General features: G+C 43.0%; 4 protein-coding genes across 6 annotated transcripts in view; 3 read left to right on the top strand and 1 right to left on the bottom strand.

Moving 5' to 3' along the window:
- The window catches only part of LOC115357533 (prokineticin receptor 1-like), a 15,268-nt gene extending 12,975 nt beyond the window's left edge, over window positions 1-2,293 (top strand). Inside the window, exon 2 of the mRNA XM_030049034.1 lies at window positions 1,594-2,293. Within this exon, the coding sequence (XP_029904894.1) occupies window positions 1,594-2,293 (700 nt within the window). The remainder of the gene's footprint in view (window positions 1-1,593) is intronic.
- Window positions 2,294-19,070: 16,777 nt separating this feature from the next.
- On the top strand, window positions 19,071-23,215 carry cnrip1a (cannabinoid receptor interacting protein 1a). The gene is made up of 3 exons (XM_030058190.1): window positions 19,071-19,326; window positions 21,658-21,802; window positions 22,053-23,215. Exons 1-3 carry the CDS (start codon window positions 19,148-19,150, stop codon window positions 22,215-22,217), a joined length of 489 nt encoding a protein of 162 aa, XP_029914050.1. The 5' UTR covers window positions 19,071-19,147; the 3' UTR covers window positions 22,218-23,215.
- A 7,083-nt stretch (window positions 23,216-30,298) lies between these two features.
- ppp3r1b (protein phosphatase 3 (formerly 2B), regulatory s1ubunit B, alpha isoform, b) lies at window positions 30,299-54,100 on the top strand. 3 transcript variants are annotated; one of them, XM_030052398.1, is made up of 7 exons: window positions 30,299-30,316; window positions 30,433-30,490; window positions 38,378-38,417; window positions 49,026-49,202; window positions 49,720-49,779; window positions 50,480-50,664; window positions 51,164-54,100. In XM_030052398.1, the coding sequence occupies exons 2-7, from the start codon at window positions 30,488-30,490 to the stop codon at window positions 51,209-51,211; spliced, it is 513 nt and encodes a 170-aa protein (XP_029908258.1). In that variant the 5' UTR covers window positions 30,299-30,316; window positions 30,433-30,487; the 3' UTR covers window positions 51,212-54,100. The 3 variants fall into 3 exon arrangements, with proteins under 3 accessions (XP_029908258.1, XP_029908249.1, XP_029908264.1); XM_030052389.1 differs by lacking the exon at window positions 30,299-30,316 and having other exon boundaries at window positions 30,329-30,490; XM_030052404.1 differs by lacking the exons at window positions 30,299-30,316; window positions 30,433-30,490; window positions 38,378-38,417 and adding an exon at window positions 48,648-48,757.
- A 13,243-nt stretch (window positions 54,101-67,343) lies between these two features.
- Window positions 67,344-71,458, bottom strand: part of etaa1a (ETAA1 activator of ATR kinase a) — a 7,337-nt gene continuing 3,222 nt past the window's right edge. The window contains exons 5-6 of the mRNA XM_030059417.1: window positions 68,785-70,490; window positions 67,344-67,792 (exon numbers count right to left, since the gene is read on the bottom strand). Coding sequence (XP_029915277.1) covers window positions 67,671-67,792; window positions 68,785-70,490 — 1,828 coding nt within the window. The 3' untranslated portion in view covers window positions 67,344-67,670. The remainder of the gene's footprint in view (window positions 67,793-68,784; window positions 70,491-71,458) is intronic.

Below are 71,458 nucleotides of genomic sequence, written 5' to 3' on the forward strand. Positions count from 1 at the left end.
ATTGTTGTTGTGTTGTATCATTGCCCCAGCAACCCCAAACAACAAAAAAAAAAAAAGCGACAACAACAACAAAAAATTAAAAAATTAAAAAATTAAAAAAAAACAGTGTACCTCCGGGCAGAGTGGTGCAGGATCTTGGGAAATGGTGTTTACTGGTTTTAAGTAACAAAATTCTCTTCTGTATTCTGTTCTGTTCTAAATTCTTTGTTGCAGTTTGTGGACACAACATTGAAATCTGCCCCTGTGTTCTCTGGCTAAGATAACCGCCAGCAGCCCGTTTTTGGATGCCAATGGAAAGAAAAGATTGTCCAAAATGTAAAACCATCTTGCCATTACCATCCTAGGAAAAATGACCCATCAGCACCTGCGTCAGTGATTTTTGTAGCTTCCTATTGGATTTGGTGCTATCGATCTGGCACCGTGCTGCACCAGAAGAAATAGAAAAGGAAATAAGAAAAATAAACATTACAAAAATAAATGCAGAAATAAGGAACAGAGCATATGTCAAAAGTATACCTATATACACCATATATACACTGTGAGACCGCACTGTTGAATTGTTGTCGAGTCCTACAGGTATAAATGATTGCACAGTTAAATGGTCAATAAACAGTAAAATATTGTACAGTTGTGTTGTATTTTAAGTCAGGCCGAGCCTCTGACCCTCTACAAGAGGCGTTAAAAACTCTGATGGCCACAGGAAGGCTGGACTTCCTGTACGTGAGGAAAACACACCCTGTTGGTCCACTGAGTGTCTGATGGAGTTTGGTCTAGTTTTATCCGCTGCTGTGCTCAACGTGATGTTTGAGACCTGCAGCAAGGGCGGCACATGCACGCGTCCCGCCGACCGAAGTCTAATCCCAGTTTTGCAGTTTTACACCCAAATCGCAGCAGAGGTGAGTGGGCGGACGCATGGCGCCATCGCCTTGGAAACAGTCCTGACAGGATCTGACAGCGTCACAGTCACGAACACAGGAACCAGTCATCTGGTAGAGATGATTGTTTTGAACACTTTTTCCTGACAAAAATGAGTGAGCAGCTGTTTAAGGTGGGTAACATCACTCACCTGACTTTAAATTTGAAATGAATTCCAGCCGATGCTGCTTTTGGTTTAGGTTTTTGTAAGTTGCCCTGGAAACGTCACAAAGTGCTCAACTCATGGGGCGGGATGCAGGAGGCGGTGTGCCGGGAGGCGGGAGGTGCTGTGTTGGGTGGTGGGAAGCGGTGTGTCGAGAGGCGGTGTGTTGAGAGGTGGGAAGCAGTGTGTCGGGAGGCGGTGTGTCGGGGGGTGGTGTGCAGGGAACACACACCGGACATACCGCTTCCTATCACTTCCATGACCGGTGCTGACTTCTGGTCAGTAGGTCAAAACAGGTTCATGACATCAGCGCAATAGCCTCTGCATCATCACCCTCTTGTGGTTAGTGATAGAAATGATCTTATACATAGATCTGCATATTTTTAATGAGGGCAAGATTTAGAGTTACATTTAAGACATAAAGGACATTTAAAAATCACTCGACTGGGACTTCAAGGTTTCCAAACCACGCACTGTCCACACCTCTTTACACAGTCTTGTCTTTGTGTCTGCAGGTACATGGCCATCCTTTACCCTCTGAGGCCTCGTATGAAGCACCAGACGGCCTACTGTCTGATCCTGACCGTCTGGATCGTGCCCATCGTCATCTCCATCCCCTCCGCCTACATGGCCTCAGAGACCACGTACCCGCACGAGGCTGGACGGACCCACAAGACCTTCTGCGCCCAGATCTGGCCGGTGGATCAGCAGGTCTACTATCGCTCCTACTTCCTCTTTGTCTTTGCCCTGGAGTTTGTGGGTCCCGTGATAGTCATGACTGTTTGCTACAGCCAGATCTCCAGAGAGCTGTGGTTTAAGAACATGCCGGGTTTCCAGACGGAGCAGATCCGGAAGAGGCTGCAGAGGCGTCGGAGGACTGTGGTGGTGCTGATTCTGGTGCTGGTGGCCTACGTCCTCTGCTGGGCGCCATACTACGGCTTCACCCTGCTCCGCGACTTCTACCCGACCCTCATTTCCAGGGACAGGAACTCCCTGGTGGCCTTCTACATCATCGAGTGCATCGCCATGAGCAACGGGGTCATCAACACCCTCTGCTTTGTGAGCTTTCGAAACAACACCAAATGCCTGAGGACAGTGAGCAAGTTCCCGCTGAGGTCGGTGACCTTCGTCGCCGGCAAGAAGAAGTCAGCGGATGACGGGGACGTGCGCACTTCATCACTACGAGTGTCAGAGGAGCTCAAGAGGGCTCCTTGAGATGTTTCACCTCCATCTCGGCAGACAGCGTGAAACCCAGTCCTGGATCTGCAGGGATTCATCCTGCACAGAGACCAGGAGCAACCACGTCATCTTGCCACTGAAATAGGCCCTTTGAACTCACACTGTCAACTGTAACGTCAAACGATTTGCACCAAATACGGGACATAAGGCAGGGCTTTTATGTGATTGGTTGTTGATGGAAAATGTCACTCCAAAGTTTAGCTGCAGCAAATCTATAAGTGTGACCAGATGAGGCAGCTGCCCTTAGCTTGGACCAACATTTCTCTGGTTGTAGAAAATTCCAGCTGGTTTCTGGGGTGGCTGGCACTCACACGTTTTACCGTATAAAATCATTTCAGCGAGCACGACTGCACACAGCAGGTCGTCAACTGAGACAAGACCAGAACATCAGCAGGACGAGGCATCTCCAGTGACAACTGAACATTAAAGGAACACTCCAGTGTTTTGGGCAAAATTCAGCTTTTCCATCTTCCCCAGACTGAGACCGGATGTTGGACACCGTCTTCACCAAGTCTTTATGCTAAGCTAACGGGAAAAGCTACCCATAGAAACTGAACCACTGGATGTACAGAGGAGAAAATGGTGTCCAACATCTGGTCTCAGTCAGGGGAAGCATCAGAGGAGACGGTGTGGACTGATCTGCGTAAGACTGAAATCTAAGTCAACATTTTTGTGCATCTGGTTGGGAAATGCATGACATGTTGTTAGAGGTTTTGCTTCGTCTTTTCTGCAAGAAAATGCTTGTTGTGTGTGATTATTTGTCATAGTTGTCAATATGATGTCTTGTTTTTCTTGGAAAATTCTGCAATTAAACAGCAAATTCAGATAAGTGATGAAGAGAATTTTAATCCCCAAATTGAGATTTTTAGGACACGTGCGTTAAATCACCAGGATGAGAGGTGATGGCAGGTCAGTGCTGGCATGATGCTGCACGGAGCCTCCTCACAGTGAGATGCATTTAAAGGTTATAGATTAGATTATAAATTACATTCCCAGTCGGAGCTTCTGTCACTGTCAGAACCAAAGTCTGTCTCAAATTAATGATGTTAAGTCCCAAAGATCATCATCACTGACTGTCCGGAGAGCAGCGCACGATGTTCAGATCACAAATGGGGATTCATAACATGCACTGTCTTCGAGAATGAGGTTCATTACTTGTGTGACTTTTCTCTACATTATGTAACAGAGTTTGCAGATGATCAAATGTGATTCCACTCAGCAGCTTCACTGATGTACAACTTAATTCCTTGAGTTTATAAAGGACAGAATGGACTGCAGCCTCATCAGACTGCACAATAAAAAGGACTTGAGGAGTGTTAAATAACTCCCACTCTCCACAAATCGGACAGTGTCATGTCAAGTCAACTTTATTTATACAGCACATTTAAAAAAAAAAAAAAAAAAAAAAAAAAAAAAAAAACAGAGAGTGTTCACCAGAGTGCTGTACAATAAAACAAAGGTGGTTTCCAAATGTCACATCTGGTAACTTTCACCCGGACAGTCCCATAAATCTGCAGCAGCTCCGTTCCGTCTCCTGCTTTGTTGTGCTGTGGATTCACGGCCTCCATCACTGAAAATCACAGAGGCCAGAGGTCAGAGTCGTGCTGCTGTCAAGACATTGAGAGATAAGGATTAAATCATAAAAAAAAAAAATAAAAAAAAAATAAAAAATGTGGTCGGAGCAGAACGAGCGAGAGGAATTGCGTTTACCCAGGATGAAGGGACATGACTTGAAGATAAAGCAGCTTGGCACAGGAAGAGTGGGGTTAATGGTGCGGAGGTGGATGAGCCAAGATGTTTACCTTTAACTCCGACACACTGAGTTCAGTACTGACGGTACACTGACGGTACATACAGGCCTCAGAGAGCTGGCACACACCTTTATCCAAATCTGGATCCGGCACATTTCCTCTGCAGGGAAAATCCTTGTTTTCACATCATCGTTTCAGTCACAGTCTGTGATTTAAACCGCTGTTTAAAATTTGGACATTTTTATCTGCATGTTTCTCTGATAAATAGGACTGAATTTAGCTGCAGTAAATCTTTAAGTGTGAACAGAGGAGGCGAGGAGGCAGCTGCTCGTAGCTTGGACCAACATTTTTCTGGTTGTAGAAAGTTCCAGCTGGTTTCTGGCCTGGCTGGCACTCACACGTTTTACAGTGTAAAATGATTTCAGCGAGCATGACTGCATACGCAAGACAGCTTCAGAGTTGCTGTAAGGTTTATTTTTTCACTTTGATGGAGCCAAGCTAATGACTCCCATAGATTTCAAGTCTTTATGAACATGAAATGCTACCCATAGGAACTGAACTAGTGGACATCCAGAGGTGGAAATGGTGTCCAACATCTGGTCTCAGGCTGGGGAAGTTGAGAAAAGGGGATTTGAAGTATTTCTTCAAAGACAACAACAACAAAAGTAGAAGTGAGAGGAGGAGAATCACTACAGCTCCGCATTGTGTAGCTAGCCACTTACCAGTTGTTATCAGTAAAAATGTGTGAAAATATTTCCTTTTTCATGTCCAAATGTAAAGTTATCTTGAAGGAATTAGGAAACCCCCAGCCATTTCTCCCATATATGATTGATTTTTTAATCTGGACGTCTCCAAGGCACTAACAAATAATAACACGACTCCTGAGGCGAGTTCTCAACTCACAAGAACAAGATTTCTAATACCGGGAGGGAAGTTATTTTAACTTCATCTAATCAGGAGCAAAACCTGAAACTAACCAGAACTAAAACTGATTTAACTGCCAGAATCTAATCCGAGATTTTTCCTCTTCTAAACTTAACCTCTAGCTAACGTCATCATGTGGAAAAAACGTGAAAATGGTGCGTCCAGCTTGAGATACTGACACAAACTCATTTGGTGGTGAAGTAAAGCATCTTGATATTATTCATTCATGTCATAATTTTATTTGACTAACTGGGATCAGTGGCATCAAATAATGCAAACACTGATGATACTACTACAAGTGTCGTAAGCATCCCCTGAAGAGCAGATGCTGGATAACCAGGTGAATTATTTTGTTGATTACTTGCTTTGCATGCAGTGTCAAACAGCAGGCAGACTTTATCAGAAGTCGCTGCCGATTGAAATTCAAGAGGCAGCGCGCCGCTTCATGATCATCAGTGAATGCATGTCGTAGCCGCAATCATCATCCAACATGCTCACGACTCGCATGTTGATCTGATTCCTCCGGAGCCGCAAAAAAAAAAAAACAACAACAACTGGATGGCACTGATAAACACAAAGTAGAGATGAACAGAAATCCACAGAGCTCTCCGCAGTCTTGATTTTCATATTCAACCTCCTTCATTTGAGCTGGATTTTTCTGGATTTCAGCGTCTTAGAAAAAAACAATTTTATTAACTTCAAAGCCACAAGGTTTTATCTGACATTTACAGAGAAATTATTTACAAGGTCGGGTTTATCTGAGATTTTAATGGCTTCAGTGTCTCGCTTAGAGGGTTATGAAAGAGGCCTTCAGGGGATAAGATGGACATATGTCTTCAAAATTTCATAAAAATTGCCAAACTCTTTATTTATTAGAGACAGTTTCCTTTGCAGTACTGGACAGTCCCATCAGCTTCCAGGCATTTCCTTTAGGTTATCTGTAGGTGGATTTTTGAAAATGTACGTCAAAGTTAAAACGTGAAAAAACGTAAAAAAGCACAAAGGCTGTATTAGTTTTAGTTTTTGGGGCTGTGACTTGTGCTTCAGGACGACGCCTCCGTCCGTCAGACTGTGGCCGCGCCTTCAAGGAGCTGACAAGGACGTGGTTACGATGCCGAGGCGCTTTCTTTCCAACGCACTCCCCCGGCTGGACTCCTCAGCTCCTGACCTTTGAGAAGGAGACTGTGTAGGTGGAAACCATGTTCAAGGAAAGGTCAATCCCACAAATTAAGCCTGGATAAATTCTTATGGCGGGGCAGCAGCTGGATTTCTGCCCGGAACAAACAAGACATTCGTCCCGCAGCAGACCGGGCGCTCGACAATTAGCTCTTTTATGATCGCATCTCATCCCCGTTGCCTCGCCTTGCAGCGCTTAAATGCAACATCCATCTCAAACATGCATAATTCAAGGTTATAATACACAGAGGACCCAATTATTGCCAAGGGGATCAATAGCACAGAGTAAAGACCTGCTGTGAAACAAATGGCCTATCAGACGGCATGATTTCGGTGTTCTGAGCAGGATGGTGAAATTTTATCACATTTATTTTTGCTCCTTCGTTAAATCAACACAGAAGTGACTTCATTTCAACAATAACAATAATAATACTAAGAACAATAATAATGAAAATAATAGTAATACTGGTATTTATGTAGTGCATTTCTTACAAGGGGTGTGGTTTTAAAATGACGGAAAGAAACTAGAGAATAAAATTTTAAAAAAGGCGATTTGAAACAATTGCAAATACTGTGTGATAAAACCAAAAAATCAACTGAAAAACGTATATATAAAGGATGTATTAATGTATATAAAAGATGGAGATAAAACAAAGGAAGGCATAAAAACTATAAAATATGTTGAAACAACGGAAGACATAAAAAACTATAAACTGTATAAAAGAACTGAATAAAAGAACAAGATAGTTAAAAGCAACGTTGAATAAATCAGTTTTCAGTTGTGGTTTAAAAATGTTCACGGAGCAGGTCTTTATAGTCTGTAGTAGGGAATTCCATCATGTTGGAGTTAAAAAAAAAACAAAAAAAAAAACGCTTCGCTGATGATTCTCTTATTTATGTGACAGATTGTATTTTAAAAAAAAACAGCAGCAGAGGATCTAAGAGGCTGTGAGGGATTATAAAACAACAAAGAATCAGTGTGGTTAGCTCACTGGGGCCAAGGCCGGGGCCAGGGGTCACTGGGCCGGGGGTCACTGGGCCACGGACGTAGCAGTGATGCATGTTGACGAAACATCAAAACATTTTTTTTTGTAATTTCAGTATTACAGTATCACCTCAAACTCCAAGATAAGAAAACTGTCCACTGTGCAACAAAAATTAAATAGAAATAACTGTTATTTATTTCCGTGTTATTTTTTGTCAAAGCTACAGGAGCCGTATGTGACTCCTTGACCCCGGCACTGGGATCAAGAAAATGACAAAATTCTGGAGAGAAGTTGGTCAGCGTTGGAAACAAGTGGGATTATCTCATCTCACTGGCAGATTTTTGACCTAGTTGGAGTAAAAACGAGATTTGAACACTGAATGTGAGCAGCATTAACTTTGTCAATGAACAATGATGAAAAATGTTCATCAACAAGTTTTTTTTCCATGATGAAGATGAGATGAGATGAGCTAAGAATAGATCAAAGATAATAACAACTCTGAAGGACGTGCACATTTGGTTTTCATTGATGAAACGAGGTGAGACCAAAATGTTATTGGTGGACTGTCAGATGTTCAAAAAAAAAAAAAAAACCCTCTGGTGCGTCTCTCAAAAGAAAACACAAAACACAGCAGGAAGAAAAACGTCCGAGCTCAAGAGACACTTGAAGGCGCATGACCCAAAACGGCTGAAGAGAGAAAGTTTAGTTTGTTGATTTGCAGTAAAGCAGCAATTCAGCTCCTGTTCCCCTGCTCTGCACACTGGATCATTAAACACATGGAGTTCAGACTGAAGTCCATCTAAAATTATCTGAGTGTGTTTGATGAAAAGTCACTGTGCTGATTTTGTTTTTAAAAAAAAATCACAAAAATGCATTTGACTAAAACTGGACTAAAAGCAACAATAATTCAGATGACTAAACTTTGGCTAAAACTAATATGCTTTTTACTCAGAAGGCTAAGACTAAGTCAAAATCAGCTGCCAGAGTTAACAGTGACTGTGAGGCTGATGGAGCGACCGGGACTGAAGCTTAAAACTGAAAGTCATTCGGGAGCAAAGCGTCCGCCAAACCACTAAAGCAGAAATTGCTAATTCTGCTCAGAGGGACAAACCGTTTCTCTGAAGAGGATTTCTCATTTACAAGAGGGAAACACGCCTGCGAGGCTGAGGTCATTTAACCGGTGAACGGGCTGCAAGGTTATTTCCACTGCAGTGGGAATTGACCTGAAGGGCTCTGGAATGAGTTTTTACAATCTATTAAGAAAAGCCAATATTCTCTAATGGCTTTAATAGATCCTGTCAACCCAGCAGCCAAGGAGAGTGTGTATTTGTGTCACGGGGCGAGGGGGAATTAAAGGTGTGATCCTTCCATCTTTTGAGGCAAGGTGGTTAAATCTTAGGAGACACTTGTAGAAACTCAAAAAGCCAAGCCACTAATGCGACGTTTTCAAACCATAAATGGGGGGCGTCGTGCTTGATTGATCGGAAAAGCTCTATAGAAATGCAGCCCATTTCCAATTTAAATGCCTAAAATGAGAAACAGGACACAAGGAAATGAAATATTTCAGGATATGATGTCAAATGATAATTATTAAAGCACATATGATGACAAGAAACTGTTTGTCATGTTGTATTAAACCTGTTCTAACAGTGGATTAATGACACACTAGATAGTGCAGTAATGAAATATAACAAGAAAATAAATGTGCCTAAATCAATTTTTTAAATGACCTAAATTCAAATTAAAGTAGAACGACTGAAAATAATCCTGACAGTAACACAGATAAAGATCCACCTTTTGAAATCAGTGGAGCCTGTGGGTGAGCTTTTATTTTTATTTTATTTCTACATTTTTTTTAAATAAAATTTAATATATAAAACTTTTTGGTAATATTTTTGGTAATTGTCCTTTTTTTTTTTTTGTGGGTTATTATATGGAAATTTTACTGTATTTTCAAATATAGAGTTATAAGAATTCCACTAATATAAAGATAGTTTTCTTGCAATTATTTTATTTTATTTTGTTATTTATTCATTTATTAATTTAGGTGATTTTCCTGTATTTATCAAAAAATATTTTGGTCATTTTTTCTTTCAACTTTATGGTGTTTTTTATTTAAAAAAAAAAAATGTAAATAAAAAAATTGAAGATTGAAGATGAGACTAAATGAATTAAGCCTCAGAGTTTTTTTGCCGTGTTCTTATTGGCTCCTGAAAGCATCACTCGCTGCTCTTTAGGACACAGTTTTGTATTCCACATTCAGGTTTTGATCCATCACTTCCTGTGGAGAGGATTTCACACAGGTGACCGTACTGACAGCAGAATTTAGCTTAATTTAATTTAATTTAATTTAATTTGGATCATAGAAACTGGAGGGCGCTCATTTTCTATGAAGTGGAATAGATGTGCAGCCGGGAGGAGCTGCTGCTCTGCTGCACACACACTCCGTCTGCCAGGTGCAGAGGTCTGACATGAGGCAGATGTTTGAGAGGAACTGGACTGTCTCATGTTCATCAGCTTGAGTGCACTCGCCTCGTTTGGTCAGTGATGCGTCACGTCAAAGTAAAAGCCTCTGCAGGGCCTGGAAATCAGTTCCTGATTGGAACATCAAACCTCCCTCCTCCCTGTCCTTTTCACCCTGAAAATCTTGACCTCTTATATTTCTTTTTTTGTCAAAGATTTTTTTTGGTCATTTCTGCTTTATTTAACAGTGACAGGAGAGGCAGGGGAGAGAGAGAGGGGACGACCTGCAGCGAAAGGCCTGAGCTCAGATTCAAACCCAGGACGCTGCGATCAGGACTCAGCCTTGACAGGTGGTACGCGCTCTACCAGGTGAGCTACCGGGACGCCCCGACCAGGTGTTTTTCTGCAGACATTCACCCTCCTGAAGCAGTCCTTCCCATACGGACACAATGATCTGAGGCCGGGTTTTGGACGGGACAGAGACAGACGAGGAATCACCATTTGATCCGTAGGTGCATGGGCCAGGAGGGTGCATGGGCAGTTCTTCTTCCTGTTGAAACCCCTGTTTGTTTCTGCATGCGAGTGATATTGCCAGAGCCGTCATCAGAACACCTGAGAATACAGGAAATAATCAAAAAAAGAAGAAGAAAAACAGAATATGTCTAATTGAAAAATCTCTTTCCTGCTTTACTTTCACTTCTCTCAATGAACAATGTGGACCATCTGCAGAATTCAGAAACTTTGAAACTCTGAAATCCCTCTCATGAATCAGCCGTGTGTGGTTTAGCTTCCTGAGCCAAACTTTATTTTCAGTGACCCGCATTACCTGCATGAATTATTCATGAGCCTTGAGCCGTTGGGCCGGTCTGATCGGCGGCCCCGCTCGCTCGAGTGTCCCTTCCTGTCCTTTTGATCTCCCCTTCAAACACAAATGCGGCGTCACGACAATGGAGGCAGATCAAAGACAAAAGTGAGTCTGCCTGTGAGACTTAACCAATCAGCCTTTAATTCACCTGGATCAGCAGACGCACTCATAACGGGCTTCGCCTCAGGCCCGCACAGCAGCAGCGTCCGGACAGATGAAAGATGGCACTTAAAGAAAGCCGGGTAGTGCAGCCGTGTCTGCGTCAACTTAATTATTCACAGCAGCGTCTGAGGAAAGCTCAGCGAACGAGGCTCTCGTCTTGATCTCGACATTTTCTGTTAATACGAGTAAAAAGCGAGAGGCTCTCTGATGCTTCAGCTCCTCGGATGGCTGCCTGCTCCGCCCACCACCAACACCTTGTAGTCCCAGTCCCAGTCCCAGTCCCAGGTTAGGCTTCCAGAGACGACTGACTGAGGGGGTTCACACGAGTCTGAGAGGCTTAAACTCATGGTATGTAACATTGTCACATAAATTTTCTATTCCGCCATAAAGCGATTCAACCTAAAGCTACAGATGGGTGACAAAGTGAAAACCAAAATGAAGCGTCTTGAGGCTCAGTCATACTCCACCTGTAAAACACACTGACCAGACACTCCAGTTTGTCCGGGATTGTCCCAGTTTCCTGCTGGCTGTCCCAAGTCCAGACAAATATCTGTCAAACACTAAAATGTCCTGGTTTTCAATATTTGCTGCTGAAAAAAAAGGAAATATTTGACCTGAAAATTATATATTTTCATAGGTTTAAATTGTTAACTATGGTAAAGGGGAAGATATATTACTAACAGAAAAGGATTTATGGGTAAGGGGTGGGATTAAATAAGTTTGTACTTCTTCCCACTCCTAACTCCACTCCACAACTAAACTTTAAGCTACAACTGGGTGTGAAAAAAATCTTTTAGTTAACTGAGATTAAAAATAAAAACATGACTTTAGAAAAAACTGAAACAATATTGTCTGCTTACAAATGAACTAAAATAAAGTAAAAATACAAGAAAGTGTGTTTAGTGTTGCTGTTGGTCAGTTCAGTCAGATGTGCTCATGCAGCCAGCATGAGGCGGCGTTGGTGCTGATGTTTACTGAGACTGGGAATAAAAAAAAAAAGAGAATAAAAAACTAAAGCGAATACTGAAAGTAATACAAACTAAACATGTTGAAACAGTAAAAACTCAACTGAAACCAGCAAACCCACTCTGGAGACTAAACTGAAACTACACTGAATGGAAAACAAAAATTAAAAATGAAATAAAAAATAAAAGCTAATGAAAAATACAAAACTATAATGATCAAAAATTGACAAAATTGACATCATGCAAACTCTCGTAAAGTGTAAGGGTGCGTTTGTAGTCTGTAAGTACAGAGCAAACACACAACTCAGTGTTACGTTCCACTTTAAGTTGAACTAATCAGCAGTGAATGAGTCTGAGAAGGAATCACTTATCATCATGAGCTAATCAATAACTAATGATTTATTAATACAGGATCTACAGGATCTGATGAGGGATTGTTTTTGTGTGAATCTGTACATTGTTTTTTTTTTTTTTTTTTTTTTTTTTTCAGGAAAACCCGACTCATTCTGTCTTGAAGTCAGGATTAGTCACTCTGGGAAATCTGATTAGGAGTCACTCAAAAACTGCCTGGTAACTAACGGTTTACTAGCAGTTTGTTCCTCATTCGTTCCCTGGTAATGACTCATATTTGTGTGTACCTCGTGTGTTACTATTTCCCTTTCTGGGCATGAATAAAGCACATTCTCCCTCTCTGTCACAGCTGCCGCTCTGAGGTGATAAACCGTCACTAAACCGCTAAAGAAAGCGTGAGGGTGTGAAGGTGTTGGTTTTATTCTGAGAGGCAGGAGCCGTGAGTCGGTCAGAGAAAACCTGCTGCTGCTCGGCGAGGACGTCCCACATGACATCTGCAGATCATGTCATTTGTGCGATTTATCCCCCCCGTCCTGCCCGGTGAAATGGATTGCTGAGTGTGAGGTGAAGCGCTCCATATTTCACCGAGCAAACGCCTGCAGCCGAGCCGAGGCCTGTGCAGCGTCTCAGAGCTGCATCATAAAACACAGCGGCGCGAGGTGTGAAGGTGTGCCGCCGGACGTTTATATCCCTGTAACCTTCTCACTCATCCTCCAGATTGACTGAAGTCTTTGCTGTTCTCTCCATCCCCCCTTTAAGGCAATAATAAGGATCTACTTTATTACTGCTTTTTATATTTTTCTCTAATTAAGTGGTAACTTCTAAACACGACATCCTGTTTTTCCAAGTTTAATTTCTTTCCTGTGCTTTGTCGTTCTGTGTTTTTTTTCTCCATGCAAAGTGCACTGTGTTTTATAAGCCTGAAACACATATATATAACATTTTACTTGACTTTATTGGTTTATCATAATGTTCTAAGTGAGTGTCTCTCTCCCACTGTAACTCCCTCTACTGTGCTCATGGTCTAAATAAAGCATGAAAATACTGAGGGTGAGAGGAATGTCCAAACTGCTTAAAAATATATACCGGTATGTATTTAACCAATCATCATTGTCGTAAGAAAACGGATCATTATCTGCTCAGACAGACACATCACTTCAGAGAAACATTTAAACTCCATGGATTTCAATGGAATAATGCGGCTCCTGGCACCTGATCAGTGCTGGGGAATGATGGCAAACTGTTGGATCTCTCTCTCCATGATTGGGCTTTTTAATGAGATCAGGTAGGACTGTAGTCTGCTGTCCCACAGCTCTGCACACAGAGACACAGCCACAGTGAGGCTTTCCTCCATTGGTGTTTTGCCGTTCTGCCAAAATCCGCCAGATTTTTTCTGATTCTACTACTCTCTCCTATTGGACGCACCGAGGTGACGTCACTGGGCACTGCGCCCAAGTTAAACAACTTTCAACTTGGCTCGGTGCAGACCGAGGAGTGTTTCCTTGGAGTGTTTCCATTGCTTATGGTACCAGCGGGTCGGCGTCATAGAATTAGAGAGGCGCGCTCGTTGCCATGGAGTTGTTATAGTAACAAGAGGAGCTGTCAGTTGTTAGCCTACATTAGCTTTTTGCCACTTTTTTAAATGGACAAAATCTTGTTTGAATAAAAAAGCCACCGGCTGGCCCGCCTGATGCCATCATTATCATCATCTTCACAGATGCTCTGCCATCTGCGCTTAGTGGTCACATTTCCATTTCCATTTGTAAGAAAAATGTAAACTGGGCTACACAACAGAAAAACCCAACAAAAAACTCAGCAAGCAAATCAGTTTCTTCCATAATCTCTCCAGAAACTAACGTTTGTAAATAACAGCCGACTGGCTGAAGGTTTAATGGTTGACACTTGTCACTTGTCAGTGTGTAGCAGCCTGGTTAACTGACATTCTAACGGACCAATCACAAAGGAGATCATATTTAGGCCCGCCTCCGCGGCCCCGTTCTAATCGGGCCAGCACCAGATGTCAGACCGGGCTGAAATCTTTCACGGTTGGTTCCCGGAACCAAGCGGGCTGCTGGAGTGGGAATGAATGTGGAACCGTGAATTTCACAGCACGGCACTTTAGTGGAAAAACGCTAAAAGACTACGTTTACATGCACACCATGTTCCGATTCGGGTCAATATTCCAGTTCAGGTAATTTTCCGAATAAGGTGTTTATATGCGCTGCAGCAGCTGGAATATTCAGTTTACTTGGCATGTTCCCGTGTTTCAGTGTATTCCACTCTCTTATGTAATGCGACACTCAACAGGCGGGGGGCAGCAGCACGCATATAGGCGTCTGGTCTGCTGGAAATACAGAAGAAGACGTCTTCTTCTTCTTCTTCTGTCGCTATTTCTGTGTTTTCTCCCATCGATATCCTCCATGATATTGAAGTGTTTGATCAGCTGAAGGCAGACTGCAGTCTCCTGGCTCTTGCTGCTGTTCTCCATGTTGTTCTCCCCGCTTGCAGTAACCATAGCAACAAAGACGCCCCAGGATTCCTTGCGAATCGAGCGTGCGCAGACGTGACTGAATATTCCGGTTCGGAGCATTTTCAGATTAAAGTGTTTACATGGCACAATATTCTGGTTGGAACAGGCATATGCCAGGGGTCTGAGTCGGAATTTCCTCCAACTGGAATATGACCTTAATCTGGTTCGGTGTGTTTACATGACTCGTGTGCAACCAGAATATTGAGGATATTCCGAATAATACCGGAATATGGTGTGCATGTAAACGCGCTCAATGAATGGCTGCGGCGCCGGCCGAGGTCTGTGCCGTGTCCTGTGTGAAAGCCCCGTAATGCTGAAGTTAGGCCAGATCACACTCCCTTGAACATTATAAAATAAAGGAAGGCGGTGTGTCGGGTGGCGGGAGGCAGTGTGTGTTCCTGACACACCACCTCCTGACACTACTGTGACTGGTGTGGTTTGTCCATCAGCTGTAAGGTGAGCCACGCCTACTTCTGGTCAGTAGGTCAAAACAGGTTCATGACATCAGCACAATATGCTGATGTCATGAACCTGCATGCATTATCGCCCTCTTGTGGTTAGTGATAGAAATGAATTGTCCATAGATTGAGAGTCAATAATTAGATAGAATAATCATATTTTTATAATATTACAGTGGCTGGCCGCATAAAAATGACACACGGGCCACATGCAGCCCCCGGGCCACAGGTTGAGTAGCCCTCATATAAATACTTCCTCATATTGGTCTTTCCTTTTAACCTGAGCCATGCTGTGTGCATCCTTTACACAAATCTTACCTTTATCATGCACTACCTCTATTGCGATTTGATTTGATATTAAACATGAACCACACATAGACGGGAAAACAAATCCACAAAGGAATGAAAATACAGTAAATGAGCTCTGCAGTTTTTTTTTTCAACCTTGAATTCAACATCCAGAGACTCTGAGAATCTCTGAGGCTCTTCAACACCTGACTGACACTTTTCATGTTGGGTTTTATATCATCTGCCACCCGCCTGTATGTACGAACTGACTGATCACGACACAGTTTGACTGCTGTGGCTCCTCCAGTGAACAGAGCTGAAGCTGAGGGAGATGTGATGTGGTGAGAAGTGCCACCATGTGTTGGACAGAATCTAATTTTCTGTGTTGGTCTCTGTCATTTCTGTGAGAAACTGAGCAGAAACCCGCAGAGCCCGTCAGCAGAACCAGCCTCATGAGCCGAATCCAGCCGCGCCTCCATGTCGGCGGCACAGCGCCCTCCAGTGGTGTGTTACAGCACTGCAGCAGACAGGTGACACACACACACACGCGACTGTCCCGGTGTAAAAACACACACCTGACGTGTCTACCTGACGCCGGTCGCACCGAGGACCTGTCTGAGCCTTTTTTGTTTGTTTATTTGTTTGTTTGTTTGTTTGTTGTTGTTTTTTTTTTTTTTTTAACCTTGTCTGTAATTTCTGACGCAGATTAGACCAAAGTCTGATGCGTCTTGCTCAGGTTGATTTCTCCACCGCAGCGCAGAGCCCGACCCTCTCAAACCCACTGGATTAATTCAATAATCTGAGAACCGGTTTGATCCGGTCGAGCCTGACGGGGTTCAGGTTGAGGATTACAAACTCTTCTTTTCAGACATTCACATTTTCTCATAAATTTTAAGAATGAGTCTCCACTTTTGCTGTGTTTTTAAACAACCAGAGCCCGATGCTGCTAATTCACTCAGTTAATTTCTCTCTGACAGATTATTTTCTTTAATTGGCACCACATTTGCTGCGTCCCTGCCGTTGTAAAAATGTGAAACTGTTTACCTGCAATACACTATTTCAGGCTGGGGGACTGAAGGCTCTCAGACGAATCTACACCATCATCATCATCATCATCATCATCATCATCATCATAATGTTGATTTATAGTTTATAAAACCCTGTTCTGCTTCACAACAAAGTGGAAAGGAAACAAAAGAACAGAGGTGGGTTGGGGCACCTTTCTTTCTTTTTTTTTTTTTTTCTGTTTTTTTTTCCGGCCCTCTCCAGGTGTGTGCCTCGACCCCGTCCCTCCGGTCCCTGACCACTGCAGGGAGCTCCTCCACCTCATAATTTGGTTTTGGTTTTTGCTCTGATCCACAGGGTCAGCAGTGACGTCTTGACAGGTGTGTGTCCCTCCAGCTGAACTGAGCACAGGTGCGCTCCAGTCAACCTGCACAAACACCTGATCAGGAAAAATAAAAGGCACCTGTGCTGAAACTCAGGTATCACAGAAAAGGGTCTGGAGACTTCCATCACTTTGATATTTTAGTTTTTCCTTTTAAATACATTTACAAAAATTCTAAAATTCTGTTTTCACTTCATGGCGATGGGATATTGAGTGTAGACTGATGAGGGGAAAATATTTAAACAATTCCATCACAAGGCTGTACAATCTGAAGAACAGTGAAGAGGGTCTGGAGACTCTCTGGATGCAGAGGTGTCTTGGCCACTCTGGGCTTCCGTAGAGGAAAGGCCAGGAGGTGGCAGGGAAGTCAAGGCCCAATAGATTTCAAGATATGCTGCCTTGGAGTAAAGTGGGAGGGGCTTAAGCATGAGCCTGTGCATCACACACACACACACACACACACACACACACCCTTTTACAGTGACCCTTCTCCTCACAGGAAGCAGATTTCTGAAGCTGAACTGGATTTGGCATCAGAATTATGAATAATATTAGCTCTGGTGTGTGTGTGTGTGTGTGTGTGTGTGTGTGTTTCGGGGGGTGGGGGTTCTCCCGGATGCAGCTGCCGACCTAAGGAGATGAAGTCCGACCGAGTTAATCAGAACTAGAGCGGAAATTGGGCGATTTGGGCTTCAAAATAAAAGCTTAAATTCTCCATCAGGTGTGGGAGGCAGCTGTGAGAGTCTGACAGGTGCGGAGCTGCTCCCAGTGAAACTGTCTGCAACATCATTTACAGACGGACGGTTAATCTCCTCAACTCTGCTGGTCTCAGGGCGTTTATAACACAAACACACCCAGCTTTGTTCAAACCCACCAAACTTTATTTTAAATCCTAGATCCTGAGGTTCCTGAAGATCCAAACATGAGCTGCTGAATTCCAGGGAAACGTGTCTAAAATGAGACATGTAGATCTTTTCTATCTGATGTGATTCTGCAGCCATATTGAATTTTCCCTTCAGCGTCAGAGTGATGGAGCTTCAGCAGAGACTCAACATGGAGGAGAGACAGTACCATCCAGATATTATAGTATAGAAATGTTTTTTCCAACTTTATTATGGGTCATTTATAGGCTAAATAAAAGTTTCAGGTGTTAATTAATGTCTGCTTCTCCGTATGAGCAAACTAATACAATAAATAAAATGAATTCTGTTAAAGAAAATCACATCATCTTACTTTGTGAAATATGATGGAATACGTCACATGATACGAAATCACATGCAAAAGGTGTAAATACTAATAATAATTAGTATTTATTCCCTTTTTTTCTTTTACAGCACAAGCAAAAGAGGTTGTGAACTTTAACTTAGTAAACTCTAAGATCAGCGCTTCCTGAGTTTAATCAATAAACGATCAGAGTGCTGGTCAGAGCCACTGATCAATAACACCATGAACAAGAGTACAATAATACATTTTATAGATCTGAGGTTAAAAGAGACTTACACAAGTTGTCAGATTTTTTTTTTAATTTTTTTTTTTTGGGTGAAATGAAAATTCTGATGTGGGAATTTTTGGCAACTATATAAGATGCTGCAGTGGTTCTCAACTGGTGGGTTGCAGTCCCACAGCAGGCCACAAGTTGATTAGGGGTGGATGTGTATATACACACATACATGAATGTGCAGAATGTGAATACAGTACAGCACTTTTATTTTGAATCACCACTGCCCAGTCCAATCTGAAGACAGTTAGAAAAAAACTCTTCAAAAATATTAAAAATAAAAAAATAATTTTTAATTACCTGTTCACAGTACTAGAGTAAGAAAGGGTAAATTAAAAATATTTTAAAACTATATATATAATTAAAAAAAAAAAAAAAAGAATGTACAAAATTAGGCCTACTTTGTACACTCAGTGTCCACTTTATCAACTCCACCTGTATAATCTAATCTAATCCAGTCCAGCTGTTGTGCCCTAAAGTTTCCTCTCCTGCTGCCTATAATGCTCAGCTTGTCTTGTTGTCATGGTAACAGAGGTGTTCATTCACTTCTATGTTTGGCATTGAGCTCATAGTTAGTGCTGCTGTTGGACTGGACTGCACTTTATTGAGAGGAGTTTCCAATATTCTGTCCCCCCTTATGTATAAAAATAGGATGGACAAAAAATTAGAAACACCTCAGTATAATGCGGTCCAGTACAAGACCTCTGCAAACTACAACCTTAGTAATAAACACAGAATTAAATTTACAGAAAAACTGAACATTATAAACTTTGTTAGAATGTAGAATTCATGGCAGAGCTGCTGAGCTGAGCTGCATCAGACTGGACAGCTGGAGATGAGGAGGAGACGCTGAGTGGATAACCAGAATAAAGATGAGCAGGCCTTTATTTGGAAAGCACGGACCGGAAGTGCCGCTGCTGCCTGCTGCCCGGTGGCTTGACGCTGGTCCTCTCCTCAGCATCACCGCATCCTCCGAGCTCCTCTCGGCTGACAAACGGGACACAAACCGAGACAGAAGCCCAAATTATGGACGACGTGCCGCCGATCATCACCATCTCCATCTCGCTGAAGATCCAGCCGAACGAGGGCCCGGTCTTCTTCAAGGTGGACGGCACCCGCTTCGGCCAGACCCGCACCATCAAGCTGCTCACAGGCTCCAAATACAAAATCGAGGTGGTGATAAAGCCAGGCAACGCCGAGGTCACGTAAGTAGAAATTCAATTTAGGAGAAAAATTAGAAATCATCGTTTCCCAGGAATAAAATTGGATATCAGAGTTGCTGTGCAGCAGGAGCGCCAGCCAGGTCCCACGGAGCATGCTCAGACAGATTCTCTCATTTTTAATTCACGCCTAGCAATTAAAACCAAGGCCTTGTGTCTACATGGATGTTACCTGTAAAAACCCCACTGCACAATTAGACGTGCACGGAAATAACTGCACATAAAGGTGTAAAACGCGTGCATTTGGGCTCCGTGGCCTCGCTCCTCCCCTGCAGGCCTGCATCCGATCTGCGCTTTAATAAATAATGACGGGACAGAGGAGAGGAGAGGGCAGTCTGCTGACAGGAGGCTTCATCTGCCCGCTGCCGTGCTGTGGTGTCCCTGTGTGGGTCAAATTAATTACACGGTAGTGACCAAATAACCGTGGGTCAGTGATGGTAAAATAAAAGTAAAGTGAATTGAAACGTGTTTAGGGTGCAGAGAGACTCTCCTGCTTCCTGGAAGGGGCACCAGGGTTGCTCAGAAAAATGAAAAATAATTTAAAACTTAATTTTGCTAATTAGATAGTATTTAAGAGTAACTGTTGGAATCACAGCCTTCATTTGTCCCACCAGAAAGTGGGGAAAAAAAACTAAAACATCAGTCCAAAATCTGCCTATTGGAGGTATCCTGGGTCAAAACTGTATAATTAAAAAAAAAAAAAAAAAAAATAGAGGCTTCTGTGTCTGCTTGTGAGTGTGTGAGATGAAGCGGTTGAACTTTGAGTTCACGCTCACAGTCAACAGCTGAATAGAAGGTAATTTAATTTTAAAATATAGAAAAAAATATGTATACATGATTGTGTGTCATAAAAATCTACATATCTAAATACACACATGCACTGTGCACCAATGCTCATACATTCACAAATACAACACATGTACGCCTCTTTACAATCCGTGCATGCACTGGTTTTGGAAGAATACTAAAGAAACTGTGTGTTATAATAAAGTGGAGGTGATTTGATATAAGAGAAGCGGCTCCACGAGAAGTTCAAGTCTGACTGTGCAGATTTCGGTTTATTTCTGAGCTGCAGATCTTTCCTTTTCTATCACGTCAACAGTTTAAAGGTGCATTATGCAAAATTGCTGAGATCTGGTTTAAGTGAGAACCTTTAGGGTTCCTGTCTTCCACCTGGAGCCAAGTGAGACTCAGGTGTCTCTCCTAGTGTCCAAGCGGCTCAGATGTCATTTCCCCGTCCAGCGTCCACGTTGTGGAAACCGCAAAGTGTCTTGTGTCCATCTGAGCTCCTTAAGCCTTCCTTCTTACCTGGAAAATCCTGCATTATAACAGCAACCCACCAAGGTGTGACTCACCTGGCTTTTAAAGGGGACGGGAGGCGGCGCTGTGATTGGTTCACTGCATGTTACGGCCAAAACACAGCCATGATTAAACAAGAGACTCAGGACAAGCCTTTAGAGCCAGGAGCCTGGAGCAAACAGCCTTTAGTCCACTGTTAACCCTTTGATGCATGAGTTATGAAAGCCTGAGTCAAGATTTTTTTTTATTATGTGTTTTTACTCTTCTTAGGGCATGAACACTTTTGTGAGTCTCCATACTTCTTTAAGGATGCAGGACTGGTATTACCATGTCATGATACTAGTATTAACATATTTTCAGCAACAGGAACTGACAGTCTCTGCATAAACCTCAATGGAGGGGAGCAGCAGAGAGCATTCTAACAGCTGATATGCAATTCCACCATAGAAACCACTGCATTTAGGAGAAAATGACTTTTAAACAGCTGTCCACTGTAGTGACTGCTATGCGCCAAAGGGTTAAATCAGGTGCACCTGATTGTCATTCCAAAAGTCCAGTAATTTGTGAATCTGTGATGAGTGAGTTGTGTTATTTGTGATTAGGACAGCAGAAAAAAAATGCAGCTGATATCTCAATTTCATTTTTTTCCCCCACTCACAATATGTGTTGTCACTTAATGTGATATACATGTATTGAATTTCAACGTATTGTTATCAGTTATCAGCTGTGTGGTTTCTGAGTGTTGAGGACTTTGTTCGCCGCAGAAGCAAAAACATTATGAGGCGGCTGTTTCAACCAGAAATCTACATTTTGCTTCCATAATGGGAACTCTTTAGTTCCTCTGCATGAGTTGATAAATGGTTTTGTTGCCATGTAAAATGTTGGGAAATTGTAGTAAAATGTTCAAAATCACTGGTGTTTTGCTTTAAAAACCCAATCAGCTGTTCACAGCCACTTTTGTCCAATACCTGAGGATCAGTAAACTCTCACACTTCTTCCTCCTCTTCCTCCCCAAAGCAACATGAACATCGGCGGCATCATCTTCCCCCTGGAGCAGCAGTCGAAAGACGAGGAGTCGGTGGTTTACCACGGTCAGTACGACACCGAGGGCGTCCCGCACACCAAGAGCGGAGACCGGCAGCCCGTCCAAGTCAGCATAGAGGTACGAGTCGATTGGTGCATCCGTAGCCTCTGTGCTATATTTCTTGGAGGAAGGATATTAGCTTTTTGTGAAAATTTCCTGAAAATAAAATGTCCTATTCACCTTATTTAAATGGTGCTGTCTTCTAAAAGCACTCAGACACCTGAGGCCAGTGGTTTGTGGAGGTTTTGGTGCCTCTCGTGGCTTAAAACAGTCAAAATGATCATGTTTGCCTCAGTGACAGCCAGCGTCTTCCCCTCTGTTTGTCCAGTTTCCCAAGGCGGGCCAGTTCGAAACCGTCTGGCAGGTGAAGTACTACAACTACTACAAGCGCGAGCACTGCCAGTTCGGCAACAAGTTCAACGACATCGAGTACGAGTGCAAACCCAACGAGACGCGCAGCCTCATGTGGATCAACAAGGAGGCGTTCAACTGAGAGCGAGAGAGACGCTCCGACCCACCGGCTCATCCTCCGGCTCCCAGACACCAAACACTGAGCCGAGATGAGCCGTAGCACAACTACCTTCCAACATCAGCTTTCAAAAAGGAAAAGCCTTATCCTAGAGGCACCCGTCAAGTCAGCGAGCTCTGGTATTTGTATAGTATCAAAAAAAGGGGCTGGAGGACAGGACAGCTGTTTGCTATGCTGGTCTTTAAAGGGGCTTTAACGGGGTTTAAAGCTGCACTAGGCAACGAACTCGGCATGTCGGCGGTGAGAGCTCACGATTGAAAATTGGAAGTTCAGTACCAAGAAATCGTGTCAGGTGACGTCAGTGAAGTGTTTACCAACTCGGCTTGTCTTTGAGGCTTGGAGAGAGTTAGAAAGGTCTAACGTTGGCGAGTCCAGCTGCTCACTGCAGGTTTAGACGACAGTTTGGACTGATTTCACCCTGACACCGTGTTCACGTACAACTCGTCGCATCAGTTTTTGATTTTTTCCCCTGCTGTTCACGTTTGATCCATCATCGCACGTATGAACCAACGAGCTCAAAGTTAGCATCAGCATCGAGTATTGAAAGTAGTGTGAATTGATGAATGAATATTCCAACGTTTTGGACAAAATCCCCCTTTTCCTGACGTCCCCAGACTGAGACCAGATGTTGGACACCGTTTCCACCTCTGTACGTCCAGTGGTTTGGTTCCTATGGTTAGCATTTCATATTAGCTCCATCAAAGTGAAAAATAAACCTCTGAAGCTGTCTTCTTTCACAGTGGATCGTTTGGATTTGAAATACACGTCTTGGAAGTTGAATAAAACAAAGGAGAGTGGTTTGAGGAGAAGTTAAGTCGTGGTGGATCTACCTCTACCTGCAGCGGATCGCTGCTTTAGAAGGATAAGTGTGTTCAGTGGGTACAGATCCGCCATCTGACTTCTCCTCAAACCACTCTCATTGTTTAAAAAAAAAAAAGTCATGCATGGTTGGACATGGCAAAGATTTGAAATTCAAGCAGGTGACCCAACAGTGATTGGTGCTCAGTGATTTTTATTAGGAAAAATACCAGGAAAAGAGCGCAAACAAAGTAAATTCCTACTTTGCAAGATGACTGCTTCCTGCTTTCTTGACTTTGTGGCGCCGTCAATCAGATTTCCAGCGTCATGCCAGAATATGAAGTTGATGGTCAGCGGTTGGCTTTAAACCGTGTGAATGACGTCCGGACAGCCCACGGCACCTCGACATTAACACCTTGTCCAGGTAGACGGGGTTATGTGAGGGCATCAAGCAGTGAAGCCTGTTCTTTTCCACCTCAAACAAACTTCAGCAGTGATGCAGATGTTCGCTTTGATCTCGATGTTCAAACCCTTTGGTGTGTTTGACGTAGCGTACTGCGAAATCCTGCTAGGGAATTCCTGGGGAAAGCTGCTGGTCCTAAAGAAAGACAAAGTCGTGACGGATCTTGTCTGAACAGCAGGGACAGTTTGACTCTGTTGGCGCCGTAAATCCGAACAAAACTATAGTCCAAAAACAAGCCAAAACAAGATTGTTTTGGCTTTTGTCCACTAGTGTGACGACTTTGCCGCGGTGTTTCTGACTTCTGTTCATTCGTGGAGCGTCCTGTGCCGCCGTCTGTGGACGTCATGCCACATCCTGAAAGGTGGTGTGTGCTGATTGGTCGAGGTCAAACGTTGCATCATGCATGAGAACTAGCAAGACTTTACGCCAAGCGTGAACGCCAATCTGACATGACCGACAGACAGATAGTTTTGGGTATATTTATTTATTCTGTTCAGACAGATGCATTTTTACATGCAGATGTTGCCTAGTGCAGCTTTAATGTGCGGTGGAGGGAGAAAGCCTCCAGGTTATGAGCAATACTCTGATAACTGTGTGAACCTCAGGCCAGCCAGCCGGGCCGGAGGCTGAAGACCAGGATGGAAGACACCTGTGGACGGAGGAACTATTTAACTGTATTTATGAACTCTGTGTGTGTGTGTGTCTGTGTGTGTGTGTGAGAGAGAGAGAGAGAGTGAGAGAGAGTGACATGGTAAGACTGTGTGCGTCATCATAAAAGTTTTGAAAATGTGTTTGGTATTGTGTTGCATAAAGGACGAATCCACTCTCAAAACACTTGAACGCTGTTAAAAATCAGCAGTTTGTGATTTTCCTCACATCTCCGGCTCCATCAGACTCTCTTTCTTCTGGCCAATCACAGACGAGGTGACGTCACATCCAGATGTTTCCAGTTTGACATCGGAAAATGTTTCAGGAACTAAAACATCAGCAGTAAATGTCAGGTTTTGGTGTCAGACCCTCACAAAGAGCGAGGCCTTCTTCTTTCTGGAGATGCCATCTTGCGCCAACATTCACCAACCATACAGGAGCAGCACATAGACCAGCATGCAGCACTGCAGCCTCAATAGACCAGAATGCAATGCTGCAGCCTCAATAGACCAGAATGCAATGCTGCAGCCTCAATAGATCAGAATGCAATGCCGCATCAAGACAGGTTGAGTTTTGCGTAGGAAGCGTTGCAGCGAGCATAGTGACATTCCAATGTTGACTCGCTAGTCATATTTCTCTGTCCGGACACCCAGTTTTAGATTAAACCCAACAGCTTTACGTCTCCGGAAGCTGTAGAAAGGCATTCTGGGAAATGTAGGAAATCAGGAAAAAAATTAATTACAACACCTCATCACAAAATAAGCTGGAATTCACTGAACATGGCAGATCTTTGTTCAATGACAGCGTTCGAGGATCTGAGGGGATTCTTCCTTTAAAGCTGCGATAATCAAAGTTTTAAATGAGGACCGTTAAGACTCAATAACTGACAAATGTGTGAAATGAGCGTGTTCATTTAACGGCTTAGTCTACATGGTTCCTGTAGTTAGCCCAAGTCTCTTATAAAGAAGCGAAAATGTCGCTGCCGACTCTGATTCAGAATCTGTAATAAAGCACACAGCCAGAAGTGGGCGTGGCCATGTGTGTCGACCAGTAGAAACCTGACCTGACCTCCAGATTTTACTCCATCACCAGGTCACATTTACCACCTGAAATAGCCTACAGTGTTGCCTTCACCGTTGTCACGTAAACTCCAGCACTGTACAGATAGTTGCCCAGAACAGACAGTGGGTCCATTATTTTTATTTATTTTACAGTACATTTCACTAAAATAATCTTGACGTGACCCAAACCCGAACCTAATTTCTAAATTTTTGTCCAAACAAAGAACCCACACTCTATCGACCAGTTTGTCGGCAGCTTCACACCGAGTCAGAGGACACCCCACAAGGCCCCTGCAAAAAGACAAAGTGGGCGTGGTCTGGCAGGAAGTGGGTGTGGCCTGAGATTAAATGGGCGGGGTCCAATCTGTGTGAGAAGTTAACATGCTGTTGCTTAGCCACCTTGCATCCAAATTTTGTGGTGATATTCTAATCTGTTGGGAAGTTATGCAGGTTTTGGCAGTAGGCCCTGCCCACGGCCACGCCCCCTTTTGGCTGAATGCACCCCCCTTGGTTTCATTGGGTCAGCTGAGTCTTACGGGTTCTCATGTCTGTGATTTCAGTCCTGAAGCCTGTCTGCTGCTCAGGGGGCAGAGGCAGCGGCTGGGACTCTGTTTCTTTGTGTATTTCTTCTCTGTTGGACCTCGAGGCGCATGGCTGGAGTCATTTTTGCCAAATCTGTTTTCTGTTTGTAATGCAGATGTAAAGATATCGCGATGCCTAAACCGTCCTGTTTTGTTACATATTTAAACTGAGGAGTATAACGTGTCTGTGTGAATAAACCAGTATCCCAACACCACTGGACCATCGTGCTGCAGTAACTGGGAACGCGGGAAGTGAGTGGGAAGGTTTCAGAAGTCAGGTTTCCATCCAAATATATCGAAATTTTTGAGCGAATTTTGTCAAAATGCGCAAAAGAAAATGCGAATTTATGCCTGTTTCCATTAGTTTTGTTTTGCGATTATTGAGAGGAGAGTGCGCCGTGAGATGACGCCATAAGATAGCGTCTGTGTGTCGACTGAACAACAACAAACACTCAGCTGACACTCAGCAGATGATCAGGGACAGATTCCTGCTGAACTTGTCGGCTCTTGGGAGAAGTCTGCTTACTATTTTGGCAGCGCTAACTTCGTACCGAACCATCCTAAATAAGAGAAGACATAGAAGAATGTTAATGTTAAGAGTGTTGTCAGAAATAGATGAAGACTGTAGCGTAGAAGGGTGTCGTGGTATCCGGTTCAGTCATCGTTTATTCGCAAAACCTGTTTCCACAGCAAAAAGTCGCATTTTCTTTTATCGATCCGCTGAGAAATCCAGCCCCTCCAAGCGTAAAAACTTTTTTGCGAATTTTTCGGCCGTTTTTCGTATTTCAGGCATTTCCAACCAAGTTTTTTTTTTTTTTGCAATTTTTGAAAATGCGAATAAAAATAGGTGGATGGAAACACGGTTAGTGTTTAACAGTTTTTAGCTCAGGTCGTTTAGTCGCAGAAACACAAGCCTTCAGCCTCCAGTTTCATTAAGAAATATTTCAGCTCAGAATCACCACAGGTGGGATGCACGGTACTGCTGAAACAAGGAGATTGATACACAACAAATACTTGATCATAGTTATAATAATCGATCAATGGTTTTAATAGTAAATAGTAATAGTATAAAAATGCCAAACATTGCCAGATTGCAGCTTCACTAAGCAGGGGTGGATCTAGACAAATATTCATGGGGGGCCTAAAGGATGGCATGGAAAATTGACAGGGTGGCAGATGGACAGACAGGCAGATAGAAAGAAAGAAAAAAGAAATACCATGTTTGCTGATGATTAAACACCACAAAGTGTTTGAATCCAGAGCCTCCAGCTGGACTCTGATTGTTCTAATTTGTTCAGAGTGTAAAAGTCAAAAGGCCTGTTGTTAGGGTGGCAGCTGCCAGCCCGGGCCACCCTGATAGATCTGCCCCTGTCACAGAGATGAAAAGACAATTACATCTTCAGAAAAACATGAATGCATCACTTTCCTCCTGCTTTAAAAGGTATATAATATCGGTTTTGGCCTACATATGAATACCTGAACTTTTCTGTGCAAAACAAACATTAAGGTTAAAAAATGTTGAGAAGAGACCGGTGTTCTAGAATCATTAACACGTTTTTGTTAATTTGAGTAATTTTAAAGATTTCTCCTTGTCTCTAAACTGGAGCTTTAACCTCAACATGAACCTGAGAGAGAGAGAGAGAGAGAGAGAGAGAGAGAGAGAGAGAGAGAGAGAGAGAACCTGCATGTACTGTACAGTTTGCACCAAAGATTGTCTATGTTGGAGAAGACAAATCACTCTGTTTAATCTATCACTATTGTTGCTGGTTAAAACCGGGCACAGGTGTTGGTGAAATAACTGATCTGACAATTTAGCTGAAAAAATATTAATCACAAAACAGGAAAGTGGAAAATATATTAAAGTTAGTCTCCTTTTTTAAATAAACAACGTGTGCAGAAAACTTATCTAAGGCAAACTGTTCCACTGAAAAAATATTTTAAAAGCATTTATTACATGGTTTTATTACACGACTAAGTGTGATTTAAAAACCTGGCTGCTGACCGACGTGTCTCAGCCTTCATCAGCAGCCAGGTTTTAAAATAAAATGATAGTAATAATAAAGGTTTTTAAATGTTTCTTCAACTGAACAGTGTGCCTTGGATATTCCTTACGTCTGCTCATTGTATTCCACACAGGATGTTTATTTAAAAAGGAGACAAACACTTGAATTTAACTTATATTTTCCATTGATCCAACCCTCTCCAAAGAGCACCTGATTCTCATTTGCTGGACTGAGGACCCACAATGCCCCTTCTTTTCCCAAAAATGTAAATTCTTTTGTTATTTTTTGATGAGGTGATGTGACAATTTTGCAGTTTGGCGAGAATAAAGCTTTTATCTCTGGCTTTTTTTAACGCAGGGTATCTGCAGCAGAGCATGGATTTGTAAATTTGTAATCCGAGGGCACGGATTATGAATCCGAGAGCATGGTGTGTAAACCGTGCACAGATTCCTAAACTGAGAGTAGAGTAGTAGTAGTTTTTTATTCCACTGTGGTTTAAAGATGCACTATGCCAAACGGACGGTTGATTGAACCATACAGACTCAACTTTCAAATTTTCTACAGATTCCATTTTTTTGTCAAATGAGTCTAATGAGTCCTCTTCATCTGTCCAATAATGAAAATAATTATTAAAGATCCAACCACAAAATTTCAACATCATTACGAGCTGATTTTTTTGTCAGTTGAATCCACAGGGTCCTTGCTTTGATGCATTTTAATGTAGTGTACCTTTAATATGATGTGATTTTTGCATTTGTTTTAAGTTACTCTGCACAAAAAAAAAAGGGGGCGGGGGTGAGTTGTCATACAGGGAACTGGTGCATAAAATCACTGTCTACGGGGAGGACAATGATCTCGTACTCAACGTCAACAAAACAAAAGAACTCATTATAGATTTTAGGAGACGAGCCATCAAAGGGACCACGGTGGAACGGACTGACAGCGACAAGTTTCTGGGCCTGAACATCTCAGAGAGCCTCAGCTGGGCCAAACACACTGTAACCACAGTGAAAAACGCTCAGCAGAGGCTGTACTTTCATTAGAGTGCTAAAGAAGGCCGGACTTGGACACCAGCCTCTCACCGAAGCCTACAGAGGACCTGTTGAGAGCGTCTTCAGCTGCACCATCACAGTGTGGCATGGCAACACCACCCTGACTGAGCGGAAATCCCTCCAGCAGGTCATCAGAGCTGCAGAGAGAGTTGTTTATTGCTGCGTTTATTATTCATTTATGTTATTATTTGCACTGATAATGTGCCTTAGTGTGTCTTTTATTTTTTTCAGGGTCCTTGTTTTTAACTGCCCTAACCCTTTACTTTACTTTACTGTCTCTTTATTATGACGGGACAGTGCACATTAATGAACATGAGATTACATATACAGATAAATCTATATAGAAAAACATGTAAATATGCCGGAGTTAGCTTAAAGCTAATTTCCATCCGTAGTCCCCAACAATAAAATACAGAGCATTCAGTCATCACATGCAACCATCACATAAAATACCACACATTACGGTGTTCTCATAACAACACAGACAAAATGAACCATGCAACGTATCATCACCCATACAAGGGCATACTCTTCTCTCAGAGTGCTAGATCTTCCTAATTAAGGTGCATAGTCCTATGTGCAAAAAAAAAAATATATATAGGCTATATATAAATAAAATAAAATAAAATTGACCCCAGAATCAGACTGGAGCTGGGCCTGCAGGTCGGTTCCATAAGTTCTGGAAATGTCCAAGACCACAGCATTTCTGTCTGTCTATTTTTGACAACATATCGGAGGAGTCGATCCCTCCCCTGTTGTTGCTGTATTTGGCGATGCACCACAGTGTGTGTGTGTGTCTGAGTAACCATCAGTGCAACATGTTGGCCTTTTGCACATGGTTGTTGGCCAGGTGACTGACCCTGCTCAGGTGGGACGAGCCGCTCCCTCCTGTGTGTTCTCACCGGATCAGTGCAAAATCTCAAGTTAGAGAGGATAAGATGGAGGATTGGATACAGTGTACAGTATTATTATTATTATTATTAATATTATTATTATTTTTCCCTTGGTGGAAATGGGCTTCCATAGCAAACTTACAATAAAAAGATTAAAAAAGTTACTGCTTCATTCATCTGTTGAATAGACGAGCTTTAGTTTGCTCCTCCTCCTGGCACCTCCCTCTCTCTCTCCCTTGCTCTCTTTCTCCCTCCCTCCCTCTCTCTATCTCTCCCTCCCTCTCTCTATCTCTCCCCTCCACCTCCCCCTCCCTCGCTCTCTCTCCCTCCTCCTCCCTCCCTCCCTCTCTCTCACCTCCCTCCCTCTTTATCTCTCTCTCTCCCTCCTTCTCTCCCCTCCCTCTTTCTCTCTCTCTCTCCCTCCCTCTCCCTCCTTCTCTCCCCTCCCTCTTTCTCTCTCTCTCTCTCACCCCCCCCCTCTCTCTTTCTCCCTCCCTCCCTCTCTCTCTCTCTCTCTCTCTCTCTCTCTCTCTCTCTCTCTCTCTCTCTCTCTCTCTCTCTCTGCGGCTGCTGCAGTGACTCCTTCATCTGGAGGGTGATAGTCGGTCGGGCTGCTGGCTCCTGCAGACTCTCAGCCCCGGCAGCTGAAGCTCCGCTCGGACACTCTCTCTCTCGCTCTCTGTCTCTCTCTCTCTCTTTCTCTCTCTCCAGACGCCGAAGAGCCCCGCCGACATCATGGTAAGGCCAGTTCTCTCAGCCACCATATTTATATTTTCTGATATGAAGCGGAGTGTGTGCAGCCTTCAGAGAGTGTCTCTGTGCTCACACTCAGCCCGGGAGTGTCTCTGTGCTCACACTCAGCCCGGGAGTGTCCCTGTGCTCACACCGCAGCCCGGGCCACCCCGAGGCTGGCCGGCCGCCCCTCAGCCCGGCGGCGGGGCGGCAGCTCGCCTCCACCGCCACTGACAACACCGACACGGCGCTTGGATTTTATGTTTCTCTCCGCGGAGCCTCGTCGACACGGCCCGCCGTCCCCAGCTAACAGGCTGGCAGGCTGACTAACAGGCTGGCTGGCTGTTTGGCTGGCTGCTGGCTGTAGTAATGGCGCTAGGCCAGCTGGTGGAGGGGAAAGTGAAGTACTGTGCTTTAGCTAGTTAGCTTAGCTTAGCTTAGCTTAGCTTAGCTTAGCTTGTTAGCCGCCGCCGCGTCAATCTGGACGAGCAGAGGCAGCATAACGACGGGAAAGAGGGATTTTCATTAACGTTCGTCAACATAAATGCGTGTTTTTTTATAAGTACACCCAGAGTAACTTAATGTACCTTTTTAAATATGACTCCAGGGCGTGTTTACTGGTTAAAAGGAGCTCTGAGGTGATAGCAGGCGTTGCTAAACACCTGTCTGTCCTGTGTTATGATTGACTTCCTCGTTTTAAAGAAGCCGTGATTAAAGAAAATAAGTTTAAAATAATCCTGTTTGTAGGTCTACACTTCAGTCCTAAATAATTGCCCTTAAATTTATGGACTGTAGTGCTGCAACTAATGATTATTTTACATTGCATGATCAAGTTTTTCAGTATCATTTGATTAACTGATCAATAATTTTGTCTATCAGATGCAAAAAATAATGAGAAATGCCCACTCTTACTCAGCAGAGCCTAAATAGGAGCTTCACATTGCTTCCTTGTCAGATTAGCAGCCATAAAAATCCTAAAGTATAACGTTTATAATGCTGTGAAACAGAGAAAATCGAGCAAATCTTCGCATTTGTGAAGTTGCATCCAATAAACAACTAAAACAATTACTCAATTATCAAAACTGTATTAAATTTACTGTCATTTAACTAACTGGTTAATCGACCGATTGTTTCAGAAATATCACATTGGTACTTTGTCAGAATGGTCTGACTACATACTGTAAGTCTTATTTTGAAATTGGCAACCGGAAGTGTGACATTTTATTGTGGTGGGCTTGACAGGTCAGCCACAGGCTCTGCTGGTTTGTGCTAAAATCAGTAGACAGACACACAAGGATTTTAATTGCAATATCCGTGCTTTTTGTAGTATTTATTGTAGTTTCATATTTATTGCATGTGTGCTTCTTGTCTGTCTTTTAATTTGTCTAATTAATTGCTCTGATCAGGAGTAGCGCTCCTAATTTCGTTGTACAATGACAATAAAGGTTTTCCAGTCTTTCTGTTCTGTTCAGCTTTACAGGCGACGTGATGCAGCTCAGGGTCAAATCTAAACTAAAATCAGGGTGAATTTCTGCCGTGGTGAAGCCAGGATTATTTACCCGGGGTATCAAAAAAAACATTATCTCAAAATATGATTTAAAAAGTCTTTTTTTTTTAAGATAAATATTGAGAAACTCCCTGTGTTGAAGCAAACTCTGTGGCCAGAATGCAGCAGAATAAGATCACAAACAAAAACAGAAAAGTTTCTGTGAAGGTGTCTGCAGGTCTTAAATGTCTTAAATTCAATTTGATAAATCTTTTAAGAGTTACAAGTGAAAAGCTCTGAGTCATGAGTCAGGGCAGCAGTGGTGAGGATGATGAAGGTGTTGATGCTGATGTTGATGACAATGCTGTTGTCAGTTTACATTATACTTGCAGTGTTTGACATACTTGATAATGGCTCTGGTGTGTCTGTCTCTTGTCTTGCTGTGATGTGGGTGGATTTTATTGTCTTAAATGTTTTGTATGCACTGGAGCTGCGTAACCATGCGCTCTCAGGGAACAGATAAAGTTGAGAGGTGACATTAAATTTGAATCTGTGAGGTCTTAAAGCTACAGTGAGGAATATTACATCATTGCAATTTTGCACATTGCAAAATTGCCCCTTGCAATGTGCGAGTCTTCTTTACTCCGTACAATTTACAGTCAGCTTGTTGTTATTTCTTTTTTTCCCTCGCCTCTTCATCTTCACTCAAAGCATCTCTGAAATGTGACACTCTGCAGATAAACTGATCCAGATTTCAGATCGGTGGAGCGAGTGCCTCTGTGGCTGCAGTCAGAAAAAGTTAATTCAAAGCAGCACCACCTTGTAGCTCCAAGTCTGCAGCTTCACCACATTTTCAAATTGATAATAATCCAAGTTAATCCAACAGGAGGCTTGAGAGTCAAGTGTAGCCCTCATTTCCATGCCAAAAACATATTTTCCACCTTATCCTTCGAGCTCGAGCTCTCAGCGCGCTCTAGTCGTCAGAATCGCTTAGTGCAGCTTTAATTTTAACAGTCATTCATCCAAAATATGTGCACACGTGAATATAAAAATACACCTGTCTTAATGATGTGAGGATGGACTCAGCGGTTTGTTGACATCCCACATAGGTGTGTGTGTGGTTAAAGATCAATACAGCATAGTATTGCGTTATTTTCTGTGGTAATATTGTATCAATACATGAACGCCAAGTATCAATATTGTATCGCCAAGAATCGACGCAACATTTCTTACAGGTTTTTATGACGGGGTCGGTCAGTCGGTTCCATTTTGCTGCAGTAAAAATTACTGAAGTGAGATGGACAGAATAAAATTTTGATCTTTTTCGATAAAACAGATGCTGACAAAGTTTTTGTTTGGGGACATAATTTGCAGTTGAAAAAGGTAATAAATTGCAACATATCGCATTATGTTATCACAACACTAAGCATATTGCAAAATGTTAAAAATCGTGATAATATCATATCTTGACATTAGTGTCATGATAATAAAGCATTGTGGGGCCTCTGGTGAGTCCCACCCCCCGATCGCAGAGTTTAGCTACAAATGCGAGAGCGAATTTGCTTCAAAACGTCTGAACATCGTCCAAAACCTGCAGGGAAAAGGGAGTGGACTGATAAAAAACAAGGCTGAGTGTTGAAAATGACTTGTATTCAAGATACTTGAGTGGACAGAAGGCCGAAATTAAAAGAAAAAAGTAGATTTTTCAAAACAAATTTGTTTGTGTGAGCACTAAGGTTCATAGAATCACCTGGTTTATAACTGACCACTGCTACCTAAAAATGACCTCTGCACGGCACTACGTGTAGTACTTAGACCTCTACTTAGCTGCAGTGTTTTTTTTTGTTTGTTTTTTTTTTAAAATAAGAGAAGGGCGATTTGTGCAAAAATCAGTCATAAATTTAGTTAAAATTAGCTTGTGAGGGCTCATTTGGTTTGGACGGTCTGCATCAGAGCAGTACAGGCTGTGTGGAAGCGTTCACTACTGTCAGTCCATCTGTACAGAATAATCTGCAATGTTCACTTTCAAATCATCACCTGTCTGCTGTGCAGTTTTTTAGTACAGTCAGTATGACTTTGCCTTTTAATCCTCCCACAGAGTTAAACCAGGAAAGATTTTAGTGTTTAGGCCTGTGTTGATGCTCCGTGGTGAGAGCAGGATTACATGACACTGGAAAGTTTAACATCCACTCTCTTTTTTCCCCCTGCTGTCATTTCAGCTCCAGAAAACAAGGACACTGTCCTGCCCACGGATGAGCTTTACTCATGTGTGCTCATGACTGGATAGACAGAGATCCTGCAAAAATACAGATAACTTGAAAATACTGTAGATGAACAATATGACCTACAGTATATAAGCAACTTAACTTGAAACTTACAAGTGCCAAGAGCATTTTTCATAGATTACAAGTAGAGAAATGAAAATCAAATGATGTCAAATGATTTTCTGTTTTCAGAGCTTTGGCTTTCTGAAGCTTGTAAACATCTACTGAGAAACTGCCCATTGATGTGGCTGGATCGCTTACATCACTGGACAGCTTTTATTTATACCCCCAGGTCTCACACACACACAAACACACACACACAAACACACACACAAACAGACACAGGGCCCACCAGTAATCTCCACTCTTTGAATCCAAAAAGCGATTAAAGCACAATAAAACGCAGACTGCAGCAGATCTTCTGATTATCCTCTGCCTGAAAACTGCACACTGCAGCGTTTGATCCACACAACTTCAGTTAGAGTAGGACACACCTTCCTATTCAAATCAACGCAGCAGGACGGTCAAAGCAGCGGCCATTTTCATGTGAATTGTTCCCCTGGCAAAGGACTGTGGCCTCTCCACCGAGCTCACTTCTGTATTCCAGTTCGTGGGAACTGGTTATGTTTATTTACCTGTTTCAGCAATCAGCCACAGCACAGCCACGTCTTCTCACTTCTAAAGAAAGTCTGACACTTGTTCTCTGCAGCAACCAACCACAAACTCAGTTTTATTCTGAGCTACCCAAACAGCGATGCCAGATAGTTCAGCGATCGATCTACTCCGTTGACGTTCTGTGGTTAGATCGGTTATGAAACTAGACGACCTAAGAAATCCAGTAGCACCAAACGTTGTCAGCAAGGGGACAAATTATCGCTCCAAAGTTAGGCAAAATTTGGCGAGGGGAAAAACTGCCGCGGTCTTTTCCAGCAGGGTCCCTTGACCTCTGACCTCCAGCTGTGTGAATGAAAATGGGTTCTCTCCCCTTTGCAGACACGCCCACCTTCTGCTAATCCCATGCAGTTTGGGCCCCAAAGCCTGCAGTCCACATGTGTTCTTGTGGCCTGTTGTAAAATGGTGTGTGTGTGCAGACTGGGGCCTAAACAGTCTTGGAGCTGCATCAGTTGGCTTTGACTGGAAAGCTGAGACTCTTGTGGATTCAATGAGCCACATTTGATTCATGTGTGATGATGATGATGATGATGATGATGATGATGATGATAAGCAGATCGTCACGGCCCCGGTAGTTAGCATGAGCAGCGAAAGCCTCCATGGCCGAACAGACGAAGAAAAAAGAAACTCAAAATTCCCAACAGGAAATCCGAGTCCCGCCCCCAAACAGTTTGATTCCAATCCAGTCCAATCCACTTTATTTATATAGCACAATTTAACAAACACAAGGTTTTCCAAAGTGCTGCACAGCAAGATAAAACACCACAAAATAACACAACAAAAGCAGAATAAAAAGGTAAAAAACACAGTAGGATAACACGATAAAATAAGATAAGATCAATTAAAATAAAATCAGATAAAGTAAAATAATAATAGTAATAATAATAATAATAAAATAATAAAACAAAATAGGATAGAATAAATACAATATATAAAAATATTAAAATAAAATATAATAATACAGGTGATCTCTGGCAAGTGCAGGAACACCACAGTGAAGAGAGCTGAGCAAAGATGGAAACTTAATCGAGATTTCTGCTCTCACTTAAGTGTTATCCGCATCTGTGAGAGGATATGTTGACAATTTGTTTCTGACATGTCATTTGGTGAGTGTGGACACTCACCAAAAGTCTCGCTCATTAAACTAAATTAACACCAAATAAATGAAGATAAATGTAACAATGAAGCAGCGATGACCCAAGTGCTGTTAATAGTGATTAATAGAAAAAGCAAACACCATTCAGACTTGCCTGTGTGCCTCGGTGATGATCGCCAAATTAATTTCGGGCCGAGTGCCACGCAGCATGTCGGTACACGGCTCCTTATGCTCACTTTTCCATTTAGCAGCCGAGAAGTTTCCACAGTTGTTGCGCCGCAGTCAGAAACCCGAACCGCACGCCACACAACACGGGGATTTAAACAGGGGACAAATCTGACGGGGAGCTAGTCTGGACCCCATGGTGCATTTCACTGTAATCTCACAGGAAGTGGCATGCGTTCAGGAGCCAAAACACATCAATAACGGCGATAAAACTGGCAGGATTGATCTCTCTGGCTTAGCCTCCCCTCATTTTAAGGGACTGGGAGTTGATTTGTCGCTCCCAGCCGGTCCAGGTGGCGGCCTGTGAGGGACGCTGCAGCCTGGTTCACTTTCTCCAAGTCCCACAGAGATGCGACAAGGCGAGGCGGCGTGTTGGCCTAATTTCCAGCCCTGGCAGAATCCAGTTCATTCTGTTGTTCTCATGCATAATGGAGCGTGGCACTATTCTGGGATAAACAGACGCCAACAATAGGACATGGAGGCTGCTTCGATTTGTCTTCTACATTTCAGCGTGTTGTTACAGAGCGAGAGTGTGTGTGCACAGCGCTGAGTTTTAGGGTGTGATCTTTAGCATGAGCCACTGCAGAAAAGCTGACTTTGTTGTATTTTTGTCTTTGGTTGGTTAAGATTCACCATGTCCAATTACAAAAGAGCCACAGCTTGTAAACAAAAGTCACATGGACTGACAAGTGGCTTGTTTTATTTGGAGATTTTGGCTTCAGGAGTGACTAATGCAAATCCAGCTCCCGTCTGTAACTTATCATTGACAACGTGAACTTGACTGTGCTCCTCACCTTAAAGTTAAATGAACCTTTGGTGTAGTGTGTGTGTGTGTGTGTGTGTGTTGTCTAGTTCCTCTGGGCTGCTGATCCACAACACTGGATTTGTGTCTCTCCTTTCATTTCCACAGCAAAACAGCTCGCAAAATCACACTTTTACCACAGAAACCAACACCAACAAAGAGGATTATCACTATAAAACCAGCAAAAAGTCCCAGTACCCATTCTGTAAAAATAATAAAACTCTCCTTTCTTGTTATTTTCCTATCAGAACTGGAAAGTAGATCCAGCAGGTAGCATTCACAGGAAACATCCACATAGATAGATAGATAGATAGATAGATAGATAGATACTTTATTTATCCCGAAGGAAATTCCCAGTAACTCCCATAATAATTCCCATAGTAACCCGGAAGAAACCACCTGACAGTGCTTTAATATTGTAATTGCAGTTGCACAAACAATGGGTACCAGTTTTTTTTTTGTTTTTTTTGTCATATTGTAATAATCCTCTCTGTTGGTGTTGGTTTGTCAGCTAAAAGTGTTCTTCGCACGCTGCATAACAATCGACTCATAGTTGTGCGGTTGAAAATGAACACCTGTTCACCTATCGTAAATCTAAGTGCACACACACACACACACACACACGCGACATCATTCTGTCATCACATGATCATAATTATCACAACAGCCACAATGAGGAAAATAACAAAACCTCAACACAGGACATTGGAACTCATCAGCTGCATAATTCACAACAGAAAGCGTGGTGGCTCAACATGATGATGCACCCGTAATGGAAATCTGCAAAATGTTTTCAACACTGGCCGCCAGCAGTTCTTACCTTAAGAAGCCATAAACTCAAAAGTCCTTGATGAATATATTTAATATTGTCAAGTGTCCATTTTTCTCCAAAAAAAATAAATAAATAAATAAAACATGTCCTCCAAAGTTTCTATAGCTCATTTGTCATCAGTTCAGAAAGAGTTCAACATGAGTTTTTTCCTTTTTCCTTTAAGTGTCCTTTTAAGAGTCAACAAGCATTTTCAAGATTTACTTTCATGAGTCATTTTTATTTCCTAAAGGTTTGATTCCCAATGGGGCAGTGCATTCATGTAGTCATGCTGGCATGAAGCACTTTGGATCAAAGTGTCTTCCAAGCGTCATGTGTAATGTAATGTGATGTGATGTAAAGTACTGACGGTCTTTGAGCGACGGCCCAGACGCTCGCTGACACTGAGACACAGGAGAACACAGTCCTGGTCTGTTTTGCTTCCTTTGGTACAAATGAGAAAGATTTTCCTGTCTGTTTTTAATCAGATGCCTCACTACTGTGGAACATTGGTTTGATTGTGGCTCCTCTGTTTTTCAGGGAAACGAAGCTAGTTACCCCTTGGAGATGTGCTCGCACTGTAAGTATGATGGTCTGCATAAATGTCACTTTACCTTGTTTGAGTTTTAGCCATTTCTAAAACTCTGCGCTGAACAGTTCAGTGATGTATGGCTGCACTGGATTTGGTGCTCAGTTTTCCTGGTGTCTCTGTAAGCAGACATGGGAGTGGTAAACCACCAGAATGAAATATAAACTGTCAGCTGGTTTAGAATGAGATTATCAACTAAGGCACAGTCATGTAAACAATATCTTAAACCTGTCATGTTTGAAATAGATGCATCTTATTGACCAACTTTTCACATTGAAATATGAAGTCAGTGAGGTGGATTTCAGTTGCTGCTTTTTTAAAAAATAAAGTCCCTTCCTCATGGATTTTGCAAGCCATCCTCTTTCTCAATGGCATTTCCGCTGGTGGTGAACGACCTGGGCTGTTACGCGGTCAGCTCCGCCTAGTTGGTGGCACCGTCGGCATACTTGGCATTCAAAAAGAGTGCAGCCAGTGAATCTGAGATGTATGACAAAGTTTATTTTAAAAACGTCTTTTAGCCACTATACAGTGATTTAAAATTCTTCCTTAAACAGTTCAGTGACATATAATTTTGCCCAGCAATGACCATCTTAATCAAAACAAATCTCACCTGTGCAGCAGGTTTAACAGTGACTTCAAACAGGCCTTTAATCAATCAAAAATCAATGAATTTCAAGAAGAGGTCTGAAATTGGCTTGGGCTATGTGAGTTACTGGAGGTGATCTTGTATTATTAAGTGCATGCATGCAAAAACAGTCAGAATGAACATTAAAGTGATAAAAAAAAAAAATTGCCACAACTCAACTTATGCTGGAGTGATCCATCTGGGGAACAGGGCTGGCATGGAGCTCAGGCGTGGAGTTCCACGCTGACTCTGGTTCACTGAGTGCTAACAGATAAATGACTTGCAAGAGGGGAATCGATATGACGGTGACCAGTGATGGATATGTGCATCACCGCATTCTTCCAGCCTCTGCTCCCACTGGCAGCAGCGTGACCCAGACGGCAACACTTGGAGGCTAAAAATGCCTCATCGCTTCGTAAAGGTCACTTTCAGGGCTGCTGGGGGAGCCTCTTGTATTTTTAGTCAGAGTAATATCCCATTTTTTAATTAGTTTGCCGCCTTGCTGTGTCCAGCCCCCCCTCACCCCAGTCCTAAACAGAAGACCTGGTTACTTAATTAGAAGTTCAGGGCTGAAATGTCTTGACCTATGTTTTGGGAGCTCCCTCCTCTGGAAGGTGAGGGTTGTCATAATGATGTCACCAACACCGTTATCATGTGTTTTCTGAATGGGTCGGAGGTCAGGGCCCTGCCTCCTTACGAGCTGTTAAGTAAGGTGTCATAGAGCCGGGGAAGTTCAGCTGGGGAGCCCCTCTCAAGATTTACAGTCTCTGCTCTGTTTTCACACGCCTCCAAATGCAGCACTGCCTCCCCTGCTTCCCCCTTCACCCCCTGAAAAGGAGCCCGGCCTTTTCTTGAACTTTGTGGCCTGGAAAGTTCCAAATCTTTGGGTTTCCGATCTCTTGGAGAAAGACAAGGCCGTGACGTGTGACTTTGGCGAGGATTCAAGCAGGTGTCTCGGCTTACCAGAGTTGCCTTTGGGGGTTTACCGCCTTGTACGAGTACCTGCCACTTGATGCCAGCCTCACGCCGGCGGCTCCCAGGCAGCCCAACCTTTTGAACCTGTTGGCTCAAGCCTCACCGCCGAACCACGCCGGTGTCCATGGAGAAGTGTCTGGGTCATTGACCTGCAGGACAATCACAAACAGAGAGACATGAGCAGGTGGGCTCGGTCTGCCCAGCTGGACTGTATTTCTTCAGCAAGCCAACCGATGGACTTCCCCTACACTGGGATATTTATGGGAGCCCCTCTCCCCGCCCACCCCCCACTTCAGCTCTCTACCATACTTTGCGCTCAGGAATTGCGTGGGGTGGGTGGGTGGGTGCTGCATTTCCTGTCAAGATAGCCCACAGACATAAGTTAGAGCTGCCACACTGGAGCCCTCAACAACAGACCCATTTACGTTTTAGACATTTGGCCGATGTTCTTATCTAGAGCTGCTTACGATGAGTAAGCAGGTTGGAGGTCAAGGATACTTGTATGAAATACACAGGCCGTCCTGTAGCATCTGCCATTTGGCACATGATACTGTCCAGTGTGTTCCTTATCTGCATTAAAAAAAATCCCAGAAAAAGGCATCTGTGTAGGTTCTCAGTCATCCTGACCATAACCATACAAAGTCAGGTTTAAAATACATGTAAAATAAGCCTTAAAAAGTACGTACAGTACCTAATTACATGAAATTATTAGAACTCTTTTCTCACCATGCAATGGCGTGCATGTCCACCCCTAGATTACTCACACCCCACAACCATCAGTATCAAGAGTGTGCTACAGATCTTACAGACGTTGTGTAGGATCATGGTTAGCAGCACAATCTGCAACCTCCCAAACACAGCTGGACTTCATATTCCCACAAGTTCCCATGAAATGACCTCACATGACCTCGACTTCCTGTAACACAGAGCATCTTAAACAGTGACATCATCCCGCACTAGTGGCTACAAATTAAAATTTCAACCGATAAAACCTTCACAAATATTTAAACATCCTCTCTCATCCACCTTATCCCTTCAAAATGAAGTTGTTTCTCTCCCAAACTGGGATCCTGTTGGTTTGCGCTTGTGAATGATCCTCCTCTGCCCAAACTTCCTGCCTCAACAGGAAATACATCAAATGAAGAAAGTAAGATGTCAGTTTCAGGTCAGGAACAAACAAACAAAACAAACAAAATTTTAAATCAAAATGTAATATTTAATTGAAATGTTTACATCCAGTTATCAACTGTGTGTAATAAGAAAAACAAGTGGCTTCTATGATAAATAGATAGATTAATGATAAATCATGGTAAATTAATTAGACATAGAGCTACAAACTATCCATTGTCTAGAAGTAAAGGAAAACCCAGCAGACAAGCTGCTGCACTGACTGCTGCTGTGATGTGTTAGCTTAACATGTTATCAAATAAGAAAAACTTCGATATCAAATGTATAATTTTTCCAGAAAGATGGAAAGAGCAGGTGTTTTATGTATTTAATGTAATTCTATATTATGTGTTATTTTCATGAGCCAACTCACAACATGCAATTTGTCATTGACTGGTTGGCTTCAAATTGATTGATTTGAAATAATAAATCAGAAAGTAGCCAAAAATATCCAGGTGTCAACTCGGGTCATATTGACATTAGCAAAAAATAATCCGGCCCCCATGAAGGTCTCATTTGAACGAATGCGACGCAACACCTAATATGAGCCTGACACCCCTGCTCTGTCTGGACCACTGGACCCAAAGCTCACACCAGTGACACACTGGCCAAAAACACATTTCACTGTGTGATAACAGTGTGTTGCTCAGTGGATAGAGCAAGGCACCAACACTGACAGGGTTCCAGGTGCCGCTCCATCTGGACCCTGCACCTTTGGTACTGTAAGGTACTTTGGGTGCTTAGAACCAATTAAATCTTGTATGGCAGGTCAGACATTGGCCAGCCAGGCTGACAGCAGATCTCAGCCCCCTGTGGAGACGACTGCAGAGGGTGGGTGTTCCTCAGCGGGTGCTGCCCTGTTCAGAGGGATCAGCACTCTGAGCAGGCAACATGCTGAAGGTGTTGTGTTTCCCAGGCTGTAAATTAAAGAGAGCAGGCACTCCAGTCAGACACCTCCCCCCCAACACATAAATGGCAGCAGGAACTCAGCACGGCGACATTATCTGCCCCTTGTCCAGCGTGGGCTCTGGAGCTCTTAATGTACTCTTGTGGTTGTGGCTCCAAATGGAAGATAATTTTGCAAAGGGCTGTGTGGCGTGGTGTGATGTACTGTGGATATCCTGTTTGGTTGCTGTTATGGGTCAGTGACTTAGACACCTGCTGGACTGCAGTGTTCGATGCCACGTTCAGTTATGAATGGCCGGTTTTTCTCCTTTTTAGTTTAGGTTTTTTGGCATTTCTGCTTTATTTGATGGTGATAGCAGAGAGAGACAGTGGAGAGGGAGGGGGCGACATGCAGCAAAGGGCTCGGTTGGGAATTGAATCTGGGCCGCTGCGGTAAGGACTTAACCTTGATTTGTGGCACACACTCTGCCAGGTGAACCACCAGGGCGCCCCATGTTATCAGTGGCCAATTTTTGACTGATCCTAAACTTAAGTGTAATATAATTTTTGGCATGGTGAGCAATTTCAACCGAAGGGGCTTACAGTACATCAGCCGGAATCAAACTCCTACAAAGTCCTTACAAAGCCTCGAATTTGACTAACCTGCAGATACCTTGATCACAGTACAGCGACTAGAAATATTTTCGACATGGGTGACCCAATGAAGTGGAATGGAAAACAGCGTTAATGCCTTGCTCTAACCATTAAATTACACAAGGCCACTTGGCACTTGACTCAGAGTCAGGGTCGGATCATGGTCACATGAGGCCATGGGTACATGTTTTTTGGAGCAACCCCCCCCTCCCAAGCTTTCCTATATTGGTGTCATTCGTGCCCTGTGCCTCGCAAAATCATCCATTACATCAGTGGTTCTCAATTTTTTTTCAATAATGTACCCCCTTTGAAATATTTTTTCAGCCAAGTACCCCCTGACCAGTGAAAAAATAAAATGTCTCTATGCAGCGGTGCAGTCCAGCTCCATCAGTGTCCTCCTTGTTTTCAGCTGTATCACTGCTACGTTTCAACCATTAATCCATTTTCTGGAGGGCCCTAGTGGTTAGCTCACGCTAAAAGTACACAGGGGCCACATGGTCGCACTGAGGGGGCATAGCTTTCAACTTTCCTCTGAAGTCGAGGGCCACACACCGCACATGATGGTCCGAGGCCCCAAGGCGCTGGCCCGGTCCATAATCCTGCCTTGCTCATCGTATTTGGTTACAATAACAGGTTTGAAAGTGTGTCCATATCTTTGGACCCGCTGTATCTGTAGCTCTAACTGGAGCATCTCAGGTTTAGCGCTGCTCTCTAAACGGTTGTTTTCTGGGGGAAATTAAGGTCAGTAATCTGCTGTTATAAAAGCCTGGAATAGAAGACATCGCACAGTTAGTGGCTTGGCACTTAATGAAAGGTGCTCCTGTCACCAGCCGCAGCCTTCAGATGAAGCACCACCCCCTCCTCTTCTGTGGATTAGCTGGGTTTCCTCGTTGCTAGGGGTTTCCCGAGGGGGTTGGCAGTCTGCGGTGGAAGAGAGCGAGGACAAAAAGAGCAAGATGGATGAGTGCTGGTGGGTGGAGGGGCGATGCTCGGCCTCGTTGCTAAGAATACATCTCTGTTCCTCCCTCTGTCTGAGCTGTCCTTATGGACTTATCATAGACTGGTGACAGCACCTTTTGTGTTTACCACCCAGTATCATATCCATGTTGGTCCAATTATGTTGCTGCATTCAGGCTGTGGGGTGCTGCGGTATAATTTGAGTGATTATTGACGATTGGTAACCTCCCATGTGAGAGCTTTGCTGTTACCATGACCTGCAGATCAAATCACAGATCTGTTATCCACTACATGCGTTTTTTTGTGTTTGTCCCAGGTGTTTCCTCAGTTCAGATTTTGGATAGGGAAATTAAGGTGTTTTTGCACACCCTGTAATGCGCTCCTGTAAGCTCACCTGGTATCTCTGAGAAGTTGTCATACTCCAAATTGACTTCAGATGGTGTTATCCTAAAGTGCCTGATCAAAATAGTGCTAAGTATGTACTAAATATGCAGTTATTTAAACCGATGCTTTGAAGTCCTCTGATTGGCGTAACACATTGATTTTAGCTTGTTGTCAGTGTTTGGTGGTTTGGCGGTAAACCACAGGTCTGGCAGGGGAAAACTGTTGAATCTCACATCTCTGTACTGAGCGACGCCTCACCCTGCAGTACCAAGCTGCCAACGCTCTCCTCCCCATCACAACAGGAGCTTGTGACCAGAAGTTTGACGAATCGAATCCTGGGTCGTCTGAGAACGTGTGGACTGCTGTAACGTTCTTCACTGACTCAACAACTTACATTACAGTCTGTCCAGTAAACAGCTCCACTGCAGCTGTTGGGGTTCAGTGCTTGCTAAACAAAGTCTCGCTCGTTGTATTGGGCGGCTCCCACTGGTCACAACAACAACAACAAAAAAATTGCCCCAGGTCATCGCTGGAAATAAGACTGTCCTTGATCAACTTGCTTTTTAACCCTCCTATTATCTTTGGGGTCAGATGACCCCCTTCAATGTTAAACATCTCTAAATATATATATTTAGAGAACGATGAAAGAAAGAACAAAGAACGATGTTAATTATATATAATTAACATCGTTCTTTGGCTTCATATTAAATGACTTTTCCTAATTTAAAGTGGGTAAACATAAAATTAACATGGCGATATGTTTTCAGTGTCCTGGACAAATTTTGTACCCACTGGTGTTTCATTGCGGTCAATTCGACCTTCAGGCTGTTTTAGCTGCAGAAAACATAAGAAATATCAACATTTTACATGTTTGTTTTAATTGTTTTGGACACTGAGGAGCTATAACATGCCATTTAGTCTTCAAAAACTTGCATCTGCTTCAGGGGACTCGCCAAACATAACCACAGCTTCAGTGGTGTGAGAACCACTGATAGTTACTGCAACACTCAGAGGGAAAAAACATGATTCCAACAAGAACTTTGATGTATAAGGGGGAAGGTTATGTTTTATTTTAAGGGCTGTTTAGGTCATCAACAAGACATAAAGTACCTTACACATAAACCTGGGTAACAATTTTTATTAAAATCATTTTCAGAGAGTTTGTATCCCTGGGGTCAAAATGACCACAATTGATTTTAAAAAATGTGAAGATTTGAATTTGAAGATAATAGGAGGGTTAAAATATGGGTTGAAACTCGTGTCTCCACATGCGTCTGTTTTGAGTGCTTGGCGTTTCAGTTCAGCACTTGTCACTCCTTTGTGTTGGGGTCCATCTAGTGGTTGTTTCCTGCCATAACACCAGTCAGAGGCCTGCATGGAGGCCTTTTGATGTGGTGCAGCAGAGTGCTGAGTGATGTATGTAAGAGGCCTGTCAGGTCTAAGGAAGAGTCCAGGGGTAGAGGAAACTGTAGAATAAAGAAAATATACTGTATTCTTGAGAGTTTTTACCTTTATGTACTGAGGGTCTAATGGTGGTGTTACCAGGCAGGCTAGTATGTGAAGGTTATGTCACTCCAACACAATATTTTGTGTGTGTGAAGCTCTAAAATTCATGGTTTTACAGTGTTTTAATCAACTCTCCCATCATGATAATAGAATCCATACCATCCATATAATCCTGTGCATCCTGTGTATGTTGCACTTTGTTTAGCTTCCTTGCCTCCTATTTCTTCCTATTTTGTTTAATACGGTATTGATCATTTTGTTCTGTGATTGATGATGGATTAGTTAAATGTAAGCAAGCCTGCAAATTTACAACAGCTGCTGCTGTTCATTGGGTGGTGTATTTTTAGTGCAGTTACATTTGTTTCCACGATATCTGCAGTTTATGAAGTAATGAATAACTGTGAAATGACAAAATACAATTCCTTGTCTCAGCCCAAATTTGGTTTGTAAAGGCCTGCATGGAAAGCATGTTGCATTTCAAACTCAACTTTTAACGGCATATTAGATGGCATTCTGTCTGCAGAAAACAAGTGTATTCCATGGCTGCCAGCTGACTTGAAACAAATCTGCATCTTATTAAGCCATTTAAAACCAGTTTTTTTGAAGCGTTTTCATTGTGAAATCGCAATTATGTTGTATTTCAACCATTTGGCAGACAGTCCATACAAGATCAGCTGCCTGAAGGGGTGTCATCTCTTTGAACATTGTTATTATGAGCCTTTACCACTAAGCTATTAATAGAAACCAAAGTACCGTCAGGTAGTTAGACTGTATTGTCCCCAGGGGGGAAAGTCTTTTTTCACAGCTCTGTACAACCACCAACAAATAGAAAAATATATTTGTAGCACAGCAGCAATATATTTGACATACATCAGTGCAAAAAAAAAAATGGACTGGAATTTTTAGAAAACAATGTAAAATAATTCCTGGGAAAGCAAAACACCCTAATCCAGTCAGACTCCCATGTAATCGGTCACATTGCTTGAATCAGCCTTTGTTCATACATTCTTCCCAAGGATATGGGTACTGTTGCAGTTCATGTGTATAAAGTACAATATCCAGCAAGATAATTAGAAATTGAATCACCTTTTGCTCTTCGAACATTGATCTGTTTGATTTAGATCAGCATTTTATTAAGCGAGGATAATGAAAAAAAAATCTTAAAAAAAAAATCTCTTCAAACCATGCCCTGGTTTGCCAGGTTCAACTCACCTGTGACAGAAGTATTGATGAGAGGTACTAGGGGACAAAAACACCTTGCATGGCCTCCAAAGATCTCAAGACAGGCAAAGAGAAGTCCGGAGTTATGGCCTCGGCCTGTAGCGTTCGCTGGACTCTGAACCTTGAGGGGCTTTAAGGAAAACTTCCTGCTGAGGGAGAAACACTTAAGAGCCCAACAGATCTTTGCCAAGACCCACCTTGGGAAACCAAAATCCCTGTGGGAAAATGTTCTCTGGACCGATGAAAGCAAAGTAAAACTCTTTGGAAATGCAGCCCAGAAATGAAGCTTCAAAAGAAATGAACATCCTGTTTCCCGTTAATATGGTAGACAGTCCATAATGCGGTGGGGCTGCTGTACTGCCTCTGGTTGGCTACAAGGTGCCTTGAATACCTTAAGAGCATCATGAAATTATAGGATTTTCATAGGAGTTTGCGTCACTGTTGTAATTCGTATCAGAAAACTGGGCTTCAGTCAAAAGTCACGGGCCTTCCAGCAGGACAGTGACCTTGAACACATACAACACAAGTTCAGTCCCATTGAGAACCAATGGCAATGACAGTTGGACAAAGGAATTCTTTGGACATTGAGGAACCAGAGGTTGCAGTGGAGGAGATGGAGAGACAGCCAGCAGAAATGAAATGGAAGCTTACTGGTTGTTGCAAAAAACACTTGGAGCCAATCATCATTATCGTAAGAAAACGGATCATTATCTGCTCAGACCGACACATCACTTCAGAGAAACATTTAAACGCCATGAATTTCAATGGAATAATGCGGCTCCTGGAACTTGATCAGTGCTGGGGAATGATGCCACATTGCTTTTTTTCTACTTTACTAGTTATGTTGTTGAGGCCATTTTTACTGTTACAGGCAGAATGAGTCGGATTTGTCGCTGTGGTCTGTAAACACAGCATTCAAAGTTGGCCCCTCCTTGCTGGCTAAGCTAACCACCGGCAGCCAGTTTTTGTTTCTGAGGATGGCGATGGAAGGAAACAACCAAAATGTGATGTCACCGTCCAGCCAAGAATTTGGCCTGTCGGCACTTTGCTGTCCAACAGAAAACAGGTCAACTCCGCGTCACTCTTCATCCTCCTCCTCTCCCTCAGTGCTCTCCAGCAGGTGAAAGCCAACCTCAGATTCACTCTTATTGTGGAATGAACTGTCTGCTTGGCGCTTACCTTTTTTCCGCAGTGCAGATCTGCGATTTTCTTAGCTTCCTATTGGATGTGGTGGTCTCAATCTGGCACTGCGCTGCGCTGTGATTGGACGGGAGCTACACACCTGCTTCCCAAAGCCTGATACCCAGAAGAGTCCTGAGCTCAGCAAAACAAGAAAATCTAGGCAGAGGGCAGGGTGGCTCACAAGTCATGATGGACAGGAATTAATTTTGTATGAGTCTATACATTGTTCTTTAGGAAAATTCTAATTATTCTGCCTTTAAATATTTAATGGGGAAATCTGAAGTTGTAAAGCTGTAGGTGAAAAATGAATGTGTCCAAAACATTTACAGTCATTTCAGAAGATAGGGGTACACTACCCACATAAAATGAAAGGCTGGCTTTACAAGGTGCAACTATAAATGCAACTTCATTACCATGCAACTTAGTCATATTGGTGCTCAAAAGTAGAACCATCCAATGAAAAGCAAGAATAGGGTTTGCATCATCATTTGGAAAGTCCATAATGAGTCAAAGTTTGATGCACAACCAGGGAATAATTGTGTAAAAGTGACTCAGACTAGTGTAACAGTGAAGTAAGGCTTGGTGTGTCCTGCCCCTCGTGTGTCCTGCTGAATGTTTATCAGCAGTGATTAGTGCTGAGAGAGGTGTCACATGACCCGGGGGTTAGGGCTTAGAGCCGCGCACCAGCAGGTCCAGCAGCGCAACGTCCACGTCCACTGCTGCAACAGGAACTGGCAGCTCCGTGCAGACATGGCCAGCACCTACAAGAAGTACGGTGAGTTTGGTGTGTTCTCAAGTGGGAACCGATCTGTGAAGGCAGTGCAGAGGCAGGACATGGCACGTGGAAATGGATGGCAGGGATTGTGGGCACTCACTTTCATGTGTCCTCACTTCCTGCGGTGGAGCTGGATCTCAAACTCCGTCCAAACAGAGGAGCCAAGTGTTTAGGACAAACTTGGACCGATGATTGAGTTTGTTTTAACTCACTTAAATCTGTCTTTCTTTTTATCTCTCTATCTCTCTCTCTCTCTTTCCTGTTCCAGTTGATGCTGATGAGATTAAGAGGCTAGGAAAGAGGTTTAAGAAACTCGACCTAGATAACTCCGGCTCCCTGAGCGTGGAGGAATTCATGTCCTTACCAGAGCTCCAGCAGAATCCCCTCGTGCAGCGGGTCATCGACATATTCGACACCGACGGAAATGGGGAGGTCGACTTCAAAGGTAGGACCTCAGTTCCCCACCTTTGGAAGTGTGAAAGTGAATGCAAACTGGGTGGTTTCCTCCACCAGATAACTGGTCTCAAAGTTTTTACAAGTGTCCCATCAGTCCCTAAATGACCCGTTAGCATTCAGCAATCAGAAAATGTATCTGCAAAATCATTTAGGGATGCTGTCGGCCTCTTTTCCATCTCTACCACTTGTCTGTTGTCTGGAAAATGCACAAATATGTCTTCAGCAAAGATCATTCATTAATCTTGACCCAACTGCCACATAAATAACAGACTGCAAAGTTAAATTGCAGCAGTCTGAAGAGATGCATTTATTGCTTCGTCAGTAGGCAGAAGCTCCATCTCCATGACTCTGGAGGTCTGGCTTGTCTTGCAATTAAAATGCAATTTTTTGTTGTTGTGATTGTTGAGGCTTCAGTCATTTTCCTGAGGCAGACCACATTAATTTGTACCAGTCTGTTTTCTATCTCTGCTGCGGTTTTAAATGTCGTTTTTCCTCTCCTCTTGCAGAGTTCATTGAAGGAGTCTCCCAGTTCAGTGTCAAAGGAGACAAGGAGCAGAAGCTGCGCTGTAAGTCTCAGACACAATTATCACCGCTTTTCTCTCCAAAATCTAAAATGGCTTTTTTTTTTGGGTCATTACTAACATTGTCAAAGTTGTGCACAGAGTTTATTAAATGCCACGATGCTCTGCTGTTACTGGAGATGAAAAATACCTCTGCAGAAAGTTTTTAAGGAATGAAGGGAAGCGTGGCTGTTTTTCTTATTGACCTCGCTGACATGAAGTTATGAAAAGCTGCAGTGAGGTTTTAACAGGTTTAGAGTAACGTAAGAAAAAGCAAAACAAAGTTACAGTCTGACATATCTCCACTATGTTAAAGCAAAACTGAACAAAATTTAGTGTGTGTTGTGTGATATGAACCCACATGGTGGTGAAATCTCCTCATTAGCTGCTCTGCTAATCCACAACACTGGATTTGTTTTTATCTCTCCAACAGCTTCCAAAATAAAATATATTCTTAACAGTAGCTGTGTTTACATGGACTCTAATGTTACACTGATAATCTGAATAACAGCCCTATCAGGGAAAAAATGCCTTATTTAACCACCTCAATCAGACCCAATCAGAAAGAATTTTCAATGGGGTTCAGATGGCTTTGATAATCTGTTCAATGGGAGAGGATTTCAGTCAGGTTGAAGAGATATCGTCCTTGTAACCGCAGCTGATGTAAATCAAACAAACAATGACGCCGTGTTCTCATTGACCTCAGTCGCCTTCAGGATCTACGACATGGACAAAGACGGCTACATATCCAACGGCGAGCTCTTTCAGGTCCTCAAGATGATGGTCGGCAACAACCTGAAGGACACGCAGCTTCAGCAAATCGTCGACAAAACCATCATCAATGCAGACAAGGACGGCGACGGCAGGATATCCTTCGAAGAGTTCTGCGCGGTGAGTTTCAGGAACTCAGCTTCATTTTTATTTTAAACATAATCGCTTTCAGTTTTCACAAAACAAACGAAAAAATAAAATCAAACTAAAACAAAGCAAAATGAACTCAAGTAAAAGTGGCAAGCTTGTAGATTACTACTAGTAACTTCTTTCAAGTAACTTTGAAAAGGTAATATTTCAAGTCCCCATGAAATGACCTCACATGACGTCGACTTCCTGTCAAACAGAGCATCTTAAACAGTGACATCATCCTGCTCTAGTGGCTTCAAATTAAAATTTCAACCAATAAAACCCTCACAAATCTTGAGACATCCTCTGTCATCCACCTGTCCCTTCAAAATAAAAGTCTGTTTCTGTTGGTTTGTGCTTGAGAATGGTCCAAACTTCCTGTCTCAACAGGAAATACGTCAATTCAACAATGTTAGAGTCCATTTCATGGGGTCTTTGACAGGTTGTGTGAGCGTGAGGAGCTAAAGCAGTGTGTGTTTTCCTGCTGCAGGTCGTCGGGGGATTAGACATTCACAAAAAGATGGTGGTGGACGTGTGACACCTCCTCGCTCTTCGTCTCCATTTTACTGAGGATCCGCTCAAAGACGTCGTCCAGCAAAACGCTCTGTCTGTTTTCAACGGAAGTATTTTCTCTGTGAAAAAGCCGCCCCCTCCCCTCATCCACCTCCCCACTCTGCCCCCCCGTCCCGTCCCGTCCCGTCCCGTCCCGTCCCGTCCCGTCCCGTCCCGTCCCGTCCTGTCCCGTCCCGTCTCGTCCTGAACCTTCTGAAGCCAAACCTTAACAAGTGTTATTGAACAGGAACTCTCAATAACCCGGCGTAGCACTTTAAAAGCTGACGGACAGCTTTTTAACGTGGAGCGAGCATTACAGTTTGGTGGAGGGAAGGCGGAAGGGTAGTGCGTGTGTGTGTGTGTGTGTTTGTGTGCGTGTTTGTGCGTGTGTTTGTGTGTGTGTATGTGTATTAATTTGTCGGATTTCAAGGTATTTGGGTTTTTTATATTTATTTTGGTATAAGAAATTATATCTTAGGGACGTGTGTAGTTAGCTGTGATGTAACTTGATGTACTTGACTTCAGCACACCACGAATAGAGCATGAAGTGCCAACCAGAACATAATGATAACACACCACCACACACACACACACACACACACACACAGGATAATGATTCTGCTGGTCAATCTGAGAGGAAAGCATTTTTTTCGGGGTGCTAACCTCATTACTCAAACACATTTAATATCCGGGAGTATTGCATTGTTTTCCTTCAGCTCAATGAAAACAAAACAACTCACATCATGTTTGACAAACTTTTTGGGAAAAATCATGCGAGGAGGGGGGGATTGTGCACTATACATGTTTTTTTACTGTCAGGGACTTAGGCTGCTATCGTGTCGCTTTCTGAGACAGCGCTTTACTGAATCTAGTGAACTCCTGCATGCTCACACACACACACACACACACTCACACGTTCATGGTTTACTTCGAATGGAAAGTCTTTTATTTTGGATGTCATTTAGCGTCACGTCACCAAACGAAAGCGCATGAAACCAACCGTGATCCAGCCATCCACCTGAGCTTTTTGACGTTTGGTGTTGTCGCTGTTGGCGTTTCTTTGCCATCAGCCAAGAAAAACTGGTAGATGGTTTCTTTTTTTTTCTCTTCTGTATATGTAAAGGAAATGTTGATGGTTAAAATCCAGAGAGGCAAACTTTTTTCCATGTCATCATTTACAAGTGCGCTTGTATTAGAAAGTGCAGACAGCGTTGAGGGGCGTTACAGGCGAATCTTTCCAGCAGGGCTCTTACACACATCTGGAAATTCGTAGAGAGAGAGTTTGGTTATTTCCTGATCTTGGAAATAAGTTTGGAAATCCCATAAAAAGTTTGGAAAAATGTCGTCCATCTCCTGTGATTCGACCACTGTGGAGAATAACCGTCTTAAGATCGATATGACAAGATTATAGCACGAACAAGACGGCTGTCTGCGGAGGTTATTTTGTCATTTTGTGCACCGACTTTTAAAAACAGATCAGGGTTTTGTCATTTTGAGACTGAAGCTGTGTAGGAGCCCTGTCAGCGTCAAAAATGGGAAACACAAATGACCCTCGAGGTCGCTGAGGTGAAAAATCTCCGTCCAAGAGTTTTTCCAGCAAAGAAACAAACAGCTGGGGATATTTAGGTGTTAATTACAGATCAGACAATTTGTTAGTTTTGCTGATTTTTACACAGACGGGGAGCTTGACAGAAAAAAGGCCCTCATACCTCGGGAACTGGTGTAATCGATTATGCCGACGATGACGTTGTGTTCCTGACTGTTGAGTGCAGGCGATCGCTGTGCTGAGGGTTTCTTCTACCCGAACCTGAAGTCTTGTGTTTGCATGATACAGAGGGTTTTTTGTTTTCTCCTCACCCCGGTTGTTTGTACATTTATACCTTTATTTTGTTGTTCTTTCTTTGTTTTTATTTTTTTAACACTCCTCTTGTTTACCAGCCTGGTCTCACAAAATTTTGTGAAATTAAAGACGACGCCTTCAAACACAAGTGGTGCTCTCTGTGCACAACATGGGACAGTAACGCCTTTTCCCGCCCTAAAGAACGTTTTATTTACACCACAACGTAACCGCTTGATTTCCAGGAAGTAAAATGAATGGGGGGTGCTATAAGAAATATATTTTTTTGTGTTTACTGCTAAATTAGATTTATATTTTGAGAAGGAAACCAGCCAACAAGGTGTAAGTCATTGTTCATTTCATAAACTTTAACCTAAACGTATTCAAAGTTGTTTTATGATGCTAAAACTAATCATCAGCTGATCTTTTTTCACATGAAAAACAAGTGAAAATGACCTTCGCCTTGTGTCGACAGCAGGGAATCTGCGTTTCAGAGTTGGTGGTCATTTCATGAAATTTTGTGAGACTGTGTTGTGTTTACATGTGATTAGTAATGTTAATAATATATATACAATGACATGATGAAAAAGACATATTCGTTGATGTTGCCAAAAACAAAAAAAAAACAAAGGGTAAACATGGGAATGACTCAGAAATTCGTCCACCACACAGAACTGTACCAGCTGCAGTCTTCTGGCTCTGTATGTCGGCTTAAGTCCAGCGACGCTTCGACTGCCACATGCTCTGTTTCTTTCAAGTTGAATTTTTTTTTTGTACCAATATTTGTTATAAACACTTGGTGTCAATGCTTTCTGCTTAGTTTTATTTTAGGTCAGTGCTAAAATGTCTTCTTCTGGGTGAAAGGGATGTTGAAGGTGGGTTTGCCTGAGCGGAGGCGACATGGATTCAGTCTTATAGGTTTTTATTCCCGTCTTAGCGGTTTTTATTTCCGTCTCTGCATGCTGCATCACACTGCTGTGGGAACCATTGAAACTTCATACATGGAAATTGAGGAATAAACTATTTCAAAGTTGTTAACCCTGGTGTGACCGGTGTTGTTCTGTTTAAGCCCAGGTCCGTCTTTTCCTTTTGACTCTCTGAGACCCAGGAGCCATGGGTGGGCTTTTATTTTGAAAGGATTTATTTAACCCTCTCAACTAAATTCACTTCGTTTATCATATGTGTCTTATGTAATTTAATTTTAAACATAAAATTTCAATATTTGTGAATATAATTTTCCAGTATTTTTTTTTTTTTTTGGCCATATTCTAACTTTTTTTTAACATGTTTTTTTTTTTTCATACACAATTTTACTTTTTTCTAAATTTTTTCTTGTAATAATTTTTTTAAAAAACTAATTCTCTGCTCATTTTCTTGTATTTTTTCCACTTTTTTTTTTTTTTGCTTATTTTCCTCAAATTTTCTTGTTATTTTTACTATTTATTTATTTAGCAATTAATTTTTCAGTTTCTTTTTTTTTTTTTTTTTGCAATATCATGGTAATTCTCTTCTTCAAATGTTTTTGGGTAATTTCATCCTAGTATTCTAATAATTTAGTTTTATATTTGTTTAATGTATTTTGAAGGAAATCAGGTGAGTTTGCTCATGTTTCAGAGGGTTGAACTTGGCGCTGCACTTCATTTGCAGCTCCACTCTGCTAACATGGCTGTGTGGTAGGGAAAAAAAAACTGAACATGAACCAAACGGACCTGCTGTTGAATCTGTGAACGCTCCAGTTTGACATCGGTGTGTTTAATGACTCTTCACACCAAACGAGGAGGATGGCAACTTCCAGCCTGAAGCAGCAGACAAGCTGCAAGGCGGGAAGAGACGAGGGAAACTGGAAATAAACCCGGACATAGAAGACATCGGCCGTGGCTGCAGCAAACAAACAGCACACGGAGTGTAGAGGTGAAAGCGGCCGAACAATTTTTGTGACACTGAAGTTCATAAGTCCCATGATTGGCCTTAATAATTGGACTCATAAAACAGCTGAAGCTTTGATGGCATGTCTCTGAGGTGGACACTGTGGGTAAACACCACATTGACTCAACAGCTTACGTTAGTGTGACATCAGATGTTTGTTTGGCTTCTGAATATTCGAGGAAACCCCTAGGAAATTCAAACCCTAAATTTTTCATTAAGACCAGAGCAAACGGAGCGTCTTCCCTCCTGAACAGGTTTCATTTTCTTCACTGATTAGTCTGATGTAGAAGTTTTTAGTTCCTGCAGGAGCTCTACCTTCTCATCTGCTCCTGCTGAAGAGACTCTTGAAGCATCATTTAGACATTCTGGATTAGTTGTGGACTGTTTATTGACCCATAACTGAACCATTGAACCAAACAGTTTGACTGTTTATTGAACATGAACCATCCTGTCTGCCCGTGTTCTTGGTCGTTTTTTTTTTTAAGTATCTCGGTGTTTAGTGTGAAGGAGCCACTTTTGACTGAGAAATTAGTACTTTTGAACCGTTTTTTAGAAAGCCAAGTTAAATTTGAGCTAGCATTCAAAGGTTTTGTTGTTTTGAGCCCCTTTCACTGATACTGAAACATATTTTGTGACTTTTAAGCTGAAACACAAACAAGAAACTTCTGCATTCAAAAGCCCGTTCACTACACTTTCTCCACATTTTCCATGTCAACACACCATTAATCAAATCATACAGAGAAGCTAAAGATTTCACAACTTATAATCAAAATGTGAGTTTCTGGTTGAAGCAGCCGCCTTGTAACAAAGTCCTCAACATCCAGAAAGCACACAGCTGATAATTGGCTGTGGAAAGCAAAACGTTTCCCCGGGGACTATTTTCCCTGGCGGAGGAGGAGGAGGAGGAGGGAGCGTTTCAGTGTGAAAAAGTCCTGAAAAGCCAACAGTGCTGCTGCTTTTAGGAAAACTCATGTGGAGGACTTGATTCCGCTGATGGAAAACTGGAGTGAAGAAAGTGTGAAGGCTCTGAAAGTTCATGTTCATATCGTAGTGGAATGAATGGAAACCAGCGGCTGGAGGAAAGGGAGGAGGAGTGATGTGGCAGCTCTGAAACCCCACTGCTCGCTCTGGGAGGAGATCAGCAGAAACATTTTGGAGATATTAAACTGAACATGCAAAATAAATGGGACGGTCCTTTAAACGCTGTAAATAAAGTGGAACTTTAATGAGAGCAGAGATGCACTGCTCTGATTCCACCACTAGGTGTCAGTGTAACATAACCTGCGAAAATAACTGAGAACCTGTACTGTTCACTGTTAACCCCTCCCAGTAACACACACACACACACACACACACTTCCAGCTCCTCATGTGCAGTGAGCTGCCTCCTGCAGAAATATGAAAATTCATGTTTCCGTGACTCTTCCTTCATCTGAGAGAAACTCCAGCAGGTCGGTGGAAACTGAGTTAAAACATTTTCACCTTGATAAAACTGAGAACGTAAAGATCCTGAGAATAAATCCCAAATAAGAGCTTTGACAGTTGTTTGAATAATTCAGCATAACGTGCAGGAAGTCTGAAAGTGCTGAGGTTGTGTTTGAGCGTGCGGTGAGGCTTGGCGGTGCGTCTCTGTCCCGGCGGGGGCGGCGCTCTCCAACATGGCGGTGCCCTCATCAACAAGCCGTTTAAAAGGTTAACTGACTGTTTAAAAGCACGACGCTGATAACTAACCACAACACACACCGCCTGCTGAGATCCTGCTCCGACACCACTGAGGCAAACACACACACACACACACACACACACACGAAATCTGAAGACTGGCTTTTATAAAACAGAAACACAAGATCGTGATCCCTCAGAGGGGAATCAGACGGGGCGATCTGACTCCAACTTTAATCAGATTTAAAGGACCGTCCCGTCCCAGTTCCTCCGCAGGTTCAGAGTTTTCTCTCCAGAATGTTCCTGCTGATCTCCTCCCAAAGCGAGCGGTGGGATTTCAGAGCTGCCAGATCGTTTGAACATGAACTTTCAGAGCCTTCACACTTTCTTCACTCCAGTTTTCCATCAGCGGAATAAAGTCCTCCACATGAGTTTTCCTAAAAGCAGCAGCACTGTTGGCTTTCCAGGACTTTTTGAAGTTGGGGTGGTGAAACGGCAGCTCAGTCGCCAGGAAAAAAATGTTGGAAATCTACATTTCTGCAAACCAAGGATACGATGAAGTGTCATGTTTTCAGGTTTTGTGAAACGAGTGAAAAACACCGTGTCAGGAGGCGGGCGGGGGGAGGATGTACATGATGTTGCTTCTGCAGACCGGCGTTTGAGTCCTGTGTCAAGTGACTTTTGGCTCACGTTCGCCAAAAAGTCACTTGACGTTTCCTAACCTTAACCACGATGACGTCCCTTTTCCTAACCTTAACCGAGCAGTTTGGTGGCTAACGAAGCAAATGAACATAGCTAAAATAGTTAATAAGTTAATGTTAACTAGCGTTCATGGATACACAAAGTTCACATGACGTCGACGCAGCTCCTCCACAACAGCTGTAAGTCTAAATGTTGATATGAAGCAAATTATTGGTTCAGAAATGTCAAAATTTCACCGCATTGGTCGGTTTGCAGAAACGTAAAACAGCAACATTTCATTCTGGCGACTGGCCTGGAAACGCCCCCTCCTCCTCCTCCGCCGGGGAAAATAGTCCCCGGGGAAACATTTTGCTTTCCACAGCCAATTTTTGCTTTTGTTTTTGTTTTGTTATTTTTGACTCTTATCTGTGGCGGCTCTACTAATTTCACTCAGGTCAGCAATTTTGTACTGGAACTGAAAACCTAAAACCTCAAAAACGTTAATGTAAAAAATATCAGTTAAGCATAATTCCTAAAATAAGTAGTCTATACTATTATAAGTTCAATAAAAAAAATGTAAATATAAGTTTGATAAACCACTTTTTATATTTAGTTTTCCCTCTGGGTCACCGTTTTTTTTTTTGTTTCTGTTTTTTTTTTTTTTTTTTTTTTTTTTTTTGTTTTGTTTGTTGTTTTTTTAGTGTGATGTGAGATCACAGCGACCACACTGGTAAACAAGGACCAACAGACCCCCATCTGAGAGGATTTTTGTCGTCAGAAATTGGGATCAAGTCTAAATCGTCCTCGCTGCAGTTTTTCATTGTGCAGCTTTTATTGTGAAATGTGGAAAATGACAAAAAAGTAGAACCAGCAAAGTAGAAGCAGGTTCCTCCTCTTACCTTTGCTGACTGAACTTTTATTGTGAAAGATCACACAGTCATTGATCATGTGTTCTCTGTAATGGATCTGATTTAAAATGTAGTGAAGGACAAAACTCAAGCAAAAAAAAAAAAAAAGTCAAATTACTGACTTTTACACAAAAAAGCTACTCAGTTACAGTAACATGAATAAATGTAATTAGTTACTTCCACCTCGATAAATTACCATCCAAAAGGCCGTCATTATAAATGTCCTTGTCATTCTAACTTCTGTAAAATGTCCTCAAAGTGAAATTTAATCTGCTTTTGCTGCAGCTCTCCCAGGGACCCCTGCCGGTCCACAGACCCCAGTTTGACAACCAGAAGAATCAACCACCACTTTGGACTTTTGATTAATCAGCAAGTTTGGCCGTTAATATCCGACTTTTCCAGGTTTTCTGCACAAACTTTACAGGCCAAAGCTCCGTTCGGCTGCTTGTGTTGGCAAAGAAATGAACCGAACTGCCGAGGCACAAGCTTCCACTCTCTCTCTCTCTCTCTCATCAGGAAGAAGAATCACTAAACGATAAATGTCCTTCACTCTTTCATGACGGAGGCAGGAGAAGGGACGGCCACACAGTCATCAGCTGTGATTCTGTGTGTGTGTGTGTGTGTGAGTGTGTGTGTGTGTGTGTGTGTGTGCAGTTTGCTGTTTTCCTCATGGCCGTCCGTGAGCCTCCCTCCTCCAGATAAAGTGTCAGAGCTGCCTGAATGCTCCTAATTGAGCTGGAGGAGAATGTGGCCAGTTGTGCCCGTCACTGCCAATTAAAAGTCCCATTTATATCCCCCCCGCCCCCCTCCCCCCCGCCCCGCCCCGCTGCACACATGGACCTCCGAACCCGGCGCTTCTCATGGAACCTGCTCATCTGTTTGTGATTTGGACCTCAGCAACTCTCCAGATTTATTTTCACACGGGCCGACATGAAAGCCGCGGCGAGCCAGCTTCTAAAATGTCTCTCTGGCTCTCTAAATAATCCGGGGCGTAATGGCTAAAACGACATAAACGCAATTACGAGAAATATGGATTTTCGCGCAGAGTCCTGGACGTAAACAGAGGGAGCGTCGGCCTCATTCCTCGGCCGGAGGCTTCAAAAGGAGGCTGACTTATGAAGGAACAAAGTGCGGCTCGTGTATCAGCTTTATGTTCTCAGCTTTTCTGGGAGGAAAGAGAGAGAAAGGCCAGACGCCGTCATTTCCCTTACAAGGTTAAACCTGAACGCACCACGCCCACGCAGCACCCTCAAATACAGAGAAATAACACAAACAATAAATAATTTTTGTTTACATCAGTGGTGTCAGAGCAATGTTATACTGTAAATTTGCACATTGCCCACATCTATGCACATTGTATACATCTATGCACATGGTTTTTTGCACATTTTTTGCACATTGGGTACTTAGATCTCTAGTCTCATCTTTTATTCTTTTTTTTTTTTTTTAATTTAATCTTGTAATCTGTGGATACTGCTGAAAACTGTGAATTTCCTTCGGGATGAATAAAGTATCTATCTGTCTATCTATCTATCTATCTATCTGAGACTGGGACAAAACAGCCGGATGATGTTATCCTGTACAAAATTCATAAATTAACTAGTTACAACTTAAAAGAACCTTTTGAGCAATATACTGTTTTTCCTGACTTCCCCAGACTGAGACCAGATGTTGGACACCATCTCCACCTCTGGACGTCCAGTGGTTCATCTTGTATGTGTAGCATTTCCTGTTAGCTTAGCATAAAGACTTAAAGTCTATGGAACTTGTTAGCCTGGCTCTGTCAAAGTGAAAAACTAAACCTCACAGCAGCTCTGAAGCTGTGTATTTCAAATCCACATGATCCGCTGTGCAAATCAGACAGCTTCAGAGCTGCTGTGAGGTTTATGTTTTCACTTTGACAGAGCCAGGCTAACAACTCCCATAGACTTCAAGTCTTTATGCTAAGCTAACAGGAAATGCTACCCATAGGAACTGAACCACTGGACGTCCAGAGGTGGAGATGGTGTCCAACATCTGGTCTCAGTCTGCGGAAGTTGGACAAAGGGTTTTACCCAAAATGTTATAATATTCCTTTAAGTGTTGACAGTCCATGTTAGTTTGCATTGACATTATTGTACTTTTGGTAATGAGTATGATGTCACTGTCCCATTTCTATAATAATGCTGTAATATTTGTCTAGGAGCTTGTGTGTCTGTGGTTTTATAGGCATCACTACAACGTTACATTGGAATATTATATTTTTTAGACATTTGTGCAGTCCCATAGAAATCCTGTCAAAATGTACTTTAGTGCTGAAATGACTGGTTAATTCATTAGTCGACAGAAAATTAATCGATTATAATTTAGATAACAGATGAATGGTCTTAATCATTTCTTCAGACTCCAGCCTCACTAAGATGCTCAGGCCGTCTTCCTTTCCTCCGTTCGTTCTTCATGAAATCAATATTTTGGGTTTTTTTTGGCTGCCGGTCAGACTGAGGAAGACATTTGAAGACAAAACTCTGGGCTCTGATCACTTCCCGTCAGACTTCGGCTTTGTTTTTCACTCTTTCTACACAAACTGACTCACTGATCGATTAAAAAGGTGAATCGCCCCTTTCTCATCTAACGTAAGGGGCGCTGCGCCTGCTGGCTGACCCGAAGTTCTCCCGATCCTGTAACCCTGTATTTCTCATGTCTTTTTTCTGTTTCTTGGACGGGATGTAACTTAAACTTAATTTCACTATACAACCTGTTGTATAATGACAAATAAACTTCCTTGATTCCTTGATTCGATGCTGAAAACCCTCAGTAGCTGCGGCCTGTCGCTGTTTCTCTGGCCGGGCGACGTCTGAACTTTTTTGCGGGCGCTCCAGCAGCTGGACTCCGGCCGGCGTCCCGGTGTCACTATCCTCTGTGATTGGGACGGGGGATAATTAATGAGGCAGCGAGAGACGGGACGAGGGGGTCACGGCGAGTTCAGCGCCGCTCTCAGGTGACTTCATTTCACCTGCAGAAGAAGAAGATCCGCCGCGAGCACTTTCAGCCATCTTGTCGCAGGTGTCGGGTGGACCAGGAAACCGCCGTCTTCCCCGGCCGGCTCCTGTGTTCAGACGCTTATGTAAAGACATGAACACCCCGGGGGCGTGCTGGGGCATTCTGGGAGAACCCAACCCTTGGTGTGTTTACAGAAACAGGAGGCGCCTCGACGCAACTCGGCTGCTTCTCTTCCCACCTGCAACACCGAAACAGCGAGAGATAACATGACCCGCGTCTTTTTTTATACACTGACTTTTATCTGACCCTGCTGTGCTAACGCTTTATTATAATGTGCACGGGGCGTTTACTGACTGCTGATTGTGACGTGTTTGCTATTTTGTATATTTTATATTTTTCTTAATTAGGTTATCATTGATGTATTTGCTGGAGATGCTTATTTTCACCAGTTTTCCTTTCCCTTTTGGTTAAATGATGATTTCCGCTCGTGGCTGAAGTGTTGTTCTCTTTAATACAGCTGATCCTTGTCCTTAACTTGACATGTTATCTATAAAAAAAAATGTCTACAAAATGTTTTCAGGATTGAAACAGACGAGAGCTGTTTAATCAGTGTGGAGGAGAGGAAGGGACGGGAAAACAAAACATGAAATAAGAAATATTCATGCATTAGACAGTGTCCTGGATTCAGGTTCATGTCATCCCCCGTCTCCCTCCCACTGTCCTGTCTCACTCTACTTTGAACTGTCTCACACACACACACACACACACACACACACACAAAAAAGCACTCCCAATAACCCAAAAGAGGAGGTGATGTTTGCCTGACCACAGAACACATAAAGTGAATTTTTTTAACTAATGCATTTTAGAGTTTTACCTCTACGAACATTTTTTTCTGGGGCGGAGCTGCTTTGAAGGCAGGAATAATCTCATTGGTTCACTTCACAGAAAGTGGGCGGAGCCAGTGAGCGTTCACATGGAGCCAGATGGAAAAGCAGCAGGTGAGCAGGAAGGTGTGATGTTATGAAGCCTGCTGGCTGAGCAACACCTCATGATGAACACACAGCTGGGCTTTACAGGGTTTATGGTTCACCTGACGTCACTGTGTGCAAGTGGCGCCATCTGATGGAGCTCCTGTGACAGCGCACCGAGCTAACATCGAGGGAGAAGCTTTAAGAATATCACAAAAAACCTCAGTGAGAATAAGGAATACTGTGGTCCCTCATTTATCGCGGGAGTTACGTTCTAAAAATAACCCGCAATAGGCGAAATCCGCGAAGTAGTCAGCTTTATTTTTTACAATTATTCTAGATGTTTTAAGGCTGTAAAACCCCTCACTACACACTTTATACACTTTTCTCAGACAGGCATTAACATTTTCTCACTTTTCTCTCTTGTTTAAACTCTCAAAGTTCAAACCTTCGTAGAAAAATAAGTCCAGTATTATAGAATGAACGCATTCTGTACTGCACAGGAGACACGGCACGGAGGAGACTGATTAACAATGGTCTACAGTCCCTTAGCCAATCAGGACGCAGAACACAATGTGCTGTAAAAAAAAAAAAAAAAAAACATGCAAAATTGCATTAAAGAAAATCCGCGAAAATGCGAGGCCGCAAAAGGTGAACCGCGTTATAGCGAGGGACGACTGTATATACAAAGGTCTAGTTTACATGTATAACACATCAGACTGCTCAGTGTCCTCTGCTGAACCTAACACCTCACGCCCGGGCCGTGTCACTTCTGCTTTTTATGTTACAACCTGCAAAATGACTCCACCACATCAAAGTGGATCTTTTAAGTTGTTCAGGTGAGATTTCCTCACCTGTTCAGTCTCTCTTCAAACCCTTCAGCCAAATAGATAAATACATAAATAAAAAGTAATACAGCTGTTTCCATTTTCATGGCACCAACAGAACTCCCTGCCAATCCAACCAATAACAACATATGACAAGAAACAACCGCATCTGTGACTTGGCAGATTTTGGGCGAGTGAAGACGCTGACACACACACACACGTCTGTCTTTCTGACATCATTACGGCCATCAGACATGTTTTATAACCATAAGACAGCCTTAAATTAGTGTAGTGTAATGTCAGTTCAAACAAATTCCATGTCCTCATTCAGAGGCTTGTGTCCTTCTTTCTAAAGTCACAAGTCCACCATCCATTGCTTTGACGCTCTCGACTTTCATCTCCAAACTGGGCTGCTGTATAATTAAAAATACTACTTCCACTTGGCAAAAACGTTCCGTCAAATGTCCTGTACAAATGATGTAAACCTAGTAGTGGAATAACTCGGAGACAAAGGCAGTGTGATTAAACTGAGGGAGATTGCATCTCTGTGCCACTGATTTGCAGCAGTGTGCTGGGACTCGGGTTACGCACCTGTCTGGTGATAACGGGGCTCGGTTTACCCGCCGGGCCGGTATCTGTCATCCGACAGCTGCCAGCCTGCTAATGAAGAGCGCTGACGAGGCCGAGCGCACCGCCTGACTGCACACGGCCAGGTGACTCCCGCAGGGCGCTGCTCAGGTGACACCCTGAGACGCAGCGAAAACAAAAAACCCCTGTAGTAACACCTAACATTTTAATATAAGAAGTGTCTGTTGAGAGCTGTGACGCAGCAGAGATTCAACCTGCATCCTGTTCATGGAGCTTTTCTCTGGCTCTTTGGGTCTGGTGCTCTTTCCTGCTGCACAGGAACGGATGCAATTTGCGTTTTTGCTTTGTTCAGAGTCAACAGACGAACAGCTGGATGCTCAGAGACCCACTGGTCTGTTTCTTTTTCTAAATTTTGCTGCAGCCTCTCCTTGATGACGTTGTGACCCAGAAAAGGAAAACTCAGCACCACATTAAAGACACTTCTCACCTCCTCAACTCTCCTCACAGAGGACACACAATTACACTACTCACAAAAAGTTAGGGATATTCAGCTTTCGGGTGAAATTTCAGGATGAACCTAAAATGCATTCTAACCTTTACAGGTGAACTTGATGTGACCTTCTGTAAACTTTTGAATGCACATGTCCAACTGTTCAGTGTTTCAGTACTTTTTGCACAAGTTGCTGTTCTCTAACAAGGAGCTTAACGGCAAAATTCACATCAGGTGTTTGATGCTCCAGCTCATCGAGGTCGTATCATTAGGGAACGGCTGCTGGAGACTGGGGTACCTCAGATGGAGTGGCCTGCACTTTCTCCAGACCTGAATCCCATAGAAAACCTATGGGATCAGCTGAGTCGCCGTGTAGAGGCTCGGAGCTCTGTACCCCAGAACCTCAACGTCCTGAGGGCCGCCCTTCAAGAAGAGTGGGATGCCATGCCTCAGCAGACAATAAGTCGACTTGTGAACAGCATGAGACGTCGTTGTCAAGCTGTAATTGATGCTCAAGGGCACATGACAAGTTATTGACACTGCCATTTTTTGTTGTGGTATATCCACCACTGTTGTTGGCTTTTGTTTCAAGAAATTGTTTGAGATGATGCATGCTCCTACTTAAAATGCCCTACTTTCATGATATAATATCACTGTAGCGTGAACATTTTACATTTTCCATAAATTTCACCCAAAAGCCAAATATCCCTAACTTTTTGTGAGTAGTGTATGTCCTCCAGGAATGCGCTGCCCTTCTTCTTCTTTGGTCTTAATGGTGTAGTACAAACCAGCTCTTAGGTGCACAGCCGCCACCAAACTGAGATACAACGCAGCACCTGAAATGATGGTGCGCCTTCACCTGCGACACTGAGGGAGATGCTCCAAGAAGATCATTTCATTCCTACCTGACTCAATAGGTCAACATTATATTGTGATGTTAATGTGATGGTGAATTGATCCATATCGGCCTATACGGTGGATTATGTGGATTTGACATATACGTCTTGGTATTTGGAAAAACAAAGGAGAGTTGAGTTTTACGAGAAAATAATTAGTGGTGGATCTTCCTCTACCTTCAGCGGTGTGCAGATCACAGCGATAGACAGAAGGATAAATGTGTTCAGTTGTTAAAGCGTCCCCATTTTTTCTCATTTTTTAGAAAAAAAAAATTTCCAAGACATGTATTTCAAATCCACATGATTGGCTTTGAGGTGGCCTGACAAACAGGCAAAAAATGTGGAATTAGAATCCGTCACTTCAATTAACCCTCTGCAGTTTTTGTGTAATGTCCCTTTAAAAGCATGCAGTGTGCAGCGTGTTCTCTCCTCCTTTTCTAACTGCATGGAAAAGATCCCAGCTAACACAGTTACTGTTTGGAAAAAGGAGCTCAGTCACTTTTACTGCCAGGACATTTGACATGAGACACTTTGGACTTTTACTGCAGGACATTTTTACTGCACTACTTCTACTTCTACTGCAGTCACATACCAGCAGAGGAACAGTACTTCTACTTCTACTGCAGTCACATACCAGCAGAGGAACAGTACTTCTACTTCTACTGCAGTCACATACCAGCAGAGGAACAGTACTTCTACTTCTACTGCAGTCAGATACCAGCAGAGGAACAGTACTTCTACTTCTACTGCAGTCACATACCAGCAGAGGAACAGTACTTCTACTGCAGCAGTAGTTTGTTTGCTGAATTCAGCACAAGTCAAGGATCATCAGGATTCAGAAGCAGCTGAGGAGCACCTGAAGCGTAAAAAAAAATAATAAAAAAAAAAGTGATCAGCTCTTTTGTGCTGATAAAAAGGTTTCAGCCTCACCTGCTCAGGTGACTCTCCAGCTGCTGAACTCCAGCCAGCTTTCTGTTAGACTCAGCCTGTAACGCTGCTGCAGCTCAAACTGCAAACAGCTCAGACACAGCAGCAGGTGTTAACATCAGCTTAGCGAGTGTCAGATGTTACAGAGACATAAACACAGTCACAGGATGGGCGGTGCTGCTGAAAAAAGGATGTTATTCACCTGCAGGCTGAAGAATCAGATCCCTGAGATCAGACACTCTCCTTCAGCAGTCAGTGACACTGTGAAGGTGCAGGAAGGGTTCATCTCCAAACCCAAACCAAACATCCAGCGCTGGATCCAGCGTCTGGATGTGAAATGCCATGACAGTTGTCAGTTTGAGGCGACTGGGAGAAAACCAGCAGCAGGTTGAGGTAAAAGCTCAGTCACATTTAAAAGCACACAGACAGAGCAGGCAGAACCAAGACAGCTGTGAATAAAACCAGCAGCAGGTCAGATGAAGACCAAACGTCCCAGCATCGCGTCGTCACCCTCCAGAACCGGACGCGGCGCCGATCGGCGTGTTCGGCTCGTCTCTGGCAGTGGAAGCTCCACTTTGTGTTCAAACCGCCGCCGCGCAGCGACTCCCCGAGGCGTTCAGGTTTTGGTTTGTCTTTATGTGGCTGACATGCGATGATATAATGATGCATGTCGGCCGGCCCTCGGGCTGGAAGCTGCAGCCTCGCAGATGAAAGACGATACCTCACAGCCTGGAGACTGAATCACCGATCAGATGACATCTCCATATGAAACCAGTCACTTCAAAAAATAATAACTTCAATACCACTGGAAGGGGAATAATAACAATACCACCAACAATGATAATGATAGCAATCTTTAATTATAAAAAAAATAAATCAGTGAGACAAAGTGCTTTACATAAAATAAAAATTATTAAAAACAATAAAGAAAAGGCCGGACGTACTGTAAATCGTTTTGTTGTTAAAATGACTAAGAGCAGCTGCGTCTTTATAGTCGTGATCCAGGGGCCAGCAGCTTCTCCAAACCAGAGAAATGAGCGACGACTCAGCCAACTGAGCATAAAAAACACTGAAGTAATCATCTGCTCACAGGGAGGTGCGTTCAAGTGCATATTAACTGTTTCCCAGAGGGATGGGGTTCGCCTTTTGGGGGAAAAAAGTGACTTGTAACAACTGCTGGTACTGCTAGAACTGAACTTTTACAGATTGGAGCCTCTAGATTTCACACTGTTTTTATTTTTTTGTTTTGTTTTGTTTGTTTGGTTTTTTTTGCCCAAAAGGATGTATTGCATTTTGGAAATGAAATCTTCAAATGTCTTCAAATGGCAAAAAGAAAAAAAAGGGTTTAAAAAATAACACAGAAAAAAGGGGTTTTGTAATTGGAAAAAAAATCTTTCAAGTAGAGAATACAAATTCAACGAATGTATTCACATGTATGTACAGTTTATTTTTACAAGAGTAGAAACCAGTCAATTGTCCATTATGTTGTAAAAAGCATTTTGCTAACGTTAGCTACTATTTAAATCAGACAAAGCACACTGTTAAAATTTACAGATCACATTTGTACAATAATAATTAAAAAAAAAGTAATCAGACCTTCAGAGTTATTCTGGTGCGGCTGCAGAGCGGCAGACGACGAGGAGCCGTGATAAAAACACCAGCAGCCGGAGTCGAGATGAGCGCTAACGTTACCGGCCTCGGTGAGGCATCGCTGGCGGCTTCGTTCAGTTTGAATCACGTTGGTCTTTTCCCGTTCAGGTCGGGGCTCTGAGGTTCTGGTTCGCCTGAATCCGCAGGCGCCGTCTCTCCATCGCCTGCTGCTTCTTCAGCTCGATCTCGGCCGCAGAACACTTCCCCGTCGGCGCTGCAGGAAAACCTGGAGAAGATCGATAAATCTGTCAATAAACCCTAAAGAACCCTGAATAATTAAACTCTGAATAAACCCTCACTCCTGTAACTAAAGCCTGTGGTTTTCAACGAGGGGTCCACAGTCCCCCAGGGGACCTTGAGGGTATCCCGGGGGGGTCCCTCAGGCAAAATGAGGACGAGTTTAATTTCATTTTAATTTGATGTAAAAGTTTGTGAAAGGAGTCAAATCTGATGCTGATCCAACACCACTGATCTGACTAAATATATCATTTCAATAATTATAAATTTTCAATGTACGTCCTCATCATTTGCACCATTCAATTTAAAGCCAAATAAATCCCAATTTATTACAACTTCTGTCCTGTTCAACCTTTTAAAGTCAGGCTGGGAATCTGTCCGACCTCTAGCTTCAGTCCTGTACGGCGTGTAAACAGAGCAAAGAGGTTCCTGTCAACATGCAACTCCCTTCTACCCAGAATACTTTACATTTTGGGGGTTATTTCCTGTACTTTGTTCCTCAGATTACATTCTCACTCCAAACAAACCACACCACAGATTTTCAGGTTATTTGGAGCCTCTAGGGGTCACATGACCACGTTCGCACCTGCTCAAACTAGGACTGGGTGATATGAACAAAAACAAATACCACAATATGTTTCACCAAATGTCTCAATATCGATATTGTGACAATACTGCCGGGATGACAGTTGGTGTTTTGTTAAATAATCATCAGTCATCTGGATATCTTGACCAAGCAGTAGAGACAAATAACAGAATGGCTAGTAGAGTCTAATAAGTTCAGAAAATGTCACTTCACTGTGTTGCCGCCTTTAAAACCACGATTACAATATCCAGAATCCCAGATGATTTTTAGTCTCATTTCATGATATCAATATAGTATCGATAGATCTCCCAGCCTTAGCCCAAATGAACCAAACTAAAGGAGGAAAACTCAAACAAACCTCTACAAAACACGTTCGGTTTTGAACGTACCCTTACCTTTGTTGGTCACCGTGGTAACTGGGTTGTGTGATCTCTTAAAGGTAAACTGATTCTGATGTTTGGCAGTGTTTCCAAGCGACGATGCAGCTGCTGATTGGATGGCACTCCATTGTTGATTGGTCAAGGTGCCAATGCGAGATGTGCTGCTGGCTTGTGTGTGTTTGTGTGACTCCTTCCCTGTATTGCTCTGTAAATGTGCCGTGCCTTTAGAGGCGTAAGTCCCAGCAAATGACTGTCCAGCTGGTCGACTTGAACCGGGCAGCAGAGATGCAGGTGTTAGGTTTTTGGAAAAAGACGGACCACAGGTGCCACCTCCTCCAGAGGACTGTGGATTGGTTGGGACGTGTTTGAACGGTTCCATCTTGACTTGGGTTTGCTGATTCCTGCTGTCCCACACTCTACTCGAGGGTGCCAGCGCTGGTCTCTGGTTTACTGGATGTCCAATTGGCAGCGGGGTATTCTTGGAGGAATAGTTCTCGACACTCTGGACTTGGCTCTCCATGTCTTCACACATTTCACAAAGCAGGTCGTCATCCTCCTGGTCGCTCCAGCCCGAGTCCGACATGAAGAAAGAGTCCAAGTCATCGTCCAGGAAGTCGCTGTTCCTTGACGGGACAGGGGGAGCAGGTACCTCCCTGCGCTCTGGTGGTTTATGGTTAGAAATCCCCTCTGTTGGAGAGGGTTTCATTGGATAACTTGTAGTAGCTTTTACATTTGATGTGCATGAGCTAGTAGAAGCACATGTGTTCAATTTTGCACTGGAGTTGGGGATAGAAGTCCTTTGAGGGCAAACCGCCTCCTGAGGATTTGACTTGATGTTTGAATGATGCGACTTCCAGTTGAATCGAGAACCGCTCTCGATGGAAAGGTCTTTGCTGAATGAAGACTGACCCGGCTGTGCGACCTTACGTCCTGCACAAGTGTTGCCATCTGAGTTGGAGATTGCCGATGCATCTGTCAGGATTCCTCTGAAAGGGAAATTAGTATTAGCCTCCAGTTTGAAGGTCATTCTGTGTTTTACATTTTCCTTTGCTGCTTTAGAAACAGCTGACGGGACGTGTCGGTTCTCTGGTTGATGTTGCACAGCATTAGCAGGAATATTCACTGCGTTATTCCGCTGATACTGTATTTCTCTGGATCCTCTCTGGGTCGAGCAGTGCTTTGGAGTGGCAAAGCTCTTTGGGTTTTGGGTCATCTCCAAGAGTAAAGAGTCATTTAGTAAATCGTCGTTTCCCCAGTCATCCTCAAAGATGTTGTCCACTTCACTAGCTTTGCTGTGTTTCGTGGAAAAACTTGGGATGGGACCACGCAATGGGGCAGAATCCTTCCCAGAAGCTGCTTGGGAGATTGGAGGAGGAGCAGGTTTTGCATTTGACGATGGAGCAACCGAGATTTGACTTAAATTTCCGCTTAAGTGCTGGGTCGGCCCATCGAAAAGAAAATCCAAATCGTCCTCCATGTGGAGATCGAGGGGCAAATTGGCCTGAGAGTCTCTCACAGTCGCTGTATTAACAGCAGGCTGAGAGGTTTCAGTAGGCACAGGTGGAAGTTTATAGTCATCACCGCTCTCCAGATCCAAAATATCCTCAGAGAGAAGCTCCAAACTTTGCTGGTGCATTTCTTCAGCTTCTTCTTCATCGTGATGAAACATGTTTAAGTCAAACTGCTTGGCCAGCTTCAACAGATCGTCCACTCCGTTTGGCCTGTGGCAAAATAAAACAATAAGCCTGTTTGAAAATGTTTCATAAGATGCTTTGAGAATAAGAATTATAATTAAGTAGTAGGCTATACTTAATTATAATTACGTATAAGCTTTCTTTAAATGAGCTTACAACAATTTGAGAAAAAAAATGTCCTGCATAGCATTTCTCCCTGAAATCCTGGGAAATGCTACCTGCAAGCCATTTAGCTTGGGTTAACAGAACCCAAATATTGCAATAAGAATTGCTAGCAGTGCTGTTTAACTGCAAATGTTGGAACTTGTATGCTCGCAGTTAAAGAATTACCTGGTGAAGAAAAGTAAAAGGTTAAAGTCCAAGTTTTAGGCTGAACAGACCATTTTTGAAACTTGACGTCACTGTATTAAATGACCTACAGTGACCTCTAGAATAATCACAGCGTCATCAGCCAGCGAAGCCGTTCAGAGGAGCTCTGGTTCTCCAGGTGGACTGACAATAAGGACGAGTTTCTGACACATTTCCACAACAGAACGCTCAACATCCAAACACCTGAATTTTTCTGTGGTGTTCCTCAAGGTCTTGATGTCCTAATGTGGGATTTCAGGGGGATTTTTGCCCGTGCTTAGCAATACGTGAGTGGTCAAAAATGATCAAATTTTGCACAAAATCTGTGTAACTAGTGATATCAACTCAAAAATTTCTGCAACAGCTTATGAGACACAACTGAGCTTCGGAATGACCTTCATATCCGTAGATCATAATGTTCTTACCCTTATACACTATAAATAAATAAATACAAGCCTTAAAAAACACAAAGTTCATTACAGATTTATGACTAGAAAAAGGTGACACAGAGCTGAGCTGCATCTCACACTTTAAATCATGCACCCAGCTTTCAGATGATGAATCCACTTCTATGTGGCATCTACTGTTGACCTTTAATCTCCCCTGAAGATCCCCTGGAAGAGGTTGCTGTTGAACTCATAAAAGAG

The sequence above is a fragment of the Myripristis murdjan genome, chromosome 1 (assembly GCF_902150065.1).
Source record: "Myripristis murdjan chromosome 1, fMyrMur1.1, whole genome shotgun sequence".
In the NCBI taxonomy this organism is placed as follows: domain Eukaryota; kingdom Metazoa; phylum Chordata; class Actinopteri; order Holocentriformes; family Holocentridae; genus Myripristis; species Myripristis murdjan.

What these genes read in the sequence shown, in the direction of transcription:
- cnrip1a (XM_030058190.1), top strand. Translation starts at nt 19,148, where the DNA reads ATGGACGACGTGCCGCCGATCATCACCATCTCCATCTCGCTGAAGATC. An exon ending in CCAGGCAACGCCGAGGTCAC is followed by an intron (nt 19,327 to 21,657) that starts GTAAGTAGAAAT and finishes TCCTCCCCAAAG; the next exon opens with CAACATGAACATCGGCGGCA. An exon ending in CCGTCCAAGTCAGCATAGAG is followed by an intron (nt 21,803 to 22,052) that starts GTACGAGTCGAT and finishes CTGTTTGTCCAG; the next exon opens with TTTCCCAAGGCGGGCCAGTT.
- ppp3r1b (XM_030052398.1), top strand. An exon ending in CTTGGAGATGTGCTCGCACT is followed by an intron (nt 38,418 to 49,025) that starts GTAAGTATGATG and finishes TTCCTGTTCCAG; the next exon opens with TTGATGCTGATGAGATTAAG. An exon ending in CCTTCGAAGAGTTCTGCGCG is followed by an intron (nt 50,665 to 51,163) that starts GTGAGTTTCAGG and finishes TTCCTGCTGCAG; the next exon opens with GTCGTCGGGGGATTAGACAT.